The sequence below is a fragment of the Eucalyptus grandis genome, chromosome 1 (genome assembly GCF_016545825.1).
Source record: "Eucalyptus grandis isolate ANBG69807.140 chromosome 1, ASM1654582v1, whole genome shotgun sequence".
In the NCBI taxonomy this organism is placed as follows: Eukaryota; Viridiplantae; Streptophyta; class Magnoliopsida; order Myrtales; family Myrtaceae; genus Eucalyptus; species Eucalyptus grandis.
The window spans coordinates 17,835,065-17,896,012 of record NC_052612.1 but is presented as its reverse complement, the minus strand read 5'-3'; the positions used below and the strand labels follow the sequence as shown (position 1 = coordinate 17,896,012).

At 40.2% G+C, this 60,948-nt stretch overlaps 6 protein-coding genes and 1 pseudogene across 15 annotated transcripts; 1 reads left to right on the top strand and 6 right to left on the bottom strand.

Moving 5' to 3' along the window:
• Window positions 1-529: 529 nt before the first annotated feature.
• Window positions 530-4,254, bottom strand: LOC104453302 (annotated as a pseudogene).
• A 104-nt stretch (window positions 4,255-4,358) lies between these two features.
• Window positions 4,359-10,866, bottom strand: LOC104452658. 2 transcript variants are annotated; one of them, XR_005550607.1, is made up of 8 exons: window positions 10,431-10,866; window positions 9,996-10,294; window positions 9,824-9,917; window positions 9,644-9,740; window positions 8,661-8,757; window positions 6,564-6,670; window positions 5,804-5,930; window positions 4,359-5,037 (listed from the first exon to the last, which is right to left on the bottom strand). XR_005550607.1 is itself a non-coding variant. In XM_039311644.1 (4 exons), exons 1-4 carry the CDS (start codon window positions 9,877-9,879, stop codon window positions 6,525-6,527), a joined length of 396 nt encoding a protein of 131 aa, XP_039167578.1. In that variant the 5' UTR covers window positions 9,880-9,980; the 3' UTR covers window positions 6,482-6,524. The 2 variants fall into 2 exon arrangements, 1 of the variants encoding a protein (XP_039167578.1); XM_039311644.1 differs by lacking the exons at window positions 4,359-5,037; window positions 5,804-5,930; window positions 9,996-10,294; window positions 10,431-10,866 and having other exon boundaries at window positions 6,482-6,670; window positions 9,824-9,980.
• Window positions 10,867-13,427: 2,561 nt separating this feature from the next.
• Window positions 13,428-20,938, top strand: LOC120295764 (CASP-like protein 4B4). Its single transcript, XM_039317330.1, has 3 exons — window positions 13,428-13,594; window positions 19,628-19,763; window positions 20,747-20,938. The coding sequence occupies exons 1-3, from the start codon at window positions 13,428-13,430 to the stop codon at window positions 20,936-20,938; spliced, it is 495 nt and encodes a 164-aa protein (XP_039173264.1).
• Window positions 20,939-21,412: 474 nt separating this feature from the next.
• Window positions 21,413-25,660, bottom strand: LOC104427512 (solute carrier family 40 member 2). Of its 3 annotated transcripts, none has more exons than XM_039311629.1 (8): window positions 25,413-25,660; window positions 24,491-24,641; window positions 24,106-24,302; window positions 23,503-23,955; window positions 22,945-23,116; window positions 22,722-22,862; window positions 22,421-22,531; window positions 21,413-22,283 (listed from the first exon to the last, which is right to left on the bottom strand). In XM_039311629.1, exons 1-8 carry the CDS (start codon window positions 25,523-25,525, stop codon window positions 22,119-22,121), a joined length of 1,503 nt encoding a protein of 500 aa, XP_039167563.1. In that variant the 5' UTR covers window positions 25,526-25,660; the 3' UTR covers window positions 21,413-22,118. The 3 variants fall into 3 exon arrangements, with proteins under 3 accessions (XP_039167563.1, XP_010038929.2, XP_039167566.1); XM_010040627.3 differs by having other exon boundaries at window positions 22,722-22,859; XM_039311632.1 differs by having other exon boundaries at window positions 24,891-25,556.
• Window positions 25,661-33,959: 8,299 nt separating this feature from the next.
• LOC104427612 (solute carrier family 40 member 2) lies at window positions 33,960-37,926 on the bottom strand. The gene is made up of 8 exons (XM_010040707.3): window positions 37,634-37,926; window positions 36,661-36,811; window positions 36,316-36,512; window positions 35,758-36,213; window positions 35,245-35,416; window positions 35,013-35,150; window positions 34,491-34,601; window positions 33,960-34,355 (listed from the first exon to the last, which is right to left on the bottom strand). The coding sequence occupies exons 1-8, from the start codon at window positions 37,744-37,746 to the stop codon at window positions 34,182-34,184; spliced, it is 1,512 nt and encodes a 503-aa protein (XP_010039009.2). The 5' UTR covers window positions 37,747-37,926; the 3' UTR covers window positions 33,960-34,181.
• A 2,379-nt stretch (window positions 37,927-40,305) lies between these two features.
• Window positions 40,306-46,410, bottom strand: LOC104427713 (solute carrier family 40 member 2). 5 transcript variants are annotated; one of them, XM_010040790.3, is made up of 9 exons: window positions 46,287-46,410; window positions 45,690-45,967; window positions 43,393-43,543; window positions 42,675-42,871; window positions 41,963-42,439; window positions 41,469-41,640; window positions 41,236-41,373; window positions 41,012-41,122; window positions 40,306-40,773 (listed from the first exon to the last, which is right to left on the bottom strand). In XM_010040790.3, exons 2-9 carry the CDS (start codon window positions 45,950-45,952, stop codon window positions 40,627-40,629), a joined length of 1,656 nt encoding a protein of 551 aa, XP_010039092.2. In that variant the 5' UTR covers window positions 45,953-45,967; window positions 46,287-46,410; the 3' UTR covers window positions 40,306-40,626. The 5 variants fall into 5 exon arrangements, with proteins under 5 accessions (XP_010039092.2, XP_039164931.1, XP_018726900.2 ...); XM_039308997.1 differs by lacking the exon at window positions 46,287-46,410 and adding an exon at window positions 45,291-45,596 and having other exon boundaries at window positions 43,383-43,543; window positions 45,690-45,830; XM_018871355.2 differs by lacking the exon at window positions 46,287-46,410 and adding an exon at window positions 45,291-45,596 and having other exon boundaries at window positions 45,690-45,830.
• A 2,250-nt stretch (window positions 46,411-48,660) lies between these two features.
• LOC104427816 lies at window positions 48,661-52,919 on the bottom strand. 3 transcript variants are annotated; one of them, XM_039315955.1, is made up of 5 exons: window positions 52,732-52,919; window positions 52,343-52,615; window positions 51,132-51,201; window positions 50,917-50,993; window positions 48,661-49,233 (listed from the first exon to the last, which is right to left on the bottom strand). In XM_039315955.1, the coding sequence occupies exons 2-4, from the start codon at window positions 52,529-52,531 to the stop codon at window positions 50,926-50,928; spliced, it is 327 nt and encodes a 108-aa protein (XP_039171889.1). In that variant the 5' UTR covers window positions 52,532-52,615; window positions 52,732-52,919; the 3' UTR covers window positions 48,661-49,233; window positions 50,917-50,925. The 3 variants fall into 3 exon arrangements, with proteins under 3 accessions (XP_039171889.1, XP_010039222.2, XP_010039170.2); XM_010040920.3 differs by lacking the exon at window positions 52,732-52,919 and having other exon boundaries at window positions 52,343-52,725; XM_010040868.3 differs by lacking the exon at window positions 52,732-52,919 and having other exon boundaries at window positions 48,661-49,230; window positions 52,343-52,725.
• Window positions 52,920-60,948: the final 8,029 nt, after the last annotated feature.

Here is a 60,948-nt window from a genome sequence, read left to right as displayed (position 1 = left end):
GAAAACGGTTTTCCTCCTGTTCCAACCAACCCTGTCCCGCTCATTTTTGTCCTGATGATCTTCATGGACGATACTAGGCAAGCGTTCTGCGGCTAGATTGCATGGCTTGTCCTCTCCAGGAGCTTCAGTCCAAGCCCCCCCTCAACGATCAGATCCATCCAGTGGTCCAAGCACTCATGCGAAACCACTACTTGCTAACAAAATCACAGAAAATTTTCTCCATCGACAATATGGGCGAATGCAGGAGATTTTGATTGGAAATGGAGTAAATCTGCAATGCAATTTATGCAATGGATTTCGCCAAAGCTCAGCTCATTATGCATTAGGAATTCAAGTTGAATGACTTCATCAAAAGTTATCTCAGGTGTCAGGAAATTGAAGTTCAGCAGAACTCAAAAGTATGGTAACCAGAAGTGTAATTTCTTTCCGGATTGCATCTTAAGCATGTGAAACACTCACTCTGCAGAGCGTATAAGAAAGCATGTAACACGAACAGAAGAATTTTGCAAATGTGAAAGCGCCAGCCCATATTCCTATTAACATACCAAAGTCCCTGATTGCATTTCTCAATCCGATATCAAAATCCTATTAGGACAGTCTGCACTGTCATCGTATTCTATTTTACACAGAATTTCCAGGCGTCACAGCATAAGTGGCTCATCGTGGAATACGATATCGGTCAACAAATATAACAAGATTCTTAAAATGTCCTAGAATAGCACTAAATGAAGTTCACATATTCTGACTCTGGTGGGTGTCTGGAGACCGTACGATTGACCAACTTCTCAGCAAAATGAGCTTCTCAAAATGGATCAGGTGCTTGCGGACACGGTACACATGGAAAGTATATAAAGATGCCGATAATGTAGTAAACAGGAATGATAACAAAATCAACTTCCAGAAATCCTGATGCAGTAGCCACAAATCAATATTCAGTTAGATTGTAAATAAAAAGTTTGACCAACTTTAGATAATTAGCACACATTATATAAGCAACATATTATCCATACTGCCATAGGAAGTAGAAGCAATGGTGATCACCTGTGGATTTGAGATGATTATTACCATACCATAAGCCATCATATACAAGGTGGACTGAAGTGAACTTTGAGCACCTCCAACAACGCAACGATCAGATTCTGGAACCTTATCCTACCAAAAAGGAGAAATGGACCAGAACAGAAAGTGATATTTCAGGTATGAGAATCTGTGAACCACTGCAAGAAACTATTTTTGTGTAGAACGGCATCAAAGTATCCCACCAAAAGTTAAAGCTAGTAAATGTGAATGAAACCATTTGAAGAACGCACAGGGAGCTGAAGAATGAGGAAGAAGATGAACAAGGAACAAACTCATAAGACGATATACTAAATGGCGAGTGAAGATAACAAATTATGGGTTTGATACCAGTTAAAAGGATCCAAGCCAAAAGCTTAAACAAGTAGGTGAAACAGATCAAGCTAAACCTCAACCACAGATACATCAAGAATGCTTGTGAGATGTCTAGGCAATGAGCGACTGGTGCTATTCTTTTGAGTTATAATTGAAACGGAAGTAGATAACCTGCATCTGTTGAATGATGGCTAAATCAACATCCACAATCCCAGTCGAGATGCCGCCACTCCACCCATCAGCATATAGCAGCTATTATGCTGTTTCGGACCCATATTGACCCAACACATAGAAGCAGGAAAGTCCACTGCAATAGTTTCTCATAATGCAGAGTTCAGTTGTTTTTCACTAATCAGTACACCCAAAAAAGTCCCATACAAGTTGGTACTCAAAAAATATACCTGGGACCAGCTGGACCAGAGCCCAGTTCGGAGCGTGGAAATATGAGAATGTAAGGCTGGATAAACCAGAGTGGCAGCAACGCCGACTGCTGCGCTTATTCCGCATGCTATTCCGATGACAAATGCAGGTATACCTTCCCACTCTAATTTAGCCGTCATCAAACTTCCGAAGCTGTAAATCCATACGACAATCCTCAAATTGTCAATGCATTCGAATCAGAGCAAGAAAGACTCGAGGCTGCCAAAATTTTGCACAGTTCCCGATGATGCAGCAGTGCAATAGTAACTGTCTAGCAGATAATACCAGAAACAACATAACAATTAAGATGACCTTAGTTTTTGATGCATATGTAAGTTTCCACCTAATAACATATCAAGAACTTCAACTGATCACCCCGTTTTTTACCCTTGTAGAGGAAAGCGAAACATCAATAGTAGTAGATTATAGGTAAGTCCTGTAAACTAATATGAAAGAAATGAACTTTGAGGGTCCATCAGTTTCCAGTGTGTTACCTGAGAACTGTAAAATACAACAAAGCTAGCGCAATTCCAGGAAGCACAACTTGCTCAAAGTACACTCTCCAAGCAGTTACTAGGGGCAGATTTGCAATTTCCTCACCAATACTTCTCTTTCGGCTTTTTTCTGCATTTGCTGGATGATCATCATCTGGAACAGACAAGCTCTCTGTCAGTTGAGCAGGAAAAGGTTTCTGGGTTCTTTGTCGGTTTCACTCAGCTAGAGCAGGAATCCCCTGATATACTGACATGAAAAACCAGTACTCCAGCCAAACACTGATGGTGCTCAAAACTGCCAAAGTCTGATACAACAGGGGCAAACAACTTGCAGATCAGATCAATCAGTCTTATAACTGAATTCATCCGAGTAAGGAGTGTAGGGGCTTGGCCTTCCGACATCACCACCACCCTGCATTTAGAGGCACATTAAAAGCAAATTTGAAAAGGAAAAAAAAAAGAAGAGAGAGAGAACAGTATGCCTATGGGATGCTGGTATTCAAGCTCAATACTATTACCATTCTCTTTCAATCAAGATTGTTCCAGCAAGAGTGGAAAGCACGCCAACAGCTCCAGAAACATTGGTCAAAGGGACGAGCAAGACAAAAGCTTGAACACTCGTGGACTTCAAATCTGGGTAGGCCAGCAAACCGAGAACCGTTCCTCCTGCAACTATGAATGAAAAGTTCTGTGTCACAAGCCAAAGCTGGAGAACCTGCAACAAATATTTGCCCCTCCTTGAATGTAAAATCGCACAGTTATCATATTAAAATAAACTGGTATACTGTAAAATTCGGAGCTAAAGTCCCGTTCAATGTTTTCTTAGGTGCTGTAGTACATGAAGAATTGTAAGTCCATCAGACCTTGACATAACTCAGTCTATCCACCCACTTCCTGATTATCGGGCCGAACAAGGCAGTGGAGGCATTTTCCACCACTCCATGGACAGCGGCCAACAGTAAAGAGTCTGGCCAAATGTTGATCATGTATAAGGCCACAGAGAAATCCCACATCCTGCAAGACAAGCAGGCATGAAAGATACTTCATTTCCAAATGGAGAGGGTATCAAGAGAGAAGATAATCTGAGAATAAAGCCGTTAGTCTATTGAGAATTGCCACACTTATATGGTCAATTCAAGTTAAAAGAATGACATGAAATTTAATTGGCCATGGGACCAATTTTCCTAATGAATGGCATAAGACAGTTTTCACTGTTCGTTGATGAACTGGGGAAAATTGATGTTTCCACTAGCAATCATGTACCAGTTATGAATCGATGTATAACAGAAAACAAGAGATGTTATCCTGTAACGCGAGTACTACTGAAAGGAAGCTAGGATGTTCTCTTCATCATTCTTCCTATCACTGTTTACCAGGTAAGTTCAGGATTTGTACCAAGCATTGGTAATTTTTCGTTGGAACAAGAGTTATACATCCCATCAACACTTACTACAACTAGGACAACAAACTTGTGTATTTTCCCACTAAACAGGGAGTAACCTCTCGTTTGGCGACTAGAAAGCATTTCTTTGGTTGAAGTGATTAGGTACATAGTCTAAACAGCAAAACCTTCAATTGAATCCAAAAACTTTGATGTTCCAGTGACATATTATATCAGGCACGGACGAGAAGGTTGGATATGTGAAGACACCAATTGGGACAATTTGAAATGATGGAAAGGTTTTGTTATATTCAAAATAGGAATGATACAGAGAATATGCAAACACGCTTGTATAAAAGACTGAGAAGAGCAAATCATCATGTCCTGAGGAGAGCATACTCAGAACAGCAACAGAACTTTTAGGAGAGTTGAACCAAAGTAAATAGCACAGAACCTGGCACCCCATCTGGCCAGGAAGTGGCCCGAGTACAAATATTTGGTGAGCTGCAATGGGAAAGAAGGCTGTGGAGAAGACGTTTCATGGTCGAGGAGTGGCTCCCTCATCATCTCTATGGTAGGTTAAGTGAATTCTTGAATCTTAGCAAGCAATCCTCTGCTTCTTCTTCGTTGTTGCAATGAAATCAGAACTGAAGCGTAGCTGAAGCTTGATCTTTTTCACAGGCGCATGAATATGATGATAACTAGACCCGTTAAATAAGTGGGTTAGGTTGGGTTTGGGTCGGGTCGAAAATGGGTCAACCCATATTTGACCAATTTAACCATTTTTTACTCATATTCATGTAGTGTAAATCAAGTGGACGGTCAGTGGAATGGAACTCGAGATGCTCTCGTTTCCTCTCTACCACATGGTAGCGTCTTCTCTACCCTAGGGTAGTTTTGCCTCAAAATCCCGCATAAACCCTAATCCATTTCAAACCAAACCTCAGATATCCTCCCATCAGATGTTTTCACACAGATCAATCCTTCCCATTCCCACACCCAGCCATTTTCTCACTAAACAAGCCTTCCACAAACCCTAAATGACCGAAATCAATCCCCGGAATCATAGCTTCATCTTGGGCCTTTCTCGATCATCCTCTTCCTCTCGGAGAAGCTGTCAAGATGGATCCTCTGTGTTGCTGTTTCAGATGTTGTGATTCTCGAAAATTTGTTGCTGAAAGGTATGTCTAGAGCTCCCTTCATCTGAAAGATACACCAAATGGGTATTCCAAGCAGCATGATGTCAGCCTATCTCCTCCCCCAAAATCTCCTCTAGTTTGTTGCCCGAGTATATCCCGGAGGGGTTTGTATTTCAATTCTTCCCTTGTGGGCTCAGTAGATGTTGTGTGACTAGAATGGAAAGTCAGAGTCAAGATGATAGAAGGTTAGCAGCTCTTTGTAAAAGCTTGGGTAATCTATGGTCAGAGGAGGACGTGATTCATGTTGAAGAAAATATTCCTGAAGATAGACAAGCAGAATGCAGACTAACTCTATTTGGGAAACTCTATTCCAGACCAAACGTAAATTTCCAAGCGTTTTTAAATACAATGAAAAATGCATGGAAGATTGATGCTGTAAATTGTACCCAACTAGAACCTGGTCTATTTTCCTTCTCTTTTAAATCAGAGGCTGAAAAACAGAGAATACTGGATTCAGGGCCATGGTCATTCTCAAGCAATCTCCTAGTGTTAAAACAATGCGAACCCGGACACGCCGGATATGTGTTATGATTATACTTACTGTCCATTTTGGGTGCAGTTGTATGGACTACCTTTTGGGAGAGTTACAAAGGACATAGTAAATGACATAGCATCTAAACTCGGGGAGGTTATTGAAGTCAAATTGGAAGCAAAGGGGAACGACAACTGTAAAGCAGGCAAAGTTAGAGTAGTTTGAACCTAGCTAATCCTGTAAAGCAGGCAAAGTTAGAGTAGTCTGAACCTAGCTAATCCTCTCAAGACGGGCCTTGTGATTAACCTAAGATCGAGAAATCTCTGGATATAATTTAAATATGAACGGCTCCCACATTACTGCTACTCTTGTGGAAAAATAGGGCACTATGCAACAGACTACAAAGAAATTCCATATGAGAAGTCAGGGCTAGAGGAAGACTTACCAGGAAAATTTGGAAATTGGCTCTCGTGCGGAAGTGTAAGTACTTAGCCCTTATGGGAAAGTATTCTATGGTAAGCATTGTGACACTGCACCAGCATCAGAAAAAGGCCAGGGAAATCCTAATCTTGCTGCAAACGGAGAAAATAAGAAAATGAAAGCTATAGTTGGGAATCTAAATCAAACAGGGGAAGGACAACAACCCACTATAGAAAATGCTGATAAGGAGGGTGAGAATTCCTCCCCTGAAACCACGTTTATACCAGCATCTATGTTGGTAGACGACAAAGGTACTCATAAAAGAGGAAGTAGTTGCTTGGATAATGAATCTACCCTGATTTTATACAAAGAACAGATGAAAGAAGCAGAAGCTGAAATGCTGGAAATTCAAGAATCAGTCCCTAATCTAGTGAGGTGTAAAGCAAAGAGTACCAAACTTATATCAACAAAGAAAGGCAAAATATTATGTCCTTACGGAGCAAATTCTTCCAAATCAGCCTCTCTTGACATATCACAGCTAGTGGATAATCCTATCACTCTGGAGGAGAAGGAAACGACATGGGCTTTGGTGGCTAGCCCTAATAAAGTAAACCACTAATTTTCTAAGTTGGAACTGTCAGGAGTTGGGCTCACCCCTGACGATTCAAGCCCTGCGAGTCTAAGTGACTAAGGAGAAGCCCAGTTTAGTTTTTTTAATGGAAACAAAAAATAAAGAGCAAAAGGTGTTAAATCGCAAGCGAAGACTTAAATTCCATAACAGTTACCTGGTAAACCCGATAGGAATTGGCGGGGATATGGCCATCTTCTGGAATGATCAAGTAGATATATCGGTGGAAGTAGCTACAAACCATTTCATTCATCTTCTTTGCCACTTGCAGGAAAACAGACAGTTAATGCATATTACTCTTCTGCATGCACCAACTGAATTTAAAGACAGAGTGTTATTATGGGAAGAAATACAAAAAGTCAGTGCTGCCACTACACTACCATGGTTATGTATGGGGGATTTTAATGAAGTTTTATACCCTTGGGAGAAAGTAGGGAAGAAGAAAGCTGAACACTACAGGCTCACATCATTTAGAGACTTCCTGCATGCTTGTTCTCTCATGGATTTGGAATCAAAGGGATGTGCTTTCACTTGGAATAATCGAAGAGAAGGGGAGGAATTAGTGAAAAAGAGGTTGGATAGGGTGTTATGTACAATGGAGTGGAGAGTTGAATATCCAAATGTTGAAGTGGTAGCCATGCTAGCTATCGGATCAGACCATAGCCCCCTGCTTTTGTCAGTCTTCCCAAGAAGGAATAGCCCCCTGCTTTTGTCAGTCTTCCTAAGAAGAAAAAATAGGAAAAAAGAATTCCGATATGAGGCCTTTTGGGATGAAGATGAGGAATGTGAGCAAATAGTAAAAAGAGCTTGGTGTAATTCAGCTTCTCCTGGAGCAGACTTAGTTGTGAAACTCAAACTAATGTCAAATCAACTAGCTGAATGGAGCAAAAATCGTTTCCCTAATGCACAAAAAAGAGTAGAGAGGCTGAGAAATGAACTCCAGTATTTACAAAATAGGTCCGATTTATATGAGGACAGCCAGAGAGTCAAACAGCTGAAAAAAGAGATAGAAACTTTATGGAGACAGGAGGAAATGTACTAGGGTATGCGATCAAGGGTGAATTGGCTGAAATGGGGCATAGGAACATGAAATTTTCATGCAACAACCATTCAAAGGAGGACTCGTAACTGAATTTCTATGCTTAAAGATGCAGCTAGAACTTGGGTCAAAGATGAAAATACTCTCAAGAATATGATAGGTGAGTTTTTTACTAATCTTTATACCACAGTGGGACCTAGAAACTTCCAGCCTGTTCTAAACAATATACCTATCTTGGTTGACACTGCTATGAATAACAAACTATCAGGACCTGTCACCATGAAGGAAATTACATTAGCTACTTATCAACTAGGGGCTTCTAAAGCTCCTGGACCGGATGGAATTAATGGGATATTCTTCCAAAATCACTGGTGGGTTATCAACCAAGACTTTTTCACAGAGATACAGCAATTCTTTGAGACTGGAATACTTAACCCTGATCTAAACAAAACCGCTATCGTCCTCATCCCCAAAATACCTAACCCTGAAAAGCTGGAACAATTTCGCCTAATCAGTCTTTGCAACTTTGCATACAAAATCATTTCTCATCACAAACAGGCTCAAACCGTTGCTTCCAGATCTAATAACAGCATAACAAAGTGCCTTTGTAGAGGGTAGGCAAATTCAAGACAACATTCTGATTGTGCAGTAAGTTCTACACAAAGTAAGAACCAGAGAAAGGAAGAAGCGGTTCCAAGCTTTGCATATGATCGAATAGAATGAGACTTTCTTAAAGAATGCCTTACAAAGATGGGTTTTTGTGGGAAATGGGTACAGTGGATCATGCAGTGTGTGTCTACGGTCTCCTTCAACATAAGATTCAATGGAGATCCTACACCATATTTCAAGCCAACCCGAGGAATTCGCCAAGGGGATCCGCTTTTCCCCCAATCTCTGTATTATAATGGCTAATGTCCTATCTTATATGATGAAAGAAGCTATAACAGTCGGGTCTCTCAAGGGGATAAAGTTAAATAGAAATTGCCCTACACTTTCCCATCTACTATTTGCGGATGATTCTATATTCTTCCTTAATGGAACGGTCCTAGAATGTCAAAATCTGGCATCTATCTTACATCAATACTGTTATGCTTTGGGACAGGCCATAAACTTAAACAAATTAGGCATCTATTTCAGCAAAGGCTGTCCGGACAGCTTAAAAAGAAAATGGCAGCAGAGTTGAGAGTTTCGGAGATTCTTAAAACAGGAAAATACCTAGGATTTCCGTCGGATTTGGGGTGCTACCAAGAAGGACATGTTTGCATGGATTGTTGCAAAGGTCAACATGAAATTGGAGAGTTGGAAAGAAAACCTGTTATCAAAAGCAAGAAAATAAATACTTATTAAATCTGTGGTGCAGACGATTCCTCAATATGTGATGTCAGTGTTTAAAATCCCAGTCTCCATTTGCAAAGCTATAGAAAAACAAATAGCTAATTTATGGTGGAGGAATAGCAATAAATTAGTTGGATTACACTGGAAAATATGGGAAATTTTAAAGGTTCAGAAGGAAGAAGGGGGACTTGGCTTTAAGGACCTTATTGCGTTCAATCAAGCGATGTTAGGTAAACAAGCATGGCGAATGTCTCAACATCCAGAAACTCTTTGGAGCAGAATTATGAAGGGGTTATACTACCCTAATTGCGAGTTTTGGTAAGCAGTGAAATGATCAAATCCTTCATGGGGATGGCAAAGTCTATTAACAGGGAGAGATGTTATTGCCCCACAACTTAGGTGGGTGGTAGGAAACGAAAAAAGAATCTCCATTAGAGAAGACAAATGGCTTAAAAACGGACCTATAGGTGGCACAACAACCAAGAATGAGCCACGCAAAGTGGCTGAGTTAATAGATATGGAAACGGCGCAATGGAATGAAAACCTGCTAAGGGCTATGTTTGATGAGCAGTTAGTAACTGAGATCAAAAGCATACCTATAGGTCTCCCCTCTACAGAAGATAAGCTAGTTTGGACGGGTAATAAGTTGGGAAATTACATAGTGAGAAGTGGTTACCATAGTCACCGGAGTACTAAAGTCAATCCACACTCATTCTCTCGAACCACATCTTACCAACCAAAACTAGAATTGTGGAAGCTTATCTGGAAGTTGGTAATTACACCCAAGATTAAATTCTTCCTATGGAATGCATGTCAAAATGCACTGCCAACCATGGAAAATTTGTTCAAGAGGAAAGTAGTACCTGCCCTAAATTGCCCGATTTGCAAACTTGAACCAGAAACGGTAGAGCACACCCTGTTACTTTGTCCATGGACTTCTCTGACCTGGAACGCATATTCCTTACAAGGACAAATAACAAGAGTAGGGTTAACCCGTTTTGATGAATGACTACTTAAAGTTAGAGAAGGTCCATGGAGCATACCAACATTTGCCCAGCTCGCATCGGTCCTGTGGTGGATTTGGAAGGACAGAAACCATTTTATATTTCGGCAAAACCCCATGAACCTGCTTAGTACCTTGTTCAACGCTTCAACATCACATGACAGTTTTGCGAATTGGAATGTAAAGCAGGCGAAACATCAGAAACAGGGTACCTCAACTCAAAAGTGGCAACCCCCAAACCCTGGTACCATCCTCATCAATATTGACGCCTCCTTTGTGACTGAAACTTCTCAAGGTGGGGGCTATGAGAATACAGACAAATCCCCATTAGATCTCCCAGGAGAACCCTTCCAACAGCAACTCGATGAACCCCCAAACCCCTCCACTATACCAGAACTGAACTTAAGTAAATCAATAGCTGAGCTGGTCTGGAGAAACATTGATTCACTTGCAATAGCTGCCCAGAGTTGCCAACGGGGACCCAACACATCCATTCCAAGGCACGCTCATCCTGAAGCCGAACAAAACAGAGGATCTAAACAAAACCACTACCCTATCTCCTCAGAAGATGACTCATCTGAAACAAATGAACACCTAAATTTCGAGGTAAATAGTAAAGAAAGGCTCGGTTTTGTTGGTGAACTTACTGTTGAGCATTGGACGAGACCGGAATCCCCCTTGATAGAAGACTGCTCCCAGCCAGGAAACTACCCCATCTTTGAGGATGACAGAACAGCAGCCCCAAGCATCGTGAATCATACCCACGATGAAGCCCCGAGACGTAATGATGCCAATTTCCAGAATCTAGCCTGTCCAGCCGACGATTCTCACAATGAGTCCTCCATATCCAACTTGCAGATTCCTCTTTGTGGGTCCATTGCCAGATCTTATACGGCACACCCAAAAAGGGGAGCTGTTGCTTGCATATGCCGAGATTCCATGGGAAGAGTACTGGATGGCTTCACCAAATCAGTGGACACCAATTCGGTGGAACAAGTGGAGGCCGTGGCTCTTGTAGAAACCCTAAACTTCCTCCTTCTCACGTTTCCCTCGAACAGAACTCAACTCAAACTCCAAGTACTCTCTGACTGCTGGGAGCTCGTGCAATCCATCGAAAAGCCAGAGGAAAGTGGCTAGAAAACACGACCACTGGTGGACCGGGCCAGAGCGAAGATGAAAGAATTACCGGGCCTAACACTGGCCCATTGTAGAAGAGAAGCCAACAAAGCAGCAGACTGGCTTGCTAAGGCACACCGTTTAAAGCTTCTTCCTACTAATTGGGTATCACACCCCCCTTTTGCTCTGTTAGATTTACTTTGCGCAGATGCTCTTGATGTAACTTCCAAGATTTCGACTATGTAATATGTTAGTCATATTTTCAACCAAAAAAAAAAAAAAATCAAGTGACCCATACCCGATTCAACCCGTATTGCTAAAACCTATTAATATTCTAAGAAAACCTACTTCTATTATATGCTAATTAGATTAAAACTTCAAATTAAATTAAAAATAGTAAATAAAATAAAAAAAAAGTAAAAAAAAAAAAACCTATAAATTTAAATATTTATTAAAAAATTAGACTATGCACATGCTTCTCTTATTTGAAGTGAACATACCATTGAATAACTAAAAACTGTAACATGAAATTTTTTTAACTAAACCTAAAAAAGCTCATTTTTATGATTTTTTTTTATAAAAAAAGTATTGTTAAAACATTTTATAATACAAATTTTTAACAATTTTTTAAAATAAAATTTAATGAAAATTTTTATAATTCTTTTTATAATATTTTTTTAAATCAAATTTTTATTTTTTTTAAATATAAAATTTTAAATATTTTTTTCTTTTTCTCTTTTCTTTTTTCTTCTTCTTCTTCTTGGCCTTCGTCCGACCCTTCGTTCGCGGGCGAGGCCCCACCCGACACCAATGAGGTCGAGGCCCGCCGTCTTTGGTGAGCTCGGTCTCGTCGGAGTCATTAACGACGAGCCTCACTAGTTGTCGGCAACCTACCCGGTGAGCTCGAGCTTCACTTGGCCTGTCGTCGGCCGGCAACTAAGGAAGGAAGAAAAAGAGAAAAAAGAAAAAAAAAAAAATTGAAATATGAAAAATAATTATAATTTCAATTTTTTAGAAAAAAACATTTTTATAAATTTAAAAAAAAATGCCATGGGTTTAAATGGGTTTCCTAATAACCCATTTAGACCAATTTCTTTTTGTTTTACTTTCTTAGACATTTCTTACCCATATTTAACTTTCATTTAGCCAATTTATGACCCATTTAACTAAAAAAAAAACTAAAAAACTAAAAAACTAAAAATGGGTCATAATATGGGTTTATGACCCATTTTGCCAACTCTAATGATAACAGGTGTAGGTGTCTCTCCAAGCCTTTACAACCAATGGAGGTAAGACAAAACCCTAGAAAAGTCAATTAAAGAGTTGGTTTTTTGAAAGGGTCATTTAGGTTACATCCATGGATGGATGTAATTGTAAGAACTAAGATTGTGTTTAGTCATTTGAATTTCATTTGTAGATAGGATATGATTGAATAAGATAAAATATGAAATTTAAAACTTTTACTATATCATCTCTATTATTTAGTGAATCGCAATAATAAAACTGGATATTTGCATATCCTATCATGTCCATTATTTAATAAATCGCAGTAATAAAATCGAATATTTGTATATCCCACCATGTCCATTATTTGGTAAGAATGACATATTTATATAAATGAATCCAAAAATTACATAAACGGAGACAATAAGAATTCATTACGATTCTCTTGCCTTTTCCATTTATATTTGCTCCTCTTTTCTTCTTTAATTTTTTTTGCCCCTTCCATTATTCTCAAATAAAATTTAATTAAATAATATAACTATAATAATATACCTAAAATAAGTAATAAATATAAATACTAAATATATATTGCATTTGTATTAAAAAATAGAAAGACATTCAAATACATAAATAAGATAGGAATAAATAAAAACGAAATTGTTGTTATTTTATTATTATTTTGAATTTTTTATAGTCAAATATTATTTTAATTATTAATTTAAGAAATTCGTTATTCAAGAAAGATAAATTTTGTATTATGGATATTCGAAATCCTATTTATTTTTATCTCACCTCTCATATGATATAATTTTTATCCGAACTATATAATTATTATATCGGACTTGGTAAAAAGCAAACATAAAATAGGATAAATGTTATCTCAACTAAACATAACCGGCAGAAACGCGAACCAGACCACCCCTGCGGCCCCCCCGAATCTCCCCCGGTGAGCTGTCGGTAGGCTATTGGCCAGCACCCTTGTGTCCCGATGCGCTCGACCGTACCCGATCCAGCGCACGCACGAATAGTGAAATCGAGCTGTCAGAAAGTAGGACGCTTTCTTGATTTCCGCAGCCGAAGAGACAGCTCTTGAACTTCTTCCTTCTTCTTCCTCCTTCTGTAGAAGTGTGTCGCGCATACCTTAACGCGTTCGAGGATTCTGATTCCCGCACGATGTCGAGCGCAGAAGACGGCCAAAGCACGCCCCGCCGTAGCCCACGGTGCCGCCATTCGGCTCGTTGGCGGCGGCCGCGAACTTCGAGAGACCGGTCCCTCCGCCTCCGGTTGCGGGGGTGGGGTTGCCGATGGGGGTGCTAGCGATCGTGAGGCGGTGGAGGAGGGACGATCTGATCCAGAAGGGCTCCCTGGTGCTCCGGGGGCTAGCCCTGTTGTTCTCGCCGCTCGACTTCATCATCATGGCGAGCAACAAGCACGGCGACTGGAAAGACTTCGATAGATACAAGGAATTCAGGTCCGACTTTGATGTCTCTCTCTGTGTCTCTCTTTCTGTCGCTCTCGCTCTCTCTCTTTTGATCGATGTGCGGATGTGGGTTGTTGGTGTTTTGTTGAAATTTTGGTTTTAGAAGTGCGCATCAATTCTTGAACTTGGCGATAATCGTTTTTGGGTGTAGGATAATAGCTTGTAGAAATTTTAGCGGTTTGAATGATGGATTGAAAGGAATTCATGACTGCATCGAAAGAAATCAAAGAGGATAAAGGAAGAGAAAAATATTGAGACCGAAGACGTAGAACTTTGGGAATTTTGTGTATATTGTCTTCTATGAATAATTTGATGTACAACTTCTAGTAGTTATAATACAAGATGTATGTAATGAATCGAAGTTAGAGATTCTATGAATCAATCTAATCTAGATCTAATCTTTAATTGATTTGTACAGAATTGTAATCGGATCAAATCCTCTATCAAATGTCACGAGCTACACTGCATATCTTCCAACACTCCCTCTCAAGCTGGTGGCTTGTAGATATCTAAGACGTCTAGCTTGTTTAATAGATATGCGTGTTGTCTTTGACATAAAGATTTGGTGAAAATGTCCGTAGGCTGCTTTGTTGTTCCAATTCCTCTTGTTTCAATTACTCCTTCTAAAATTTCGTCTCGTGTAAAATGACAATTCACTTCTATATACTTGGTTCTCTCATGCATTATAAGATTTGTTGCAAGTTTGAGAGTCGCATCATTATTGCATAATAGCTTTGTTGTCCCTTGTACTTGTACTCCAAGATCTTTAAGAAAACCTCGTATCCACACTATTTGACAAGTAGTTTTGGTCATAGCTTGATATTCTGCTTCAGCTAAAGATGAAGACACGATTGGTTGCTTCTTGGTCTTCTTCATGAGAGTAATGATTCTCCCAATTTAATGCAATATCCAATAACGGATCTTCAACTCATGGGACAAGTCGCATAATCTGCATCACAATATGCTGTCATTTCCGTGTTGCATTTTTTGGATAGGAGAATCCCAAGTCTTGGACACTTCTTTAGATATTTGACGACCTTCAAGGTAGCATTCATATGTGATTGCTTCGGACTGTGCATGAACTGGCTAAGTGTTTGTATCGCATAAGAAATGTCGGGTTTGGTCATCATCAGATATATAAGTTTTCCGATGAGCCTTTGATAGCTTGAAGGATCTTCCAGTGTGGAATCATCATCTTGAAGCATTCCCTTGTCATAATCTGCGATAGTCAACTTAGTGTTATGTTCAATGGGAATAACGGCTGGCTTGTATTCTAATAGACCTGCTTCTGATATAATCTCCAATATAAATTTCCGCTAATGAGAGAAATCATTTGGTCAGATCGAAGCAATTTCAATACCAATGAAATACTTAGGTGCTCCTAAGCCCTTAATATGGAAGGTGACATGCAAATATTCCTTAAAGCTTTCTATGGCAACTTTATCATTTCCCATAATAAGGATGTCATTGACATATATCATCAAATAAATAGATGACATACCTTTAGTCCGCGTGAATAAAGCATAATCATGTTTGGATTGTTTGAAGCCTGCTGTTGCAAGAGCACTGGCAAATTTTGCGTACCACTGCCTGGAAGCTTGTTTCAACCCATAAAGGGATTTACGGAGGCGACACACTTTATTCTCCCCTTGTCGTTGTAAGCCTTGAGAAATATCCATATAGATTTCTTTGTCCAAGTCACCATGAAGAAATGCATTGTGCACGTCTATTTGATGTAGAGGCTAGTCGTGAATAGTAGCAACTATCAAGAATGATCGGACTGTGACATCTTTAGCTACAAGGAGAATGTCTTGTGATAGTTAAATCCTTCTCTCTGAGTGAATCCTTTGGCCACCGATCGTGCCTTGTATCTTTCAATGGAGCCATAAGCACAATATTTAATTTTGTAAACTCATTTGCAGCTAATTAGTTTACGATTTGGTGGCAGCAAAACTAGATCCCGGGTCTTATTATCCCAGGTCTTATTATCAATCAATGCTTCCATGGCCTTTTGCCATCATGGATCAGTAGATGCCTCATCATAGCTAGATGGTTCCCTATCTTCTGACAAGCGACTAACATAACATCTATGTTCCGGTGATAGTTTATGAGATTGGAAACATAGGATGAGATTGGATATTTGATACATGGTGAATTGAGAGTGGCACACACATATGCCTTTGTCCAGGTTGGAGGTCGTGTTGGAGGTCGTGTAGCCCGATCGATAACGTCTTGGAGGATCATCTTTTAGAGGGGAAGATGTTGTCTCTCTAGATAACATTGGTAAAATATCCTGGATTTCTTCATCAGCAAAAGAATCTTCCATTGAATTCCCTAGAATATTCTCTGAATTCGGATTCTCATCCGAAATAGGTGCTCTTCTGGAATACTCATGGGCATAGAAGGAGCATTGGCCGGTGTTGCTAATGGTATATAATCAGGATCTTGATATGTTGCCTCATGAGATAAAGAAGTACGAGGAATAGTGATTATACCTGAATCTTCATGTGGTGATATCTGTTCACTGAATGGAAAAACATTTTCGTGAAAGATAACATCTCCACTCACCAAGAATTCCTTTGTAGATAGCTCAAGAACACGATACCCCTTATGTAGATTGGGATATCCCATGAATACGCAACATCGAGCACTAGGACTCATCTTGTCCCAAGGGCCCACTATGGTGACATAACATAAACATCCAAAAACTTTGAGATGTTTCAGCTCCAGCTTCTTCCCAAATAGTAGTTCAAAAGGTGTTCGCCCATTGAGTATCCGAGTAGGCATGTGGTTGATTAAATAAGCCGTTGTAATAACATAATCTCCCCAATATTCCTCTGGGATTGATGCTTGGAATTTCAGGGCTCGAGCGACTTCCAAAAGGTGACGATGTTTATACTCAACTACTCCATTCTGTTGCGATGTATAGACGCAAGAGCTTTCATGTTGGATCCCATGAGATGAAAATAATGAAGAGTAATCATGGTTGAAGAATTCCCTTCCGTTATCAGTATGGATCCGATGAATGGATTTTCCGAATTGATTTTTGGAAAGTGCAATGTATGTTTTTAAATGAGAATAAACTTGGCTTTTGGACTGCATAAAAAAAAAAAAATCCATGTTGCACGAGAATAATCATCTATTATTATAAGGAAGTAACGAGACTCATAATGATTTATCGTATGGTAAGTCCCCCAAACATCCACATGAATTAACGAGAAAATTTCACTAGCACGAGTGCTCCTAGAGGGAAAAAGGGGTACACGACTATTTCATAAGAGGACATATGGAACATTGAGGACAAGGAAAGGAGGCACTGTGACCCATTCTCAAGTGCATAATGAAATTCTTATCATTAGTAGTCAAATTACACAATGATGATTTATTGAAAGATGTGCAAGATAAATCGAAATTACTAGGAAAATTTGTCCAGAAAAATAGTCCTTCAGAAAGACTACTCAAGCCCATTAGTCTGCTAATTGAAATGGCCTAAAAGAAACATGTGTCAACATCAAAGAATACCCGATATGAATTTTCTTTGCACACTTTTGACACGGAAATGATATTAAATTGGAACTCTGGGACATAAAGGACGTTTTGAAGGGTAATTTGAGGGCTGAGATTAACTGTTCCTATCACATTCACATGAGTAATATTTCCATTGGGTAATTTTACGGAAATAGGAAAATTCAACACTTCGTTTATACTTGAGAAATATCCTTTGTAACATATAATGTGATCACTTGCTCCTGAATCAATAATCCATGCCCTCCTTGAAATGGATTTAATCAAGCAATGTGTGATACCTGAAAAACTCCCTCCTTTGTTGGAAGTATCCAACTTTTGCAATGCTTGCATCAGTTGTTGATATTGACCATATGAGATAGGTTGGTCAACATTCTGGCCTGTAGGTCCAGTGACTTGGTAAGTAGCTAGGAATTTTTTCTCTTTTTTTTTTCCAGGCTTTCCATGTAATTTCCAATAGCTGTCAATCATAGGGTTAGAACACTTGCAATAATCGCAAAACATTTTACCCTTTCCTTTAAAATTTGATCTAGAATTCTTTGATGACGTGGTGAAGATCTAACCATCCATTCCTTTAGTCATGGACTCATATCCACCGTACGATCCATTTGCGATCTCGGACTTGTGCAAGCCATCCGATCCTCGCGCCCGATCTAGACCATCAGATACTCGCGCCCAATCTAGGCTGTTCATTCCATCCATTTTAATGGATCGCATTTTCTGCTCCCTCGAACCCTAGCGTGCCCCTCTTTTCTTTCTCTCGGATTAGGGTTCTGGCGGAACCATCGTGCCATTTGCCGCGGGCTGCAAGGGTGATACTGTCGCTGATACTCCTCTGTGTTCCGATGATGTGAGTCGTTGGCTCTACTCATGTACTACCACCTGGAAAATTTGTTCGATTGGAGGTACTGGATCCATGGCCAGAATCTGTGAACAAAGGTAATGTAAGATCGTTCAAAATCAGCAGGAAGCGTGTAGTCTTCTCCCTTTCTTTGATGATATGTATTGTTTGAGTGTCGATTCTGGTCCCTCGAGCTTTTCTTCGACTGCTTCTAGATCGTTCCATAATGACGATAGACCGTCATGTTTCCTTGTTTGAGCTCGCTGAGTTCCTACATGTGGGAGAAAATTTTTGCTCGATCCAATTTACCATACATCTCCTTAATATTTTCTCACATGTTTCGAGCATCCTTTGTCGGTGGAAGTCCGGTTGCGACATCTAGAGATATGCAATTTCCGATCCAGTTTGGATAAGTTGGTTGCACTTCCTCCGATGTCGGGCTAGGCACTCATCCAAGGGAACGACGATGGTTCCATCGAGGAACCCATCTTTATCCTTTGTTACCAGTGCGCCCCAAACCTCCTGTGACCACCTGGAGTAATTTTCTAGCCCGGTCAACTGTTGGTTGATTAGTTGCAGTTCTGGTCCGTCGGCGGTGAGACAAACAGGGGGTCAACGGGTTCTGGTCGTCCGGTGAGAGCCGCCGCTGGGTATGGTAGAAATCTAGGTGAAAATCCCGGGTAGGGATTTGTTCTCATACCCGGATTATTCGACCCGGTTTCATAACCCGCATTGAAAATGGTCAGATATGGATTTGTTCCAATACCCGGTCCGTTCAATCCACTTGCCTGCCTCGCAGTTGCTGCATCCGACCCAATGGTTGTGCTTGCCCCCTTTACGGTTGGTGGGCTACCATCCGGTTGGAAGGAGGCCCATTGGCTCTAAATCCCTAGCGGTGATGCATTCGAGCTTGGCCCAAACAACCATGGGTTGGGCTGCATCTGAAATTGTAGCCATTGGTAAGGATGGCCGATCATCGGTTGGCTTGGAATGGGTTGAACCGAGAAGGGTTGCCCTAGATTTGTCTAAGCTAGAAGAGATTGACCATATTGGGCCCAAGCAAGCTGTTCTTGAGATCTAGCGACATCAACAGGGAAAGTGGCGTCCTGGCTTTCTGCAGTTGCACTGGATTTCCTTCTTGCGGATTTTCACTAGAGGCTGAAGGTAAGTTTTTCGTCATGGTAAAAAATTCCTTGCTGAGATGTCGAGTCTTGTATGCAGGATTGAAGAATCTCGGCGGGGACAAGATTAAAAGGAGCAAAGCAAGATCATAAGCTTTTTACTGCTTTGATACCATGAAAGAAATCAAAGAGGATAAAGGAAGCGAAAAATATCGAGACTAAAGACATAGAACTTTGGGAATTTTGTGTATATTGTCTTCAATGAATAATCCGATGTACATCTTCTAATAGTTATAATACAAGATGTATGTAATGAATGGAAGTTAGAGATTCTATGAATCAATCTAATGTAGATCTAATCTTTAATTGATTTGTATAAAATTGTAATCGGATCAAACTCTCTATCAAATATCACAAGCTACGCTGCATATCTTCCAACATGCACTGTGGCACAAAAGTTTTAGGATTTGCAGTACATTTTTTTTCGCTGGATTCTAGGAAAGTTTTTTTGGGATTGAACTGGAGATTTTCGCCCAGGTATCTGTTGGCGATATCGATCCCAGCGACCTTGTACACCGAAGTGCAGGCGTTGCGGCATGTCCACCAGATTTCCATTGGGCAGGATCTCGTCAAGCGCCAAACGTCGGCACTGATCGACTTCGCCAGCGACCAGGTGGGTCATCGGTCCTTGTCATGCTTTCATTTCGTGTTCTAGTCATTTTTACTATCGCTGTTGTTGGAACGTGGCGAAGACAAAGTCACCTTCTATCATCCAGGTCATTTTCCCTAGACAGTATCCTGTGAAAAAGCTTATCTGCTTTACTAGGAATGACAGATTTTCTGAGATGTTCGAATAGAGAGGGTGAAGAGAAACAGCACATATTTTCCATTCAAGTATCCGAAAGCTTGCGAAAATTTGAAGATAGATTTGGGTAAATGAAGTTTCCGATGTGGAGAGATGAATCGCTTTGAAATTCATCGATTACTCGTCGTGTGCCTTTTTCCTGGCCAACTTTCTATCTGTTTCGACCGAGGTCACAAAGTCCCCCTTCTTTTGTTCAAAAGTCTTCAATTCAACCTGAGTTACATCATCGTCAGCATTCGAGAACATGGGACCCAAATTCCATCTGTAAAAGCCAGACCTTTTCGTTGCACAATTAGTCAATTAGACAAGAACAGATCACATGGAATGTCTAAGCTCTGTCTTAATCATTGGGTTTCCCATTCATTTTGCTGGCGCAAAACATACTCTTTGTGTGGTCCTCATTAAGAAGAGAAATTTAGATTTATAGTACTGGGTTATAGCAATCACTTGCCAGAGGAGTTGGGATGGAGTTGACCAAAAAGGATCCAGAGCCCATATGTTCCCAGTAGAGCATTTCAATCTTAAACCATGATCTCATCTGATAGATTGGTCTTCAACATAGCAGCAACTCACAATTTCTACATGATACTGGAATAGGGGATCATGCTTTGCCTCCTCATATAATTCGATTGTTGCATTTTAGCCTCGACAATGGTCTCGCAATTTCACGTGCCCACATGTTCACCTCTCTATGGAGACTGTCTATATATCATTTCGCAATTGAAATGAATCTATGGGATAATGCTGTTTCGATGCATTGACTGCAATTTAATTATCTTGGGTTGCATCAGGTTGTGGCATACCTCCTGATATCGGCAGCATCTTTGGCCGTGCCCATGACCAACAGGATGAGAAACAATGTGGATAATCTATTCACCGACTGCTTAGCGGCTTCGATAAGCATGGCCTTCTTTGGCTTCCTCACGTTGGCTTTGTCTGCACTTATTTCGGGATACAAACTCTCAACCCAGTCCTACATTTAGTTTTGAGTTCGTTCAGCTCACATGTCTATTGTTTGTACTGCTGTTATACCTTCATTCTTTTTATGCACGGGGTTCGATTATATCTTTGTAAATTTCGACGGTTTCGTGAAAGGAGTGGTGCGTTTCGGCTTGCCTCTGTATTTTAGTTTTTGGGTGTTTCAATCGGTAAATATGCACGATGAAGAAGGTTTAGAAAGTTGGTTGGTCTCTCTCCAATTCTCTGGCTACGATGAAGAGATTCTATTAGACCATTCAAAAACCAAATCATCCCCAGACAAGAAGCAGGACACGTGTAATCTGTCCATCAGCATTCATTAACAGTTAAAAGACAGATAAATTGCACGTTCTGTTGTTCGTTGTCTTAAACATGCGAAAACCGTCTCTTTGCATAAGGAAATAACACAAGAAGTTAATAATGTGCATGATAATCATTTTATTTTTGTTTCGAAACTATTTTTCTATTTCAGAAAGAAGTCTAGAACAGAAATTCTTTTGATATCCCAATGTCATCTTTCTAGTTCTGGAACAAATTTTTTGTGTAGAAATTGGTTTAAAATAGAAATAAGAAGTAAAAATTTTCTCCTTATCTATTTTTGGAACAGAAATGATAAATAAAAATTCTTCTCATCGCTCGTCATTGCTACTAGTTGGTCACCCACCCGCCATCTCTTGCTGTTTGCCACCCGGTCACTGCTCACTGCGTGCCTGCCACCCATCGTCCGCCATCCACCGTTTGCCAGTGCTTAGGAGAGGAAAATTTTGTGTCGTTATCAAACATGTTTTTTTCTTAGAAACTTATCTAGAAATAGAAATAGAATAATCTATTTTTGTTCTATAAATCAATTTTTGGCCATCATTATCAAACATGTATTTTTCCTTAAAAACTCATCCACAAATAGAAATAGGTTATGTTCCATAAATCAATTTATGATTAGAATGGTTATCATTCACACCCTAACTTAGCACGAGGATTTGGCAAATGCAGAAGCAGCATTTTCGTGTTTTAAACACATCCTAAAATAGAGTTGCAGTTTTCATCTCTCAATCTTATTAAAATCTTGATAGTTGAAGTTGCCATATTTATCTAACTACAGAGGATTCTTACCTGTGATCTAGCTCTATAGGTTCTTGCAGATTATCCTAAAACAGCACAGAATATATAAAAATTTGCTCACGTGCTTTAACTCAGACAACTTTCCGAAGGTCGTCTCATCAACCGACTGCCCAGCTGAGTGATCTTTTCAAAATGAATGAGATGCTTGCGCACGCGATAAACATGCGAAGTATACAGAATCGCCGACAGCGTAACCGCTAGAAAAGATAACAGCATCAGCTTCCAGAAGTCCTGATGCAATAACCACAATTTGAGAAGTTAGATTCTGAAGCAAAAGATGCCCAGACTTGAGAGGGGGCAAAAGAAAAAACAGAGTTCACAGACGGCGCATCATCCATTTAATTGAAGCAGCACTCAGAATCAATCACCTGTGGATTCGAGATGAATATTCCCATAACATAAGCCATCAAATCCAGAAAGGACTGGAGTGAGTTCTGAACGCCTCCAACGACGCATCGGTCGGATTCTGGTACCTCGTCCTGCCAAAAAGCCAATGAGAGAAATGAGGAAAGACAACAAAAGTCTCCAGGCCAGGCAATGAACAAGTGCTCCAACTGTGTATGGTTAGGAAAGAATAGATCAGGAATTATGCTGGTGAGACTGTCCATAAAATCAGCCACTTATACTGTCATTTTGGAGACTGGAACTTCTGAAATCAAAGTAAATAACCTGCATTTGTTGAATAACAGCTAAATCGAACATCCACAGTCCCAGTCGAGATGCTGCCACTCCTCCCATCAGCACGTAGGCAGCTGCTAAGCCATTTTGAACCCATATCGAGCCGACACATACAAGCAGGAAGATCCACTGCAATAGATTTTAAGAATCCATGTCATGCTTTAAAAAATCTACGGACTAAAAATCCCTACAAAGTAAGAACTCGTCACTGTACTTGGGACCAACAAGACCAGAGCCCTGTTCTTAGTGTAGAAATGCGGGATTGTAAGACTGGATAAACCAGAGTGGCTGCAATGCCAATTGTTGCACTTATGCCGCGTGCTATTCCGATTACAAATGCTGGTACACCTTCCCACTCCAATGTAGCGGTCATCAAACTTCCGAAGCTGTAGAATTTGAAACCAAAACAATTAGATTCTTCTACTTGAAAAAGCAATCGAATTAGAGCAACAAAGACCTGAACTTTCACACTGCCTTGATGATGGAGAAGCAGTGAGAAATGCCTTCTAGTAGATAGCACGAGAAAAAGGCAATAACATTGAGATAGCCTCAAATTTGATGCGAGCACAAATTTATCATACACATTTTCCACAAAAGACGAGTTCTCTAGACAAAATAGTATAACTGGGGTGAAGTTATCCGCTCTACTTTTAACTCAGCCAAAGAAAAATGAACATTGGTTGGCAGATCGGTCTTTCTACGGGAAGGGGAAATGTAAGTTCCATCACTAGTCCTAGATATATAATTGCAGAGTGAATTTCTAACACATCACCTGAGGACTGTAAAATACAACAAAGCTAGGGATACTCCAGGAATCACAACTTCTTGCTCTAGGTACACTTTCCAAGCGCAAACAAAAGGAATTTTTGAAATTTTCTCCCTGAAATTATGCTTTTGGCTGCTCTCTGCTGACTCTGGATCACCATTTTGAATTAGTGAGCTCTCTAACAGATCAACCGGAGAAGGCCTCAAGGTTCTTCTCAGGTTTCTCTCAACAAGAGCCGGAATACCCTTATATACGGACATGAAAAACCAGTACTCCAGCCAAACACATGTTGCGTTCAATATGGCTAAAGTCATAGCAGATACTTTTAGTGAAATAAAGCTGATTATGAAGCCGGAAACAACTGGAGCAAATAATTTGCTGATCAGATCGATCCTTCTGATGACCGAGTTCATCTGGGTCAGAAGTCCTGGAGGTTGGCCTTCTGACATCACCACCACCCTGCATTCAGAGGAATAATTATTAGGCAAAACAAATTGAAACAAAAGTTTGTAGCAAAACTATACCGAAAACTGTTCTCTACTCAATTCACCAAAAGTCTAAGGCATTCTACGTGGAAGAGACTAACTATAGTTCTGAACTTTGCATTACCATTCTCTTTCAATCAAAATTGTTCCAGCCAAAGTAGAAAGCATGCCCATAGCGCCCGAAAGATTGGTCACGACGATTAGCACGATGAACAACCCAGGATTTGTTGATTTCAGATCTGAATAGGCCAGCATACCAAAGACTGTGGCTCCGGCCACCACAAATGAGAAGTTTTGTGTCATGAGCCAGAGCTGTAAAACCTGCAACAAGTATGGGATTTTACAAAAACAATTAAAACTCATCCTAGTATTCTGAGCAATTATTTTCTCTCTGAAAAATGCTTGTTTAGTTCCAAATCTTTGGTTGCGGCATTTGGACCTAAAATGCCATCCAATTTCTTTTGTTATGGTCGTGAATTGAGAACTTTGAGAATTGAAGTTTATCGGACCTTGACATAACTCAACTTATCTACCCACTCTCCAATGGTTGAACCAAGCAAGAATATGGAGCCAGATTCTACCACTCCATAGACAGCAGCCAATAGCAAAGAGTCTGGCCAAATACTGATCATGTACAAACCTACCGAAAATTCCCACATCCTGCAAGACAAGAAGACATTATATCATATGGACAGGTGACACATCCAGTTGCCTCCTTTCCGTTTCATTCAAGTCAGATCTAAATGAACCGTGGCCTTACCAAGGTTTGATTTTTCTAAAGAATTGCACATACCAAAATTTCCGGAACTACTGAATAGGTTGGGTCAAGGTTTTATTTCACCAAGAACTGTGTAAAGGATATTTACGCATGCCTAAACAAAAGAAGACAAGGGCTGTTTGATTGCTTACTCTTTTACATGATCCTGCTATATGCATCTGGCATACTGCTGAAAGGCACAAGCTTTTCCTTTTGCTATTTATTTTTTCCATTTTCTTTTTTACCTGATAAATTGGGGCTAGTAAATCCATCCCGTACAGCAGTTACTAGAACAACTGCCTTTTTTGCTGTATAGAACTAGTAAACATCAGTTTGCGACTCATTTCCAATTGTTGGCCATGGAAGGGAAAGAAATTACTTTTTGGCTGAGATAATTGAATTATGCAGTTGAAACTCTCTTCTCAATTCAAAAACTATGATGTTGAAGTGATAATAGCAAATCAGCCTTTCTAAGCAATGAGAAGAAAAAATGGAAGAATAAAAAGGAAAAGCTTCCCAAATTTAAAAACATCTCAAAATTAAATTGTATGAAGAGTACTATGCTGAACTGTGCTCCATGAAGAACATGTTCTCTTTCGCATTATTAGCAAGTGTTCTTTATGATGGGCGAATCCGAACCATTGCCAAAGTTGAAGCAAAACGAAAAGTGTAACCTGGCACCCCATCTGGCCAAGAAGTGGCCCGAGTACAAATATTTGGTGAGGAACGACGGAAAAGATGGCTGTTGAGCACCCGATTTGCGATCAAGGAGTGGCTCCCTCATCATTTTATGTCGCTGCACTGACTTCTTAAATCATACTAAGTCGTTCCTCTTCTTCTTCTTCCAGTGAATTGTGGATGGGATGAACGATTGGGATGCAGATCTCTACTTTATATTGTGACCGCTCACTGCATCCAAAATGATGATAGACTTTAAGTTGTACTATATGGTTGTGATGAGTGCCCTGTTTTTTGGTGTGATTGATGAAAGTGATGCAAATGGTATCAAGAAAGTTGGTCCTTATATCGCATACTTGGTTTCACCCAAAAAAAAAAAAAAAAAAAAAAAAAAAGATTAAATCCGGAAAACTGAGAAGAAAATGGATAAAGAAATCAAAACTAGGGAAAATCTCAAATAATGACCCAAAATGAGCCTATTTTCTCAAATAAGGACCTGAAGTCTCAATTGTTTCAAATAATGACCCGAAGTTGCTAACAAGTCTCAAATAAGGACTTGAACCCATCGGCCGGCCAAAATGTTCACCGGTTGGCGCGCATGTGACATTTTTGATGGCTGGAATATGGCAATTTTGTCCCAAAAATTATAGATAGAAATTAACAAACCTTAAAAACAAAACCCCAAACTCTTCACGTTCTTCTTCTTCCGCTCTTCATCTTTTACGTTCTTTGTCCCCTCTCGTTTGGAGAACCCAAATTTTCTATTGATAGAGCAAGATCCTTGTCTCCCTAAGTTCCAAAGGTACGTGCCCTCCCTCCCTCCCTGTCACGCCTTGAACCCCAAGCGCATGCCCATCCCTCTTTGGTCGATAAAATTTTGCAACTTCCCAGGACTAGTCGCCGACCCTTCTCATTTTTAAGCATATGCGGAAGCGAATAATAAATCCCCTAATAGTAACCATCTCGGGATAGAAAAGCAGTACAACAAATTCACAAACAAACATGTCTTTATATTCACATAGAGTCATATACAAGGTCTATGACCAAAAGACTACAAAAACTGGCTTTCCAAAAAGAAGCGGTCCTAACCAACTTACATTTCAGATCACCTCCTCTCAGCTCCAGATCTTCCACTCGACGATCCTGAAAATTTAAGCCCACGACAGGGTGAGATATAAATCTCAGCGAGTTCGTACGCTAAACCCCGATTAGGAGGAAAATACGCCCAGAAGCCTCCTAACCACAAAATCACACAATCAAGAGATGGAGACTTACCTCGCCTCAGTTCCATCCAGCACGTCAGCACAGTTCATATCTCAAATGCATATAACCATTTAAACATCTCATCAACTCAATCACCCAAGCGTTTCAATTGTTAATATTTGCCCCTTAAGGGTACCACTTAATCTCAAGTTCAGTGTCTACTGGCACAACCAGGTATCGCCTCATCGCCATTGAGCACAACCACGTCTATATCTTAATAGACGGCTTCCCCGAAGAGGTGTAGGTCCAGAATCTACTGCGACCCGAATCACCTACTCTTTAGTTCGGTGTCCTTTTGACGTAGCCAGGCATTGTCTCACTACCATTGAGCACGGCGACGTCCATATCTTAATAGACAGCTTCCCCAAAGGGGCATAGGTCCAGAATCTATTGTGATCCGCGATCCGAAGAATGGATATCCCAAATAGAGCAATGTCTAGCTTAAAAGCTCAAGACTAGTTCTCTTAACCAACACACGATCACTCAATTGTATAAATTAACCATACCATTGCAATCAGCATGAAATTCCGATCACCAGGCTATTCCGGTCTAATTTACGGAAAAATAATTATAATTAATTAATTTCTAAAATTAATTAAATAATTCAATTTAATTTCTAAAAATACAAACCTAGGCCAAAATCACTAAATTAAATACCGATACAGACTCGGAAAATTTCCGAACCCTACTAGATAAATAGCACATCCTATCTAGGCCTTGATTAATTTAATCTAACCAACTAACATGCACAATTAACTAATTAAATCACTAATTTAATCTAACTAACCACCTAATTCCTAATTAAATAAATCTAAACACCCCTTAAACATCATTAGCCTACTAAGAAGAGTTTAGAGTATAAATTCACTGGTTAATTGTGGAAACTGGTTCATCGTGACGACGGCGTGATGGTAGCCGAAATCCGAATTTTCGGCAGTGTCGGCGGACACTCGGGTTGGGCCTAAAATGGGCCCAACAAATCTCAGCCCAAATCTGAGATTTGCTTTTGAATTGGACCGGGTTCGAAGCGGGCTGACTTCAGAAAACATGCGGGCTTGAGTGGACTTGCTGAAATTGGGCCTCAAAAACTGGACTTGCGAAGTGGGCTGCTGGACTCTTGAAGACTTCGCTGGGCTTGATGGACGCTGAAGACGTTGGGCCGAGACGCACGAGCAACTGGGCTGGATGCGGCTGATCCACGAGCGAAGGAAAACGTGAGCTGCTGTCTTCGCTGATCTTCGAGGGACGTTGAAGAGTTGCTGCTCGCGTGACTGAAGACGTTGGATGAAGACACGAGCAGGCTGGCGGAGGCAGGTGGCACACGCAGGAGACTGCTGGGTCAACAAACCGCCGAGGGAATGGCGTGGTTGACTGGAACAAGCTGCTTCGCTGGAATAAAAATCGTGGGCCGGCCGAATGAAATGAAGACTCGGCAGCATGCAGGCGTGAAGGCCGAAGGGAATGGCAGCTCGGTGGAGGCTTCGTTCGTGGCTTCTGTGGCTGAGAGGGAGAGGGTGAGTGGAGAATTTGGTGTGCGTGAGTGCTGGCGTGAGAGAAATGAAATGAAAAAAATGAGGGGCGGCTGTCTTTGAGGAAAAAATGAAGTAAAAAAGCAAAAACATAAGCAGAACCCAACCGGAGTCTCGCTCGAGCGAAGAGGTGGTGGGGGAAAAGAAGACGTGCGCATGAAGAGAGGGGCCAAAGTCAATGAGTTATCTCCAAAAATTCAATGCTTGGTCCCCTTTAAGCTTGCATAAATATCTCAATGTTTCCCCCTATTACTTTATTGTTTAAAATCCACCATTAATCCCATTTTGAAGCCCAATTTGTTGCCCCAAAATCCAACTCCGAATTTCCTTAAATCTTGGCCCCAATTTCTTCATGAAATTTCCCAAATTGAGGTCCAATTTCGGTAAAGAAAAATCTCACACAATTTTCTATAAGTCCCCGACATCCAATGGCTCGGCTTAGAAGTTCAAATTTTCTTTAATTTGGCCCATACGAATTTCCGCTAATTTTCTGTAACGTCCGAAACGGTTTTTTGTAAAAATCTTGAAATCTTCAAAAAATCTTCAGTGGATGAGTCGACGTTTCTAAAATAACTCATGACACCACAAAACTTTCACTTTTTAAAATCAGGTTTAAATTCACGGTTAATTTCACTCCGGCTTGCTTTTAGCATGACCTAGTCTACTAGGTAACTTTTAGGAATTTTTGGTGCAATTGACCCGTGATCGATTTATCTCGAGTCATAATGGCGACTCTCGATTGTCGTGAAAATCTCAAGGTTTCAATTACTGATATAAGGTACCCAAAACGACAGAAAATCAATTTAGTGCCGATCGATTAAAATTTTGCAATCAGGTGGAATCACCCACACTTTGATCACATATCTCAGTCGCATCGACCTACCTTTGATCTCTGATCGATCTTGATAGTGTCGTAAAGTTATCTCGTGAGTGATTAGCTCATAAAATAACACTATCGGCGTATCGATGAAATGTCCGATTTATTTAATCAAAAACGAAATCTGAAAATTTAGGCTCTCTCTCTCTCTCTCTCTCTCTCTCTCTCTCTCTCAATTTGAATGAAACTGACCTCGGTTCGGTTGAAGGGGGGTGTGGATCAAAGTGTATGGCGAACCTAAGGAAAATATAATGAAGAATCGAGGCCCTCGTGTTACACACGAGTGTCTCAATAATGAAAATGTGGCTTTATTCAAGATTTGTCTTCTTCGTTGGAAAGAAACGAAGACAGAAAACAAAAGAAGAAGATGTGAAGAAACGAAGGTAGGGGTTTCTTATTGTGTTTCAATTCGTGTTCCATTAACAGAAAATTTCCGTGCTCCAAGTGAGAGAGGATAAAGAACGGAGAACATGAAGAACAGAAGAAGAAAAACGTGAGAATATGAAGAGTTTTTCTTTTTGGGTCAAAAGAACGTGGAGAGTTTGGGGGTGGTTTTAGGGTTTGTTAAATTCTATCTATATTTTTTTTTGGACAAAATTGCCCATATTTCGGCCACCAGAAATGTCACACTCTCGCCAGCAGGTGAACATTTTGGCTAGCCGGCAAGTTTAGGTCATTATTTGAGACTTGTTAGCCACGTCGAGTCCTTATTTGGGATAACGGTCACTTCGGGTCCTTATTTGAGAAAATAGGCTTATTTTAGATCATTATTTGAGATTTTCCCTCAAAATCACGGGGTTAGATGCATATGGCTACTAAGATATTGTCTAGCTGTCAGCTGTCTGACTGCTGATCTCTGTTTTTTTCCCACGAGAGCGAAAAAACATAGAAAACCTCAAAAACAATGTTCAAATCCTTAGAGTGGGTTGCGACTCCCACGCCCGCAAGAGGCGGGGCACAAGTCTCCGGTGTGTAGTAGGAATAGAGTAGGGAACAAAAAAAAAAAAAATCCTTAGATTCAGTAGGATCCGAATATGGTGGGACCTTTGTCCAGAGAGCAAGTAAACAGCTTCAATAAGAAAAGAGGGCCTAAGAGCAATGGTAAAACCTTTGGATTACAAAATGCCAAATGCCTAATGTTGGAAAAGGTCACACGGAGCGTTCCACTGTAAGATAATCCATGTGGGTTTGTCTTTTTTTGTCAAAGGGTTAAGATCCAAGAACAGCGAAACCTATGTTTGTGTCTCATCCCTAACACCAGCTGCCACGAGGATCCAAGGTCAGAATCAGATCGGAACAGTGGAGATAGAATAGTTCACTTCTTTTTTGGTTTTTTCTTTCTCCATTTTACCTGTCAGAGAGCTAAATTGTTTCCTTTCCTTCTCCAGAAGGAAAGGAAACAATTTGGACTTCTTTGAGCCTGCCATGCCCAGATAGATAAGCCTGGCGACACCCCTTTGTTGCAAGGAAAGAAGCCAGCTTGAGAGGGCAGAACTTCTGGGGAATACTGGAGAAGAAGTTGCTATATCAATTCGCTGATTGTGGATACTGATGAAGCAAGAGTTGCTCATTTCTAAGACTTGGGCATTAGATAATGTTGATCGAAAAATAAAAGAATAGATAGAACGAGGAACAATGGATTTATGTGGTTCAATTGGAGTGACCTACAACATGGAGAGAGCATAGAGTAATACAAGATTTTGCTATAGATCAAATGGTATAATAGAAATTAAAACCACACTCGACTTGAGTTATTCTTTCTTTCAATGACTCATGCTCATCTTCTAAGAAGAAGCCCATTCTTACAATTGAGAAAACACCTATTATTATTAAGGGACTAGGACACTAAACTAGAAAACATGGGAAATATTAAACTAAGAAACATAAAATTAGGAAATTTTAAACTAGGAAACTTGGAATTAGAAAACATTTAGGAAACCAACTTTAATAGGAAACCTTTGACTCACAAAGGAAACCAAATTGTAAACTAGGAAACGTAAAATTAGAAAATCTTTGAAAAAAAAATGTGTTTATTCTTCAACCCTCTTTAAAATCCTTCTGGAATACTTTTTCCTTGTTAGATCTTTGTGCTCTCACATAATCTATATAGAAGAAACTTGGGATGCAAAATAGAAAATCTCAACCAAAAGCCAATCTCGATTAGGTTTTTTTATGGATTTAAATTTGAGATATGTTTTCAACAAATGATTACCGAAAATTAAATAAAGAAGAAGAAAAGGAGCTATCAGATGATGAATTTATGACATTCATCTCCTAGTATCTCCTGCACAAATTCATCGTAGCAAGAAACCATTTGGACGAGACCCTGTTCAATTACGGCGGATCATTTTCATATCCCAAAAAATGTAGCACGAAGAACATGGAGACGTCTGGAGATGACACTACGTCCGGCATAATGATCATCTCGATCGCGAAAAGAAAAGGAAATGCTACAAAGTCAGATAGTCATTCATCAGAACCTGTAATAAACAGTCACATCCATATCATTGTAGCTCGATCATGATGCAGCCGATCGACCTTCCTCAGGATTCAACTGCCTTATCGTCTCAATCAATTGGAGCTGATTGGCGCGCGGATTGTTGTCGTGGAGGAATCTCTTCCTCGGGGCCGAACTTCGCGGGTCTAACATTCAAGATGAGCGGTAACTAGCATCTGATAAAGCCGCCATCATAAAAAAAGACAGCAGATGGATATCAAATAGGAGCAAGTAAAACATACGTAACATGATAAAGACATCCAGGAACAGTCTGCACATAATAGTCATCGAGTGTTACGGCATCTTCTGCATTAATGTATGCGCGATGACCTTTCCAGGATATGGTTTCTTACCATGCTGTCCTTATTTTGGGCCCTGGATGCCCGGTTTACCTTTCTTTGGCTCTGCTCTTCAAACGCTTTTGAAACTTCTTCTGCGTGTGCTTGGACGACAATGACCTGACTTTAGAACCAGGAAAGAAATACGAGGTTGGCAAGTGCTTTTTGCCCATTCACAAAATAATGCCAAAGCTAGCAGATCTTGCGGTTCAAATCTAACACAAGACCAAAAAAAAAGAAAAAAAAAAAAAATTATCATAAGAGTCAACGTGAAATGATCAAGAGCACCAGAAATTTAATTGATTCGGTCCGAGTATTGCTATTTGCAACCCATTGGGAGAGCCAGTCATAAAAAAACTCACTATTAATCCAAGAGTTACAAAGTTCAGAACAATCATCCAAAAAATCATAAATTTATTATACGGCAATCAATTCAATTCTAAACATTTAATTTGGTCAGTTTAACCCTAAATTTTTAGACAATTTGACAATTTAGTCATTTCGATTAATTTTGATTTGAGAAAACTGACGCGAATGGTTTTGCAATTTTTTTCTCTTCTTTTTCCTATTTCCCTCAGTCAATTGCTAAGTATCACCGATGGCCAACGGTGGTTGTCGGCCACAAGCTAGGGCCAACAAGGTTTGGGACACCCTCGTTGGCAATAGTTCCTCACCAGATTTGGGTAAGGGGTGGCTGGTGAGGGTGGCTCTCGCCAGATCCAATGAAGGTAACCCTTGCCTATGGCTGGCAACCAATGGAAGGAATAAAAAAAATTGAATGTAAAGAAAAGAAAATTTTCAAAACATAAAAAGATTGTAAAAATCCTCTATATTAGCATTGGCCATGTAATGTAGGACTGTTGGCACTGATTGGATTGTTACGTTAGTAGTTTCAAGCCAAAATTAGTTTGAAGGATTAAATTGACAAATCGTCAAAAAGTTTAGGACTATATTAATTAAATTTAAAAATTTAGGATTTAATTGGCTGCATTCTAGTAAGTTTATAACTTTTTGGACAACTTTTCTTATAGAGTCACAATCAATCACTCAAGCTCTCGCGTGTCTCCAATATTCCAATGTACGAATCCTCACAAGCCTAGTAATTATCACACCAAGTTTCGCAAGAAGCTAAGAAAAAACCTCCACCGTGTTCGTGTTCTCAAAAAGAAAAAGGTCAAAATCAGACTTTTAAACCCGAGTTCACGTCCATACTGGATGACCAGTAGCGAAATTAGTAGGCTAGGTGCCGCTCAGGGCGGGCAACTCGGCCGCAAGCTGGCCGACCACCTGGCCCATGCCTAGTAAATTTCAGCTACTAGGCTTAACCCGACCGGCATCCCCGGCCTTTCGGTCTATGTGCCGAGTCCCTTCTTTTATCGCGCCACGAACGCCTTCTAACTTGTCATGGACCTAACTCAATCTTCAGGCTCCGATGTAAACTCCAACTCAGCAAGAATTTGAGCCACAAACTCAACAGGCCGGGTGGCTAGGTTCAGATCATGTCCGGTTAATTCAGTTAAATGAACAGTGAAAGTAGTTTCCTTCCTGTTCCAACCAACCCTGTCCCGCTCATTTTTGTCCTGATGATCTTCATGGACGATACTAGGCAAGCGTTTTGCGGCTAGATTGCATGGCTTGTCCTTTCCAGGAGCTTCAGTCCAAGCCCCCCCTCAATGATCAGATCCATCCAGTGGTCCAAGCACTCATGCAAAACCACTACTTGCTAACAAAATCAAAGAAAATTTTCTCTATCGACAATATGGGCGAATGCAGGAGATTTCGATTGGAAATGGAGTAAATCTGCAATGCAATTAATGCAATGGATTTCGCCAAAGCTCAGCTCATTATGCATTAGGAATTCAAGTTGAATGACTTCATCAAAAGTTATCTCAGGTGTCAGGAAATTGAAGTTCAGCAGAACTCAAAAGTATGGTAACCGGAAGTGTAATTTTTTTCCGGATTGCATCTGAAGCATGTGAAACAATCACTCTGCAGAGCGTATAAGAAAGCATGTAACACGAACAGATGAATTTTGCAAATGTGAAAGCAGCAGCCCATATTCCTATAAACATACCAAAGTCCCTGATTGTATTTCTCAATCCGATATCAAAATCCTATTAGGACAGTCTGCACTGTCATCGTTTTCTATTTTACACAGAATTGCCATGCGTCACAGCATCAGTGGCTCATCATGGAATACGATATCAGTCGACAAATATAACAAGATTCTTAAAATGTCCTAGAATAGCACTAAATGAAGTTCACACGTTCTGACTCTGGTGGGTGTCTGGAGACCGTACGATTGACCAACTTCTCAGCAAAATAAGCTTCTCAAAATGGATCAGGTGCTTGCGGACACGGTACACATGGAAAGTATATAAAGATGCCGATAGGGTAGTGGACAGAAATGATAACAAAATCAACTTCCAGAAATCCTGATGCAGTAGCCACAAATCAATATTCAGTTAGATTGTAAATCAAAAGTTTGACCAACTTTAGATAATTAGCACACATGATACAAGTAACATATTATCCATACTGCCATAGGAAGTAGAAGCAATGGTGATCACCTGAGGATTGGAGATGATTATTCCCATACCATAAGCCATCATATACAAGGTGGACTGAAGTGAACTTTGGGCACCTCCAACAATGCAACGATCAGATTCTGGAACCTTATCCTGCCAAAAACGAGAAAAGGGCCAGAACAGAAAGTGATGTTTCAGGTATGAGAATTTGTGAACCACTGCAAGAAACTGTTTTTGTGTAGAACGGCATCAAAGTATCCCACCAAAAGTTAAAGCTAGTAAATGTGAATGAAACCATTTGAAGAACGCACAGGGAGCTGAAGAATGAGGAAGAAGATGAACAAGGAATAAACCCATAAGATGATATACTAAATGGTGAGCGAAGATAACGAGCTGTGGGTTTGATACCAATTAAAAGGATCCAAGCCAAAAGCTTAAACAAGTAGGTGAAAGAGATCAAGCTAAACCTCAACCACAGATACATCAAGAATGCTTGTGATATGTCTAGGCAATGAGCGACAGGTGCTATTCTTTTGAGTTATAATTGAAACGGAAGTAGATAACCTGCATCTGTTGAATGACGGCTAAATCGAACATCCACAATCCCAGTCGAGATGCCGCCACTCCACCCATCAGCATATAGGCAGCTATTATGCTGTTTTGGACCCATATTGACCCAACACATAGAAGCAGGAAAGTCCACTGCAATAGTTTCTCATAATGCAGAGTTCAGTTGTTTTTCACTAATCAGTATACCCAAAAAAGTCCCATACAAGTTGGTACTCGAAAAATATACCTGGGACCAGCTGGACCAGAGCCCAGTTCGGAGCGTGGAAATATGAGAATGTAACCCTGGATAAACCAGAGTCGCAGCAACGCCGATTGTTGCGCTTATTCCGCGTGCTATTCCGATGACAAATGCAGGTATACCTTCCCACTCTAATGTAGCCGTCATCAAACTTCCAAAGCTGTAAATCCATACAACAATCCTCAAATTGTCAAAGCTTTCGAATCAGAGCAAGAAAGACTCGAGACAGACAAAATTTTGCACAGTTCCTGATGATGCAGCAGTGCAATAGTAACTGTCTAGCAGATAATACCAGAAACAACATAACAATTAAGATGACCTTAGTTTTTGATGCATATGTAAGTTTCCACCTTATAATATATCAAGAACTTCGATTGATCACCCCGTTTTTTACCCTTTTAGAGGAAAGCTAAACGTCAATAGTAGTAGATTATAGGTAAGTCCTGTAAACTAATGTGAAAGAAATGAACTTCGAGGGTCCATCAGTTTCCAGTGTGTTACCTGAGAACTGTAAAATACAACAAAGCTAGCGCGATTCCAGAAAGCACAGCTTCTTGCTCAAAGTACACTCTCCAAGCACTTACTAGGGGCAGATTTGCAATTTTCTCACCAAGACTTCTCTTTTGGCTTTTTTCTGCATTTGCTGGATGATCATCATCTGGAACAGACAAGCTCTCTGTCAGTTCAGCAGGAAAAGGTTTCCGGGTTCTTTGTTGGTTTCGCTCTGCTAAAGCAGGAATCCCCTGATATACTGACATGAAAAACCAGTACTCCAGCCAAACACTGATGGTGCTCAAAACTGCCAAAGTCATAGCAGATGCTTTTAGTGAACCAAAGCTGATTATGAAGCCTGATACGACAGGGGCAAACAACTTGCAGATCAGATCAATCCGTCTTATAACTGAATTCATCCGAGTAAGGAGTGTAGGGGCTTGGCCTTCCGACATCACCACCACCCTGCATTTAGAAGCACATTAAAAGCAAATTTGAAAAGGAAAAAAAAAGAAAAAGAGAACAGTATGCCTTTGGGATGCCAGTATTCAAGCTCAATACTATTACCACTCTCTTTCAATCAAGATTGTTCCAGCAAGAGTGGAAAGCACGCCAACAGCTCCAGAAACATTGGTCAAAAGGACAAGCAAGACAAAAGCTTGAACACTTGTGGACTTCAAATCTGGGTAGGCTAGCAAACCGAGAACCGTGCCTCCAGCAACTATGAATGAAAGGTTCTGTGTCACGAGCCAAAGCTGGAGAACCTGCAACAAATATTTGCCCCTTCATGAATGTAAAATCGCACAGTTATCATATTTAAATAAACTGGTATACTGTAAAATTCAGAGCTAAAGTCCCGTTCAATGTTTTCTTAGGTGCCGTAGTACATGAAGAATTGTAAGTTCATCAGACCTTGACATAACTCAGTCTATCCACCCACTTTCCGATGATTGGGCCGAACAAGGCAGTGGAGGCATTTTCCACCACTCCATAGACAGCGGCCAACAGTAAAGAGTCTGGCCAAATGTTGATCATGTATAAGGCTACAGAGAAATCCCACATCCTGCAAGACAAGCAGGCATGAAAGATACTTCATTTCCAAATGGAGAGGTTATAAGAGGGAAGATAATCTGAGAATAAAGCCGTTAGTTCATTGAGAATTGCCACACTTATATGGTCAATTCAAGTAAAAGACTGAAATGAAATTTAATCAGCCACGGGACCGATTTTCCTAATATGAACGGCATAAGACAGAGCTTTCACCGTTTGTTGATGAATTGGGGCAAATTGATGTTTCCACTAACAATCATGTACCAGTTATGAATCGATGTATAGCAGAAAACAAGAGATGTTATCCTGTAACGCGAGTACTACTGAAAGGAAGCTAGGATGTTCTCTTCATCATTCTTCCTATCACTGGTTACCAGATAAGTTGAGGATTCGTACCAAGAATTGGCAATTTTTTGTTGGAAAGTTTTATACATCCCATCAACACTTACTACAACCAGGACAACAAACTTGTGTATTTTCCCACTAAACAGGGAGTAACCTCTCGTTTGGCGACTAGAAAGCATTTCTTTGGTTGAAGTGATTAGGCTACATAGTCTAAACAGCAAAACCTTCAATCAAATCCAAAAATTCTGATGTTCCAGTGACATATTATATCAGGTACGGACGAGAAGGATGGATAAGTCAAGACACCAATTGGGACAATTTGAAATGATGGAGATGTTTTATTATATCCAAAATAAGAATGATACAGAGAGCACGCAAACACGCTCGTATAAAAGACTGAGAAGAGCAAATCATCATATCCTAAGGAGATCATACTCAGAACAGCAACAGGACTTTTAGGAGAGTTGAACCAAAGTAAATAGCACAGAACCTGGCACCCCATCTGGCCAGGAAGTGGCCCGAGTACAGATATTTGGTGAGGTGCGATGGGAAAGGAGGCTGTGGAGAAGACGTTTCATGGTCGAGGAGCGGCTCCCTCATCATCTCTATGGTAGGTTAAGTGAATTCTTGAATCTTAGCAAGCAACTCCTCTTCTTCTTCTTCTTCTTCTTCTTCTTTGTTGCAATGAAATCAGAACTGATCGAATAAAATAGCTGAAGCGTTGATCTTGACTTTTACAGGCGCATGAATATGATGGATGATAACTGGCGTAGGTTGTCTCTCCTAGCCTTTACAACCGGTGGAAATGTCAACTGATTTTGTCCTTTCCCGGTGAGGAAGACAGAACCCTAGAAAAGTCAATTAGAGAGTTGGTTTTTTGGAAGGGTCATGTAGGTTACATCCATGGATATGTAATTGTAAAAACCAAGATTGCGTCTGGTTGTATGAATCTCATTTGTAGATATGATACAACTTGATATAATAAGACATCAAATTTAAGAATTTTGTTATATCATCTCTACTATTTAATGAATTGCAATAATAAAACTGGATATTTGTATTAGGTGTTAAATGAGTTGTGCAACCCATTTATAAACCCATTTATGATTAAATGGGTCATTAATGGATCGCTTTTATCTTATAAAGCACTCATAATAAGTTTTAATGGGTAAACACTAAGATATATGGGTTTTAAATGGATCAGCTTCTTTGACCCGTTTATGACCCATTTATTAACCCATTTTTCACTCAAAACCTCATTATCTCTCTTTCTTCTCTTTAACTTTATAATTTTTTTTATAAAAACTGAAATTATAATTATTTTTTCTTTTTCTTTCTTCTTTTTTTTTTCTTTTTCTTCCTCCGGTCACCGGCACGGCGATGGCCGGCGACCGGCCAGGCAAGCCTTGAGCTCGCCGGCATCGGGCGAGCTTGAGCTCACCAGATCTGGCGAGGCGGAGGCCTCGCCGACGCCCGGCGAGCCTCGAGCTCGCCAGATCTGGCGAGGCCTTCGCCTCGCCGACGCCCGGCGAGCCTCGAGCTCGCCGGATCTGGCGAGGCGAAGGCCTCGCCGACGTCCGGCGAGGCTCGAGGCTCGCCGATCTGGCGAGGCGGAGGCCCGAGCCTCGCCGATCGGGCGAGACCCGAACTCGCCGGCGTCGGGCGAGGCTCCAACCTCGCCAGATCCGGCGAGGGGCGAGCTCGCGTTCGCCGGCGTCGGCAAGCCGGGCGAGCCAGCTCGCCTGTGGCCGGTCGCCGGCCGTCGTCGTGGCCGGCGGCCGGCCAAAGAAAAGAAAAAAGAAAAAGAAAAAAAGAAAAAAAAAGAGAAAAAGAAAATTAAAAATAATTAAAATTTTAATTTTTTTAAAAATAAAAATAATAAAAAAAAATTAATTTTTAAAAATAAAAATAATTAAAATTCGATTTTTTAAATAATTATTTTTAAAATTTGTATTGTATAAAATCATGTTAGAATACCATTTTAAAATATATATAAGTTTTTTTATGTTTCGTTAAATGGGTCGGGTATGGGTTGGGTATAGGTCGGGTTGGGTATGGGTCAAAAAATTTGCATACAATAAATGGGTCATAAACGGGTTAAATGGGTTGATTTGGGTGGACCATTTATGACCCGATCCAAACCCGATCTCGACTCACCCGTTTAACGAATCTAATTCCATCATGTCCATTATTTGGTAAGAATAGCATTTTTATATGAATGAATCTAAAATTTTCTGTTAAAAAAAAAAAAAAAAAAAAATCTAAAATTTACATGAACGGAGACAATAAGAATTCATGACAATTGTCTCACCTTTTCCATTTCTATTTTGGCTATTTTTCTCTCTCTTTTCTTCTTTTTTTTTTTTTTTTGCCCCTTCCATTGTTCTCAAATAAAATTTAGTTAAATAGTAAACTATACTAATATGCCTAAAATAAGTAATAAATAAATACTAAATATATATTGCATATGTATTATAAAATAGAAAGAAATTCAAATACATAAATAAGATAGGAATAAATAAAAACGAAATTGTTGTTATTTTGTTATTATTTGAATTTTTTATAGTCAACTTTTATTTTAATTATTAATTTAAGAAATTCATTATTCGAGAAATATAACTTTTATATTATGAATATTTGAAATCCTATCAATCTTATCTCACTTCTCACATCGATAATTTTTATTCGAACTGTAATTCTTATGTCCGACTTTATTCTATTTTGGACAGAAACCAAACACAAAATAGGATAAATGTTATCTTGACTATTAACCGTAACCAAACTCCTCCCCTTGACTTTTCCAATTTTTGACTACAATACAATAGACATTTACCAGCTATCTCTTTCTGCTTTCTGGATTTCTTTCTGCGCCATAACATTACACTTTTAGCTCCATGAACAGAGCACTATGCAGATATCTAGATATAATAGCTATCACATAATATCTATAATAGCTATCACTATGCCATAAGCCTCTTTCCTGACAATTGAACTTCTGGGACAAATAGCCTGTCCAATAGAAGTTTTCGTCGTCTCACTCCACTAGAGCCGATCGGCTCCTTAATCATCATGCATCACGGATTGACAAGGGCAGACCTTCTCTCGGATGCTTTCAGTCGAGGGCTTTGAATGGCTGTTAATTAGCATCTCAATAAGCTAATATCATCAACAAAACTGCAGCAAATAGTAATCAAATCAGAGTCAATAGAACTTCTACATCATGGCAAGGACATCCCTGAATTTGCATATCATGATCCAACAACTACTCCTAGATATTCTGAGTTAATGCATGTACAAGGGTCTTCCAAGTGCCAACTATGTAGTTTTTTCAGAACTGCTGTTAATATGTACATTTTTTTAAACAGCATGATCCCTTAATCCATCAAGTTTGGGCTCTCAGCATTCAAAGAAATCCTTCATTAAAAAAAAAAAAAACTGCAATTGACTAGCTTCTTTTATATCAATCCTTTCGACCTTCGCTCCTCACGAGGATTTGCTGGACCATTTGACCATAATCAATAGCTTCTCCAAATGAACAAGGTGCTTCCGGACACGGTAGACGTGCACACAGTAGAGAATTGCAGCTGATGTTACCACCAGAAAAGATAGCAATGACAACTTCCAGAAATCCTATAGCCAAAAAAGAAGTGAGCATAACTGAAGATAGGTCCAAATGGGCTTTATTTGAGAAAAGAGAAAATAATTCCAAATGTAATATGTTAAACTAATCTCCTTTGACAAATATCATCAATTATAAAACCATATTAACCACAAAACAGATGTGTGACGTGTACACATCATGTGGGCGCGCACACATCTCTCTCTCTCTCTCTGTTTATATAATACAAGAGCAGACAGGGAATTTTACCCGCGGATCAGATATTATTATTCCCATGACGCTGGACATCAAATCCAGAGCAGACTGAAGAGAGTTCTGAACTCCTCCAACAGCACCACGGTCACATTCAGGAACATTGTCCTATTCAAATTTAAGAAAAATGCTGAGCATGCCAGTTCGATGTATTATTCATGGTAGAAAATGTCTCCACTTCATCAGACGGATTCAGCTAGATTGATGCATGGAGTCCTCACCTGCATCAATTGTGTCACGGACAAGTCGAACATCCACAATCCTAATCGTGATGTCGCCACACCCCCCATCAACATGGACACTGACAGATGCTTGTTTTGAACCCAGATAGACGCAATGCACATGATCAGGAAGGTCCACTGTGTCATCATCAGCATGCAATATCAGACAATTTAACTCTGTGTCTAAACCTAAATCAAAAGTTGCAATGCCAAGCTGAAAGTGGTGCAAGTACCTGGCACCAAATAGACCAAAGTCCAGTACGAAGTGTCGAAATGCGAGAATGCAAGAAGGGGTATATAAGAGTCGCTGCGATTCCGATTGTGGCGCTTATTCCACGGCCTATACCAATAATATAAGCGGGTATTCCTTCCCACTTCAGGTCTGCCATCATCAAAGTCCCAAAACTGCACTCAGAAAATTAATAAGATAACAACACTTAAAATGGGACTTGAGCCACAACCACAAGGAAATGATTGCTTAAAGGAATCCCAATCAACCATGATCTCAAAGCAAGAGAAAATGGACCATGCCAAGCTAACCAAGCTGAGCACATTACTCAGTTTGCCTAGTAAGATATTCATATTCGGTCTTCCAAAGTAGATACTACATACTGCACAATTTGTTCTAAGAGGTAAACCCACGTTAACTAGTTAAAAATCATGTTGCGCATGCAAGCTACAATTGCCAGCAGAATTTTCAAATTGCAGACTTTGAAATTGCTGTTACCTGAGAACTGTAAAATACAATAAGGCAAGAGCTATGCCAGGGAGTACCACCTCCTGCCTTAAGTATGTCCTCCACGAAACCATGAAAGCACTATTCATGACTAGATTCATTTTCCTCCTCATCAAGCTATTTTCTTCTGTCCCATGAACACTTGCCTCATCATGAAGCGCCCCACCTTCTAATGTTGCTACTCTGCCTTCGGTACCATCCAAAGGAATTTTCTGTCTTCTCCTCCGGTTGTTCTCTCTCAGTGCGGGAATGCCACTGTATACAGAACTCATAAGCCAATACTGTAACCAAACAGATGCAAAATTCCAAAGTGCAAAAGCCACGGCAGAAGCCTTCAGTGATGCAAAGCTGATAAAGAAGCCCGACACTACCGGAGCAAATAGTTTGCAGATTAGGTCGATCCTTCTGACAACTGAGTTCATCTGTGTCAATGTTTCTGGTGGATGCCCTTCTGATATCACAACCACCCTGCAAACTGTCTTTCATCAGGTTTCTTAGATAAGAACTTTTGCATTTTATGGTGACCGAGTATTTTATGGTTAGACCATGCTTGTTACTTGCTACATGAGGGAACAAGAAAGCTGTAAATTCTTAGTTTCCAGGGTCATGACCCCTAAACCACATTCAATGGAACTTTTGATGGTATGACAAAAAAACATGTTTAGAACTCAAAAATTGCACAGTAATGGTTAGATAGAATCACCATTCCCTTTCAATCATAATGGAACCGGCAAGAGCAGACAGAACACCAATGGCTCCAGAGAAGCATATTAATATTACTAGAGAGATAAAGGCCACGAAGTTTGTCGACTTCAAATTCGAGTGAAATAGCAGCTCCAGCACCGTTCCCCCAGCAATAAAAAAAGAGAAGTTCTGGGTCAACAACCAAATTCGTAGAACCTGCAAATAATTGAAGGCATAATATTGTTGCCAGCATTTGTGCCAAAACCGATAACCCAAACCGCAAAAAAGAAAGGGAAAAACTGCTCGAATCAGATTAGAATGCAAACTCAGACTTTGGACCATTATGTGCATACTTTATCATTCAAAAGAATTCCTCCTAAGTTGCCATGAGTAGGTGAAAACATGGATATCTTAAACGACGCTGATCAAGTTCTCCAGGTTATTCGTCAGGTGTGAGAGATGTCAGTATGTGGCCAAGGCTCATCGTAAGTAATGCTAATCTTGCATTAAAATATTATAAGATGCTTACGCTATGAGGGGTCGCAAGGTATATAGAAATTCAGAAAATACTAAATAGTCAATAAGTTATTCAGTCTCGATATCACATGTATTTTTTAACGAAGCATATCTGCATCGAAAGAGTGCTGCATATCTGTGTCAATGAGCATGGAACACAAGCCACACAACCTCCTGATAATCTGACCATCCTTCTATTGTAACGAGCAACCTTTGCAAACCTTTGTATAAGTCGATGTATCCATCCATTTCCCAACAACTGCCCCAAAGAGTGCTGTAGAGGCTGACTCCACTGTACCATAAATAGCAGCGAAAAGAAAAGAACTTGGCCAAAGACTGATGAAGTATAAAGCGACGGAGAATTCCCACATCCTGCAACCAAATGACTAGTGTCAATGAGCATGGAACACAAGCCACACAACCTCCTGATAATCTGACCATCCTTCTATCTAAAGTTATGACAAAATAATGGAATTTAAGAACATCAAACTGCTAAGACATTCCAAAAACTTACCACCACCTGTTAAAAGTTACCAAATCACAGATTTTCAGCTCGTGGAAAGTTGGAACTTTTGTGCTGTTATATAATGGGAAAATTGTCCAAAAAGTCCTAAACCTATTGCACTTTTGTCAATTCAATCATAAACCTTTTAATTTTACTAATTTAGTCCTAAACATTTTTACTTCTTGCCAATTGAGTCAATTTGGCCAATTTTTACTGGAAAATTCTGACGTGGATGCCGGTGGTGCCACGTAGGACTCCGCCAAAGACCGATGTGGACAATTTTTAATAATATTTTAATATTTTTTGAATTATTATTATTATTTTTTCTGTTTTCCCCTTCTTTTTTTCTTTCTTTTCTTTTTGGCTTTCTTTGCCTTATCCGGTTGCCAGCCGGCCACAGGTGATGGCTGACCACTGGCCATAGCCAGTTGATTGGCCTCACCCGCCATAAGTGAGGCTTGGCTAGGTGAGGGCTAGCGCCGGGGAGGGGAGCCCTCACCTAGGCGTGGCCTGGCAAGGGTTGCCTAGGCGAGGCCGACCTGCGCCAAGGCTAGGGCGGCCTCGCTGGGCAACGGTGATGCCAAGCACGATTGCCTTGACTTGGGCGAGGGCCGGCCGACCTCGCCGAGGCTCACCCTCACCTAGGCAAGTGTTAGCCTCGCCTGCACCAAATCCGGCGAGATCGGCCCTCACTCAGGCCAAGGCGGCCTTGCCGAGCGTCGGTCAAGCGACGGTGACACCAAGCGAGGCCGGCCTAGCCTAGGCGAGGGTCGGCCTCACCTAGGCCAAGGCGGCCTCAGCGAGCATCTATTGGGTGACGGCGATGCCAGGCAAGGTCGCCTTGACCCGGGCGTAGGTCAGCCTTGCCTAGGCAACCCTTGGCTGGGTCATGCCTAGGCGAGGGCTCCTCTCCCCGGGGCTAGCCCTTGCCAGGTCAGGCCTTGCCTGTGGCGGGCGAGGCCAATTGGCTGGCTGTGGCCTGTGGCTAGCCATTGCCTGTGGTCACCGACCATCAAAAAGGCAAAAGAAGAAAGCCAAAAAGAAAAAAAGAAAAAAAGAAAGGAAAAAAATGGAAAATATATAAAATAATAAAATATTATTAAAAATTATCCATGTCAGTGCCAAAGGTCCTACGTGGCACCACTAGCATCCACGTCAGCATTTTTCAGCAAAAATTGGCCGAATGGACTTAATTGGCAATGAGTGAAAATGTTTAGAACTAATTAGCAAAATTAAAAAATTTAGACAATTTTCCCTTATATAATAGATTCCCTAATTTTCATTGCGTGCTATTTGCTGCTTTAATTTAATGTAACCTACCACATGTTTGCTACGGAGTATAATGAAACCACAAGAAGATAATTCGAGGTTTGCTATATAACGTGTACGACAAAAATAATATGCCGGCCATGAATATGGCAAAACTCCTGTTTGTGAAATGTGGTCATCTCGCTTGTTCTTCTTGGTCATCTCATACCAGAAACTGATGACGTGATCTATGACTGAACCCCAAACATTTTCTAATAAACCACAGGCAGAGAATGGCAAGGAAAGGATAGATACGAAACAAAACACTAAAAAGCTGATTGAGAAACTTGTGCATCATGTAGATACCCTCTCAGCTAAAGAAAGCAATCTGGTGCATCTCGCAACTCATCGTGACTCCATCTGTTGTGCGTCGAGAAATCTCTCATCCCACATTACAATTGTCTGGTTGCATCAGTAGACAGGCCTCACCCAAAGTCAAATTAAAAAAGAATGCAATTTGAAGCCATACGGGCACGGGTGAGTCAAGACCAAAGCGAGCAATCTGGTGTTAGCGACACACTAGGGCTTTGGCTGCCTATGGTACTATCAGATTGATATTAGGCGTCATATACATCTCCATTCCCACAACAACATCATCAACAACAACAGAACCTAGTCAAAGCAAAACCAGAGAATCAGAATCGATAGTTGATACTCGAAATGTCAATTTCTTTTTCCCATTATAAGTTAGAGAGAGATAAAAACCTGGCACCCCATCTGGCCAAGAAATGGCCTATGTACAAGTATCTAATGAGAAGTCTAGGAGGTGGAGCGACTCTTTCTTGACTCCCCACCATTTCTCGCTCTGGGTCTTGTTGATCGACAAGATCGAACTTTCTAATCCCCCCATCTCCCCCTGTTTCAACTCCACTTTCAGTGCCCCCGGAAGCCGAACTCTGAGCAATTGTACTAGCAATTGTGTTGCTCGGTTGAATTGCACGATCTTGATCGCTACCTGATCTCTCCATCTCCGTTCTGAGAAACTGCACACAAAACACAGAAATAGGTCACTGATACACGTGACGGGTGAACCTAAAACAACCCCCTTTCTTTCCACTTGTACGTTGTGATCACCATGAGAGCCTTCACGTGTACCCAGTTGAACCATATCATAAAGAACCAATGGAAACGAGGGAAATAGCAGAAAAGGTGGCCGCGGCAATATTTTATTGTTGACTCGTGGTGGTGAATGAATATTTTAAACACTTTCGGAAATAAAATAATCCAGGCGCATGTCAATGAACTGCTTATAGAATCAAATCTAAAACCAAAAGAAGATAGAACTAGAGATAAACGAAATACCGGCGGCAGTCAGAAGATCACACAACGAGATCCTGCAGAAGTAACTCGCCTCGTCTTCCTGCTAAGCTGCCAACAGGACAAAAGTAGTGAACGAGAAGCCCCGGACTTCAGAAGATCAAAAAGCAGACGCCTCAAGTTGCAGACAATATATGGACAAGAAAACAGAACAAAAAGTGGGGCACGGTTCTTTTGCTGATGCTGTCATATGCTAATAAATATCTATTAGAATTGATATAGATTAATACCACAAAAAATCTCAAATTAGTACAATAAATTTACTTCATATTAATTTTTTTACCATAAAGAATCTCAAAGTGGTATACTTATGACAAATTTATTATATATTTGTTTTTGTTAAATTTTACCATTAAACTACCGAGTTAAATGACACGTGGTAGTTGATATATGTAACAAGTGTACTAATTTGTAATTGTTCACAATATTAATATAATTTAACGGAAACTAACGAAATGTAAATTTATCATAAATATATCAGTTTAAGGTTAATTTGTTATATGCATACTAGTTTGTGATTTTTTATATTATTAACCCAATTGATAATTGTCGAATATTTTTTATTAAAAATATGCGACCAAGGAATTGTTCTCAAATAATTACATTATATAATTATTTATGACGTATTACATTAAATTAAGATGAAACATCATATGCCTTTCGAAAATGTCATAAATTATTGAAAATTAAGATACTAATGCATAACAACGAAACATAGTAAACCCCTGAAGAACTTCGTAAATTTACAGAAATTGTGATATTTATATACCTACGACATTTTGCACTAGATTATAGCAAAACATTGCAAGCCTTTATAAAACGTTGAGAAAAATTAATAATTGGGATTTAAATATTTGCGACGTTTTGCACTAGAATACGGCAAAATGTTGGAATGCTTTGTTACTAGCCGTAAAATGAAAAATATATCATTTAAATATTGACGACTTTGTTTATTAATTACGACAAGCCATAGTAAGCTTTATAAAATCACCTACAATATTATACTTTGAAATATCTAAATATTTACCACCTTTGTGATTAGCGTTAAAAACGTCGCTAAATACAAGATGGCTTTCTATTCAGTACGTTTTATATCCAACTGCTCTTCTTTTTTTAAGTGAATCCAATGGTTAATTTAAGTAGAGTACAGCATATTGATAGTACAAGAGCGGTCATCCCAATAACTTAATGTAAATTCGCAACTCTTACATTGATTACCGACCTTAATTTAAGCGATTTACCAATTTTTTTCCAATTACATTACCAACTAATCCGGTATTAACAGTTCAAGTGAATTTCGTGAAAAATTAAGTTTGATCTCAAGATTATAAGTAACTGAATCTCTTGTTCACCAACAGGCATGTGGCCCTACTAGTAAAGGGGTTGAAGGATGAGGACGGAAAGTACCACGTTTGGGATTCGATTCCTGGGAACATTGCACGCATATATAGAAGAGATGAAAAAAACAAAAATAAAAAATAAAAAATAAAAATAAAAAATAAAAAATTCTCCTGTTCATCCTACAGTTTTTCCGGTGCTTATGATATAATGGGGGCTTTGGTTTGAACAGTTTAAAAAGTTGGTATTACTCGGACTTTCATTCGAGCTCGAAGAGATTTTGTGGCGGGTTCGTGTCCGCTTTCAAGACTTCACAATCAAGCGGTCCCCGCAGAACCCACAGTGTCAAAAGTACTACCACTATCCATTCCACTAGACGCATTCGCGTAAGTGTGGAATCGAATCGCTTTCTCCTTTTGCTGTCGAAAGCGGCCTATCCTCTGGATTCAAGTATAATCCGAGATGCTAAGTCGCCACGGTCCATTCGTTTCGAATTGAGCGAATGAAATGCCTTGATGCGATGTCAAGGAGCACTTCGACAACCCCGTATCCCTGGTCTTGATCCGGTTCACCATGGACCCCATAACCATGGACGGATGACCTTTAAGCCCCAAGTAGAGCCCATAAAAATCAATGGTTATGACGTGACTCAGATCGATGGAGGACCCAATTTCAGGCAAAGCAAATCCCTCCCATGAAAAGAGTCGACCGTGCTTCTCAAGTGCATCAAAATCCAAATTTGCAGAACCAAAGAGCATTTCTACATTTGGTGCACTCAATGCAAGGTCAAAGCGCACGTAGAGACTAAGGCGAGCTTATTGCACTCACACAACGAAATGAAGCCCGTCATCTCGTCACCAACCAGCCTTGCTAACGTCCCAAGAAAAAGCAGCAGCTTCTCCCTTCTAGCCCCCTCTCATTTAAGCCCCACAGATTCAGATACTTCACAGCAAAACCAGGTACTAATTTTTATTGAGATGATGACAAATTTAGCAAAAACTGTTCACATCATCCACCCAGCTTGAGTCTTAACACAAAGTAACTTCACAAAGAATAGAATCGTCTTTCCCACAAGCTGTTCGAATATATCAAGGAATGGAGAAGTGAAATTGCATAAGCTGCCACAGTGGGCAGGAGAGGTGGGCAGATATGGTCAGGAATCCCAAGTTGCTGACCTCCAGAGAGGGAAAAATATCGTAGCACTGGATGAAAGGTATACAATATACACAAAGCAATTCTCTGAATGGACACCGGTTTGTCGGTGCAGCTCAATGGCTAATCGTAACTCTGAGATTCTGACTCCATCGAGTATATACCCCCAACACAGTAAGCTAAAAACGAAAATAAGTGAAGAAAAAAAGAAGCCCCCAAACCAACCTCTCACTTGATCTTCAGCCAAAAGGCTGAAAAGGTTATCCCAACCAAACTCTGTGCAAATGTGAAACCAGATAAAGTGAAGTAAAATACACCTTCCTTGACTAAAACAATTGGAGTAAGACTGATTACATGGTAGATGAAGGGGAAAAAGTTAACAGAAAGGGAAGCTGAAGGTGCCACACAGACGTGAACCCCCAAGTAAGTCCCTCATAACCTGCTGCAAGCAACATTACGAGATTAGACAAAAAAGGGCAAAATGCCCAGTTCCTCAAAATCATAAAAAAGAATACGTCCCCAGACAAAATAATTCACAATCTATTGAACATGATTAAATCAACAACAGAAACGAACAGCAGACAATCAGCTTGACAATCATTTGAGTAACCAGGCAGAAAAGTAATCTCTCAACCGGGTTAAATTCATAATCTGGCTAACAAAGGATGCCCAAGCAGCCTCAATCAGGATATCAAAATTTCTCACATAATATTACGGCCAACTTTCCTCACCACAAAAGGACATCAACTCAAAGTAAAATCAGTCATTACTTATTAGATGCACAAGTGTCTCAACTCAATAAAAAGGTACATATATGGGACTCTGCTTCCCATTAGCTTCAGCAAATGATTGCATTAAACAAAGAAGACAATGGGTCCTTCATTCCTTCTGCCCAATCTCAGACAACGGGTGATTTGAGAGAAGTTGAGAATACTCTCATACTACAAATGTCTCCCATGATATAAGATCAAAACTTTCATTTAACCTGGAAATAAAACTTGACTTACAGCACAATAATAATTGACTTTGTAAAAATTGGTTACAAACCCAAAAGGAAAAAGTTCCAAGCCTGAACAAGACCAATGCAAGATGCAAAGCCCACAAAGACAAATTTAATCAGTGCATCATCCATCATAGCGAAAATCTTTGGGCCAAGAGATCCAATCTTTCAACATTTTCTAGGGTTAGTCATATAAGAGTCTCCTGGAATAGGAAAGCCATCAAATCAAGTTTGGAAGTATCTCTCAAAGGCTACAGGTGAAACAAAATCAAATTCTGGTCGGATGATTGGATGAATTTGAGTTCTTTAGAATCCAATCCATCATGCCCTGTTTACTGTAGAAAACTTGGCCATGCACATAGCTTTTCATGCATTGTCAGTAAAAGTAGCTGCTCTCAAACATCTAGGTCAATACAAAAGCCAGTTCTTCTGGCAATAAATTTTTCTCTTTAAGCAAACTCACAGTTTCATGCGGAATACGTCATATGGACTGACAATCATGCACATAAATTCTAATCCAATCATCGTGAGTTAGATTTATATGAAGAAACAAATGCTTTGGCAAGGGAGATATAAAAGGGGTTGTGACATTTTTGGTGTTATGGCTAATTGACAAAAATTACTTATGAGGAGAGATCAACCCTAATACTTACGTATACGCAATATAACTCCTTAATCTAGAAATCAAGCACAGCAAAGAGCTGAAGATTCTAGCACAAAATGGTAATTTCTCCACTCCCCTTCAATTCTAATAAAAGCCGAAACCTTGTCACCAGTACCATAAAGACATGAGCCTAACTTCTTGACAAATGATCAACTATGTGAGTTATAAACCCCAGCAGTAGCAAATCAGCAATGTCATTACACAAGAATTAGAGAATCTACCAACAAGCAGTGACTACATCATGACTAGGCAAGAAAGGGCAAATGGTGAAAGAAAAAGTATTCAGCTTTCAGCTTAAAATATAAACGCAACACCACTGCTGACATAGATGCTAAAAGAAGACAAAGAATTCTGTGAAAGAAAAAGTCTCGGGATATGGTCGAAGACAAATTTCACAAATTCCTTGCAAAAGACCAGGTTAATGTTAACTGAAAGAATGAGAGGCTAAGAAATGAAATTACCAACAATTGTCATGAGTGCTTCGACCCCTCAGAATTGTCTTTTATCTCATCTGAATCCGAGTCACTGGCATTATACCCTGACAATATGACCACAATACCAAACAAAAGCACCAGAATTAACCATTAATTGCATCGAAAACCAGGAAAGTACCATGTACAACCAGTGACTGCAAACAAAATTAGGTCTGAATCATACAAATGTGAATGAAATCAACCTGGACGCTTATCACTAACTTTCCATACAGAAGTGCGAATCCTTGATGCCTTGGTGATCCAAATTCTTCCCTAAACTCTCACAAAAGAATTGAAAGTTAGAATCACTCTTCATGACAAATACATATAAAACAATCAAAATCAACATAGAAATAAACATGCAAATCTGGACCTGGAAAAACAATATGAAAAGTGAAAGCCTACATTTTGCATCCCATAAAGCAGACATAATAACAGTTAGCATCTGCATTTCCAAGAAAACTCTTCTTCTTTCACGCTCTTATAATATCATTGATACTTGAAGACATCCAGAAGATGGATGTAGAGAATAACAGAAACAGTGTGCGTGACAGAATACGAGAGTGGAGAAATAGAGGGACTGAGCAAGTACATCAGTTGGTTTCCCAACTTAAGAAATTGTTTTTGTCCACAAGACAAATTTAGTCCTCTGACTGTAACAGCACTGTAGGGCATTTTGCAGTAGCACAGCTGAACTCAGGATGTAAAACATCAGTCACTACACAAACAACATGATGCAAAGTGTATATTTTAAAAAACATGGATGAAAATTCTAATTCATAAAACCATGGATGAATGCATAATACATGAAACGAACAATTAACTTAATTTTGCAAGGTTCCCTTAAGACCGAGCAACCATAGACGTTCAGAACTTAAGGCATCATTCGGTCTATGAGAGAGGGTCAGGTCAGCCATCACATTTCAGCTTTGTTGCAACTTTCAGGCCTAAAAAAGACTTCTTTTGCATAATAATGGTGAAAATACTGTATCTTGCTTTTCTCTTTCCCTCCTTTCGTTGTCCCAGACTCCCTATAACATGTGTCTGAAACTGATCCTTTGAAACTATGATTACCTTCATTCTAATATCAGTTTTGTTTCTCAGTAACCAAGACTAGCGATCAATGACAAAGAGAATTTGGAATTTGAGCAATGGCAGACAAAACAACAAATTCTACAAGTCCCCATCAAAATAAACACATCAGAAATCTGCCTAGCTAATCACAAATAGCAAAAAGGGCTGAAGGGCAATCTTCATATTCTCTCCCTTGATACCCATTTGTCCAAGGCTCACGAATCAAAACGCAGCTAAACCCTCCTACCAAGCAGCCTAATTTAACATCAAGAACCATACCCCAACACGCTAGCGGTTCAGTTGCACAGAGAGAACAGGAATTCAACAACAAAGCCAATACCTTCTGAGCATCCCGGGGGACTCCATACCCGCTGTAATACATCTGACCCACCAAGACCTGCATATTCACGTCCCCGGCCTTCGCCTCCTTAAGCGTGTCCTTGAACCACCGCTTCACGCAGTCGGACACCACCTCCGACAGCGGCACCCGCGCGCCGCCCTCCTTCTCCCCGCTGGTCTCCACCTCCATCGCCGCCGCCCTCGCACCACTCCTCCTCCTCCGGTCCCCCGATCTCCGATCGCCGCCCGGCGCCGATCCTAGGGTTCTGGCTAGCTGGCGCAACCTCGTCGCAGAGGGGAGGAATTTCCCCATAAAAAGAGCTCTTTTAGGAGAGGGAACCCATCACGCAAAAAGGGAGATCGAACCCATCTGCACCGCATCAATCTCACCTGTTTCGCAGGCTCTATCTGGGGTCGGCGAGCTCGACCTCCTCCGCCGCCGCCGTCGCCGTCGCCGTCTTCTTCCTCCTGCCGGCGGCGATGCTTATCTGGACGTCGCGGTCGTGCGGCCTTTTTGAGGAAGGGGACGGCAGGGGGATTGAAAACGAAAGGATTAAGTAAGGTTTACGGCTGGAGCGGAATTTAGCGGCCGCAGGCGATCCTTATCTCGTTAAAAAAAATTTGAAATTAGATAGCGCCATGAAGAAAATATGATTTTTTTTTTTTGTTATTTAAAAATTCTGGGTCATGTTAGCCTTTTTAGGGGTAGTGATGCCAATTTAAAAATCACTTATTTTTTGACCTCATAAAAAATTCCAAACCTATGCTGACAAGGCCTTCATCCTAAATTAATTTTCGAGCCTTGGGTCGCTGCCCCCATGGTCGCATTTATCCCTAATTTTAAAAATCACAAGTTGGTACTCCATATCTATCATTCTTAAGATGCTTATGTGTTACGACACGTTGATTTTTCGCTTTAGATATGTCGTTCTATATGTCAAATCCATCTTTCAGTCGTTTGCGTTGATATATATATGCATCTTAGCAATAAATACTAAATGGAATGCTAGCGGATGGTAGATTTAGGTTAGAATTACCAATTAGGGTTTTCTTGTAAGAAGAAAATTAGTTCACAGTAAATTAGTAGTTTGGTACTTTTTAAGAGAAAAGATAATTTACAATAAATTTGTCATGTGGTACCTTCTTCTTTTTTTTAACGAGATAAAAAATAACCGGGTGGCGCTATTTCTACACCCACATAACTAAATTCACCCAATTTTTACCAAAAAGACAAAATTGTCCTCAATCATTCCGTTACAATTTAAAGTGGTGATCTCAAATTTTTTTACTTTCTTCATTTTTTAGTTTTTCTATATTTTTGTAGAATTTACTTATCATAATTAAGAACTTTAAATGTTTAGTTTTTGTTTACTGTAGATTTCCCATTTATATTGAAGACAACGTGTTTTTTTTTTAATTGTTTGATAATACTTCCCTGAAAGTTCATTTTGTCGAAAGGATAAATCCTCAAGAAAGTTACTTCTTATTTACGTTGTCGAGCAAATTCATTAAATAAATTATGAAGTAGAGTATGGAACAAATTTAAAATAGATGACTTTTTAACACATTGGCTTGTTTACATATTTTCACTCTTGTTGTGTATATCTCCATCAAAACCCTTATTATCGATTTTATTATATATAGTTATAATAGGATGATCACATAAAAAAAAAAAAAAAAACTCTTCAAAGATTTTCCAAAATAAAATCACAAGACATTTTCCAACATGAAACTTCAAAAATAAAATTTAATTAAATCAAAACATTACATAAATTGAGATTAAAAAAAATAGTGAAATATCATTATCTGGATCAAACTATTTATACAAAAAATGGTTTTTTTTTGTAAAAGTAAGATTATATTGAGCTAAGGAAAATGTATAAAAGATCGCCAAAAACTTACACTCTAAAAGCTAAGAGCAAAAAGAGTGAAAGGGAGCCGATGTAAGAAGCCTAAGGCAAAACACAAAAGCAACAAAGTTGACAACAGCCCAAAGAAGGCAATAGAAACACGACAACTACAATCACCTCGGCAAACCTCGACCTACATCTAAAGGAAGGGATGAAGAACGAAAAGCTGAAGTAGTGGGAACAAAAGCTCAAAAGACGATAGTAAACATGAGCGGTCCTAGGAAGATGAAGGACGACCAATGAAAATCAAGGGGTCAAAACCCCACCCTCTTTGGAGCCTCCTGTTCCTTGAGGAGTTCGGAACATATGAAAAAGGTAACGCTTTATCCTTTACAACCTTGATAAGATGATTTTTCATCGCAGAAACCACAAAGGCTTCCCCCCTGAAGATGATGTTATTCCTCTTCTTCCAGATAAGGTGACATAGAGCGCCAAATGAGAATCGAGCAATGGAATGGTAGAAGTCTTTACCTTTTAAAAATTTCAAGGCCCAAGAGAGGTTGTCGTTCCAAGATTTATTGCGCCAAGGAAGATTACACCCGGTTGCCCAAAACTAACAAGTGTTGCCGATGTAGAACAATCGAAGAACATATGATCAGTCTGGCACAACACCTGCAAAAGTGCAGACTTCATAATCAATCCTTCCATAAGAGAGGAGAAGCATCTGGGTAGGAAGGCGATTCTTAGAGATTAACCAAAGGTTGAATTGGAATCTAGGGGCGAGAGCATTATCCCAAACAAGAGTCGCCCAAGGAACACGATCCTTCTTGGTCCTGATAATATTCCAAGCCGAAGCCACCGAGAAGGAACCGGAGGAGTCACCACGCTAGGAAAACCGATCACGGGACGAGGAGATAGTTGGGAGGTTGAGCCCCCAATTTTCCAAAAGAGATCTAAGCGCACGGCCCCTCGAAGAGAAGAGATTCGTTACCACCGCAAAGCTAGGAAGATCCAAACTATCCATGAGCAAAGTCGGGACGAAAGAGTCCAATGGGCCACAAAGAAGCCAGTGATCATGCCATAAGGAAACTGAGAGTCCATTTCCAATTTCCCAAAGGAATGAAAGACAGAAGTCTTTTTTAAGTTGCAAGATTTTCTTCCAAGCCCATGAACAAATAGCGGGATGGGAAGAAATCAAGAAGTTTGTATGGATCCAACGACACCACAAGGATTCTTTATCTGTGAAGAGAATCTAGATGTATTTAAGCATAGCCGCCCTATTGCAATCCTTCAACTTACGAAGGCCTAACTTGCCTTCTTCCTTTTGGAAACAAACATCATTCGAGGAGACCCTAGCAAGAGAATCTAGATGTATTTAAGCATAGCCGCCCTATTGCAATCCTTCAACTTACGAAGGCCTAACCCGCCTTCTTCCTTTTGGAAACAAACGTCATCCCATGAGACCTTAGCACCACCACGCCCAAGAGAAGAGCCTTTCCAAAGAAATTGTCTCAAAATGTGTTCAATGCCCTCTAAAACCGAGGCAAGCAAGGTAAAAATGCTGGCCCAGAAGGCTTGAATAGAATATAAGACTAATCTTATGAGTTGAAGTCTTCCAGCAAAAGATAAAAACCGGTGTGCCCAAACTAGACCCTTGCCATGATATGATCTATCTACCCTCATTAATAAAGGAATTGAAGACCAAACCCTCAAAGGCATCAAATTAAACACCACATGTCCCACTTTGTCCCATGACCCTCTTTCATAATGGCCAATGCTCTATCTACCCTTATTAATAAAAGAATTGAAGACCAAACCCTCAAAGGCATCAAATTAAACACCACCTGTCCTACTTTGTCCCATGACCTCTTTCCTAATGGCCAATGCTCTATCTACCCTCATTAATAAAGGAATTGAAGACCAAACCCTCAAAGGCATCAAATTAAACACCACATGTCCCACTTTGTCCCATGACCCTTTTCCTAATGGCCAATGCTCTATCTACCCTCATTAATAAAGGAATTGAAGACCAAACCCTCAAAGGCATCAAATTAAACACCACCTGTCCCACTTTGTCCCATGACCCTCTTTCCTAATGGCCAATGCTCTATCTACCCTCATTAATAAAGGAATTGAAGACCAAACCCTCAAAGGCATCAAATTAAACACCACATGTCCCACTTTGTCCCATGACCCTCTTTCCTAATGGCCAATGCTCTATCTACCCTCATTAATAAAGGAATTGAAGACCAAACCCTCAAAGGCATCAAATTAAACACCACCTGTCCCACTTTGTCCCATGACCCTCTTTCCTAATGGCCAATGCTCTATCTACCCTCATTAATAAAGGAATTGAAGACCAAACCCTCAAAGGCATCAAATTAAACACCACATATCCCACTTTGTCCCATCTCCTATTTGCTGATGATGCTATTTTCTTCCTTAATGGTACAATTACTGAAGCCCAAAACCTAGCCAACATCCTAAACCAATACTGTTTTGCCTCTGGTCAAGCCATCAATCTTAACAAGTCAGGGATTTTCTTTGGTAAGGGCTGCCCACAACTCTTGAAAACCAACCTAGCAGCTGAACTAAGAGTTCCTCTCATAGAAAAAACAAGGACATATCTTGGAATACCTTTAGATTGGGCCCAAATCAAAAAAACAAATGTTTTCTTGGGTCCTCTCTCGAGTAGAAAGGAAATTAGAGGGCTGGAAAGAAAAACTAATATCCAAGGCGAGGAAAGAGATCCTTATCAAGACAATGGTTCAAGCTTTACCGCAATAGGCTATGTCTCTGTTCAAAATCCCAATATCTATTTGTTGTGCAATAGAGCAGCGCATTTTCAACTTCTGGTGGAAACAAAGTTCAGCAAAGAAAGGTGTTCACTGAAGAAATTGGGATCTTTTGAAAACTCAAAAGGATGGAGGAGGCCTTGGTTTCCAAGACCTTGTGGATTTCAACAAAGTGTTATTAGGAAAACAAGCCTGGAGACTAACTCAAACACCAAATGCTCTATGGAGCAAAACTTTAAAGAGCCTATATTTTCCAAATTATACCTTCTGGAGTGCACAAAAATGTTATATACCGTCTTGGGAATGGTAGAGTCTCTTAATGGCCAGGGAAGTGCTAGAACCTGCTACTAAATGAGAGGTAGGAGATGGACAGAAAATCAGAATCAGAGAGGATCGATGGTTAACCTTGGGGAAGATCTATGGACCGCCAAACAGAAATGATCCACAAAGAGTGGCTGAATTGATAGACCATACTACCAGGGAATGGAATGCGCAGAAAGTACAAATAATCTTTGGGGAGAATGTGGCAAAAGAAATACTAGCGACTTCACTTAGCTTAACTTTTGAACCTGATAAACTTATTTGGATGGCAAACAGATCAGGATCCTACACAGTTAAAAGTGGCTACAACAGGCTTAAAGCTCAAGAAAGGGACTTATTGATAACGCAACCTTCCACTTCCTACCATACTCCCAAATCACTATGGCATGAAGTTTGGAAGCTCTAGATTTGCCCCAAAGTTAGATTTTTAGTATGGAGTATATGTAACAATGCCCTCCCTACCAAAGAAAATCTATTCAAAAGGAAGATGATACCTGATTTGAGCTGCCCCATCTACAATCAGCATCCAGAGACGGTAGAGCACCTATTCGCCTTATGCAGCTAGACAAAAGCTATATGGTCAAACCCAAGACTGCAGATCGACACCTTCCCGAAGAACATAACCTGTATAGATAAATGGATCCACGCCATACTCACCTCGACGCTTGATCCTCAGGCAAAGGCACTTTTTGTTGGAACTCTATGGAAAATTTGGAAAGCAAGGAATGCCTTGATTTTCCAAGCTCGTCGGCCAAACCTCAGGCTGATTCTTGAAGACTCGACCTCCATGACCCTCCTATCCAAGTACACGCCCCTGCACAGCAAAATCCAACAACTCAAAAACAACCCAGAACCGAGAAACAACAGCCCGGAACAGAGAAACAGCAACCTAGAATAGAGAAACAGCAACCCAAAACCGAGAAACAGCAGCTTAGAACAGAGAAACAGCAACCCAGAACCGAGAAACAACAACTTAGAACCGAGAAATAGCAACCCCAAAAAACCACCAACCTGCAAACTTAGCGTGGACAGTGCCTAGAGCAGCTTCACGGCGTCGGGCTCGATTGCAGGGGTCCTTCGCAATAGCAAGGGACTACTACTCGATGGCTTCACGAAACCCATCTGTGCATCCTCTGTCCTCCTTGCCGAAACCCTAGCGGTGCGGGAGGCTCTAATCTGGCTGAGAAGCTTCGAACAGGAGGAAAGTGCACGAACTAGTCTGTACTTGGAAGAAGAACAGGAGCTTCAGATCACTTCTGACAATCTAGAAGTGGTTCAGTGCATTCTAGGCCAAAAAGAAGCCGTATGGGCCGTTCGACCAATTACAGAAGACTGCCGGTGCCTATTAAATCAAATGCCCAAAGTCAAATTAGCCCATGAGCCTAGAGAAGCCAACCGAGCAGTGGACTAGGTCGCAAGAGCCCACAAAGAAGGTGAACTCCCACTTAATTGGACTATCTACCCACCCTACTCTCTTTTGTTAATTTTATGCTCGGATGTAGAGACCTTGCGTTTTTCGAATGTTGGTTAAGTAATGAAATCTACATATTTCCGACCCAAAAAAAAAAAAGTAACACAATTCGCTTTGCTAAGCCTAGAAGATATTATAGGAACGCCCAAGTACCGGACCATAAGCTTTTCTTCATTAAAGCCAAAAGCCAGCAAGATTGCTATGGAGGGATGGAGATCCACCGGAAAGAAAATTTTCACTTTTGTTTTTGTTAAGTAACAGCCTACTCCAAAAGAAAAATATATCCAATCCTCTCTTAAGTAAAGCCACCGAGGCCCAATCACCCTGGCAAAAAAGAAAGACGTTATCGGCAAAGAAAATGTGAGAAAGTTTAATCGCTTTGCACCTCCAAAAAAAATTGAAGTCCTTAGCCGAAGTCCGATCAGTAAGAATCCATGAGAACACTTCCATCACCAAAGTAAAAAGGTAGGGAGACATTAGGTCCCCTTGTCGCAGGCCATGTCCACCCGAAAAGAAACCATGGAGCTCTCCATTAATGGAGATGGAGTATTTCGGCATCCGAGCACATATTATAATAAGTCGAGTAAACCAATGAGGAAAACCAAAAGCCAGCAGAGTAAGCTCAAGGAAATCCCAATCTACAGTATCATAAGCCTTTTGAAAGTCTATCTTAATAGCACACTTGGGTAAGTAAGGGTCAAGATGGAAGCCGACAAATAGTTCTTGGGCCATAAGAATATTGTCTCTAATTCTTCTACTCTTGAGAAAAGCGTTCTGAGATGGATCTTTCAAGTCTTTTAGTACTCCAGCCAAACAATTACCCAAAATCTTTGTAATGACCTTGTAAATGGTATTACAACACGCTATGGGCCTATAATTCGAAACAGCCGAAGCGTTAAGGACTTTAGGCACCAGGGTAAGGATTATATTGTTTACTTCTTTTAGAAGCCAACCCGAGGAGAAGAATTCTTTGACCACTTCCAACACCAACAAACCCACAATGTCCCAATTACTTTTAAAAAACTTAGCAGTGAAGCCATTTGGATCGGGGGCTTTGCCCTTAGCGAGAAAGAAAAGAGTAATCTTAATTTAAGAATTAGAGACCAGCCTAGAAAAGGAACATACCTGATCATCCATAAGAGGATGTCGAACAAACTGTTTTAGCTCCTGCAAAGAGGGCTTAGAGAGTACCGTATGAGGTGAGAGGAGATCTGAAAAGAAGGAAACGAAGACTTGTGGCACCAAGTCAGGGTCTGATCACAAAGCCCGAAGGGTCCTTAACCGAGAGGATCCTATTTCTGAGTTGTCTCATTTTAATTGAATGGTGAAAGAATTTAGAGTTTTGATCACCTTCTTTGAGCCATCTAACTTTAGATTTTTGTCTAAAGAAAGATTCTTCTTGACCATGAAGGTCTACAAAAGTCCATCGCTACTCCTTCTCAAGCTCAGCAAGAGTGATATTCATAGGATCAAGCTGAATACCAACTTGGGTGGAGCGTAAGGTGTCCCTAGCTTCCGTTGTCCTTTGAGAGATATTAGAAAAGGCCTCACAATTAAGGAGCTTGAGCTAACTCTTCAAAGCCTTGAGCTTGGAAACTAATCTAAACATAGTTACCCCTCTCACTAGGCTATCCGTAGCTTGACGAACTATGGAGGGGAAGTTCAAGGATCAAACCAAAAGTCAAAATATTTGAAAGGCTTCCCTTTATAAACCAAGTTTAGCATTCTCACAATCATAGGGGTGTGATCTGAGATACCAGGGTTTAAGAACGAAGCTTCCAAGAACGAGAAATTCAATTTCTACCTCGTATTCACTAAGATCCGATCAATTTTTCTCATTTTTCTTTTATCACCAACCGAGGTGGACCAAGTAAAACGAAGACCTACATATTTTAGAACCTCCAATCCATTCTGAGCTAAGCACTAGTTAAATTCATCAAAATTAGGAATCCAAGCATTCAAACTCCCAACTTGATCCAAAGGATCCTTAATAGCGTTGAAATCCCTCGCCACGATCTAGGCGGAATTCTGCAGGAGTGCATTTACACGGAGGAGGTCCTCCCACAAAGGCTAATGTCGGATATAAATGTGTTCACCATAGATAACAGAAACACAACACACCAAACCAGAATGGTTGAATTTGGTGCGACCATGCACAGCTTGATCATTC

Coding starts and splice junctions, on each gene's coding strand:
- LOC104452658 (XM_039311644.1), bottom strand. CDS start 9,879: ATGGTTTCTGTCCTTCCAAATCCACCACAGGACCGATGCGAGCTGGGC. Junction 9,741..9,823: donor TGCGAGCTGGGCAAATGTTG/GTATGCTCCATG, acceptor TGTCCTTGTAAG/GAATATGCGTTCCAGGTCAG. Junction 8,758..9,643: donor AATCGGGCAATTTAGGGCAG/GTACTACTTTCC, acceptor TTTTGATAACAG/GTTTTCTTTCCAACTCTCCA.
- LOC120295764 (XM_039317330.1), top strand. CDS start 13,428: ATGGGGGTGCTAGCGATCGTGAGGCGGTGGAGGAGGGACGATCTGATC. Junction 13,595..19,627: donor GATAGATACAAGGAATTCAG/GTCCGACTTTGA, acceptor ATTTTCGCCCAG/GTATCTGTTGGCGATATCGA. Junction 19,764..20,746: donor TCGACTTCGCCAGCGACCAG/GTGGGTCATCGG, acceptor GGGTTGCATCAG/GTTGTGGCATACCTCCTGAT.
- LOC104427512 (XM_039311629.1), bottom strand. CDS start 25,525: ATGATGAGGGAGCCACTCCTTGATCGCAAATCGGGTGCTCAACAGCCA. Junction 24,303..24,490: donor ATAAGTTGAGTTATGTCAAG/GTCCGATAAACT, acceptor TACTTGTTGCAG/GTTTTACAGCTCTGGCTCAT. Junction 23,956..24,105: donor ATTTTGATTGAAAGAGAATG/GTAATGCAAAGT, acceptor CTCTGAATGCAG/GGTGGTGGTGATGTCAGAAG.
- LOC104427612 (XM_010040707.3), bottom strand. CDS start 37,746: ATGATGAGGGAGCCGCTCCTCGACCATGAAACGTCTTCTCCACAGCCT. Junction 36,214..36,315: donor ATCTTGATTGAAAGAGAGTG/GTAATAGTATTG, acceptor TTCTAAATGCAG/GGTGGTGGTGATGTCGGAAG. Junction 34,602..35,012: donor CCGTCATTCAACAGATGCAG/GTTATCTACTTC, acceptor CGTTTTTGGCAG/GATAAGGTTCCAGAATCTGA.
- LOC104427713 (XM_010040790.3), bottom strand. CDS start 45,952: ATGGAGAGATCAGGTAGCGATCAAGATCGTGCAATTCAACCGAGCAAC. Junction 43,544..45,689: donor TTGGCCAGATGGGGTGCCAG/GTTTTTATCTCT, acceptor ATTTGGTTGCAG/GATGTGGGAATTCTCCGTCG. Junction 41,641..41,962: donor TTGTATTTTACAGTTCTCAG/GTAACAGCAATT, acceptor TTCTGAGTGCAG/TTTTGGGACTTTGATGATGG.
- LOC104427816 (XM_010040920.3), bottom strand. CDS start 52,654: ATGGGGAAATTCCTCCCCTCTGCGACGAGGTTGCGCCAGCTAGCCAGA. Junction 51,202..52,342: donor TCCCCCGGGATGCTCAGAAG/GTATTGGCTTTG, acceptor GTGAGAGTTTAG/GGAAGAATTTGGATCACCAA. Junction 50,994..51,131: donor AGTTAGTGATAAGCGTCCAG/GTTGATTTCATT, acceptor TCATATTGTCAG/GGTATAATGCCAGTGACTCG.